Source organism: Lolium perenne, chromosome 1 (assembly GCF_019359855.2).
Source record: "Lolium perenne isolate Kyuss_39 chromosome 1, Kyuss_2.0, whole genome shotgun sequence".
Taxonomy (NCBI): domain Eukaryota; kingdom Viridiplantae; phylum Streptophyta; class Magnoliopsida; order Poales; family Poaceae; genus Lolium; species Lolium perenne.
Window position 1 is genome coordinate 249,365,972 of NC_067244.2, and position 72,089 is coordinate 249,438,060.

Genomic DNA, 72,089 nt, shown 5'->3' on the forward strand with positions numbered 1-72,089 from the left:
TGCGCCTAGCTGAAAGGCGTTAAAGAAAAGCGCTTATGGGAGACAACCCATGTTTTTACTACAGTACTTTGTTTTATATTTGAGTCTTGGAAGTTGTTTACTACTGTAGCAACCTCTCCTTATCATGTTTTTGTGCCAAGTAAAGTCTCTATGGTAAAGTTGATGCTAGATTTGGATTGCTGCGCAGAAACAGCATTGCTGTCTGTCACGAATTCGCGCAGAAGTCTCTGTAAAAAAATCAAAAAAATCTGCAAATTTACGTGCATGATCCTCAGATATGTACGCAACTTTCATTAGTTTTGAGTTTTTCCGTTTGAGCAAGTTAAGTGCCCCTTCCAGGTTCGTCTTTACGGACTGTTCTGTTTTTGACAGATTCTGCCTTTTATTTCGCATTGCCTCTTTTGCTATGTTCGATGAATTTTTTTGTTCCATTAATGTCCAGTAGCTTTGTGCAATGTCCAGAAGTATTAATAATGATTGTGTCACCTCTGAACATGTGAATTTTTGATTATGCACTAACCCTCTAATGAGTTTGCTTGAAGTTTGGTGTGAAGGAAGTTTTCAAGGGTCAAGAGAGGAGTATGATATACTAAGATCAAGAGGAGTGAAAGCTCTAAGCTTGGGGATGCCCCGGTGGTTCACCCCTGCATATTCTAAGAAGACTCAAGCTTCTAAGCTTGGGGATGCCCAAGGCATCCCCTTCTTCATCGACAACATCATCAGGTTCCTCCCCTGAAACTATATTTTTATTCAGTCACATCTTATGTACTTTGCTTGGAGCGTCGGTTTGTTTTTATTTTTGTTTTTGTTTGAATAAAATGGATCCTAGCATTCATTGTGTGGGAGAGAGACACGCTCCGCTGTTGCATATGGACAAATATGTCCTTAGGCTTTACTCATAGTATTCATGGCGAAGGTTGAATCTTCTTCGTTAAATTGTTATATGGTTGGAATTGGGAAATGCTACATGTAGTAATTCTAAAATGTCTTGAATAATTTGATACTTGGCAATTGTTGTGCTCATGTTTAAGCTCTTGCATCATATACTTTGCACCCATTAATGAAGAAATACATAGAGCTTGCTAAAATTTGGTTTGCATATTTGGTCTCTCTAAAGTCTAGATAATTTCTAGTATTGAGTTTTGAACAACAAGGAAGACGGTGTAGAGTCTTATAATGTTTACAATATGTCTTTTATGTGAGTTTTGCTGCACCGGTTCATCCTTGTGTTTGTTTCAAATAAACCTTGCTAGCCTAAACCTTGTATCGAGAGGGAATACTTCTCATGCATCCAAAATCCTTGAGCCAACCACTATGCCATTTGTGTCCACCATACCTACCTACTACATGGTATTTCTCCGCCATTCCAAAGTAAATTGCTTGAGTGCTACCTTTAAATTTCCATCATTCGCCTTGCAATATATAGCTCATGGGACAAAATAGCCTTAAAAACTATTGTGGTATTGAATATGTACTTATGCACTTTATCTCTTATTAAGTTGCTTGTTGTGCGATAACCATGTTCCTGGGGACGCCATCAACTCTTTGTTGAATATCATGTGAGTTGCTATGCATGTCCGTCTTGTCTGAAGTAAGGGAGATCTACCACTTAATGGTTAGAGCATGCATATTGTTAGAGAAGAACATTGGGCCGCTAACTAAAACCATGAATCATGGTGGAAGTTTCAGTTTTGGACATATATCCTCAATCTCATATGAGAACACTAATTGTTGCTACATGCTTATGCATTAAAGAGGAGTCCATTATCTGTTGTCCATGTTGTCCCGGTATGGATGTCTAAGTTGAGAATAATCAAAAGCGAGAAATCCAAAATGCGAGCTTTCTCCTTAGACCTTTGTACAAAGGCATGGAGGTACCCCTTTGTGACACTTGGTTAAAACATGTGTATTGCGATGATCCCGGTAGTCCAAGCTAATTAGGACAAGGTGCGGGCACTATTAGTACACTATGCATGAGGCTTGCAACTTGTAAGATATAATTTACATGATACATATGCTTTATTACTACCGTTGACAAAATTGTTTCATGTTTTCAAAATAAAAGCTCTAGCACAAATATAGCAATCGATGCTTTCCTCTTTGAAGGACCTTTCTTTTACTTTTATGTTGAGTCAGTTCACCTATGTCTTTCCACCTCAAGAAGCAAACACTTGTGTGAACTGTGCATTGATTCCTACATACTTGCATATTGCACTGGTTATATTACTTTACATTGACAATATCCATGAGATATACATGTTACAAGTTGAAAGCAATCGCTGAAACTTAATCTTCCTTTGTGTTGCTTCAATACCTTTACTTTGATTTATTGCTTTATGAGTTAACTCTTATGCAAGACTTATTGATGCTTGTCTTGAAGTACTATTCATGAAAAGTCTTTGCTTTATGATTCATTTGTTTACTCATGTCATTACCATTGTTTTGATCGCTGCATTCATTACATATGCTTACAATAGTATGATCAAGGTTATGATGGCATGTCACTCCAGAAATTATCTTTGTTATCGTTTACCTGCTCGGGACGAGCAGGAACTAAGCTTGGGGATGCTGATACGTCTCCGACGTATCGATAATTTCTTATGTTCCATGCCACATTATTGATGATATCTACATGTTTTATACACATTATATGTCGTATTTATGCATTTTCCGGCACTAACCTATTAACGAGATGCCGAAGAGCCGATTCTTTGTTTGTCATTGTTTTTGGTTTCAGAAATCCTACAAAGGAAATATTCTCGGAATTGGACGAAATCAACGCCCAGGGTCCTATTTTGCCACGAAGCTTCCAGAAGACCGAAAGGGAAACGAAGTGAGGCGACGAGGCGGCGACACGCCAGGGCGGCGCGGCCCACCTCCTGGCCGCGCGACCCTATTGTGTGGGCCCCTCGCGTCGCCTCCTGACCTACCCTTCCGCCTACTTAAAGCCTTCGTCGCGAAACCCCCAGTACCGAGAGCCACGATACGGAAAACCTTACTGAGACGCCGCCGCCGCCAATCCCATCTCGGGGGATTCTGGAGATCGCCTCCGGCACCCTACCGGAGAGGGGAATCATCTCCCGGAGGACTCTTCATCGCCATGATCGCCTCCGGAGTGATGAATGAGTAGTTCACCCCTGGAATATGGGTCCATAGCAGTAGCTAGATGGTCGTCTTGTCCTTATGTGCTTCATTGTTGGATCTTGTGAGCTGCCTAACATGATCAAGATCATCTATCTGTAATGCTATATGTTGTGTTTGTCGGGATCCGATGGATAGAGAATACTATGTTATGTTAATTATCAATCTATTACCTATGTGTTGTTTATGATCTTGCATGCTCTCCGTTATTAGTAGAGGCTCTGGCCAAGTTTTTACTCTTAACTCCAAGAGGGAGTATTCATGCTCGATAGTGGGTTCATGCCTCCATTAAATGCAGGACGGTGACGAGAAAGTTCTAAGGTTGTGGATGTGCTGTTGCCACTAGGGATAAAACATTGATGCTATGTCCAAGGATGTAGTTATTGATTACATTACGCACCATACTTAATGCAATTGTCTGTTGTTTGCAACTTAATACCGGAAGGGGTTCGGATGATAACCTGAAAGTGGACTTTTTAGGCATAGATGCATGCTGGATAGCGGTCTATGTACTTTGTCGTAATGCCCAATTAAATCTCACAATACTTATCATATCATGTATGTGCATTGTCATGCCCTCTCTATTTGTCAATTGCCCGACTGTAATTTGTTCACCCAACATGCTATTTATCTTATGGGAGAGACACCTCTAGTGAACTGTGGACCCCGGTCCATTCTTTTACATCGAATACAATCTACTGCAATACTTGTTTTACTGTTCTTCGCAAACAATCATCATCCACACTATACATCTAATCCTTTGTTACAGCAAGCCGGTGAGATTGACAACCTCACTATTTCGTTGGGGCAAAGTACTTTGGTTGTGTTGTGCAGGTTCCACGTTGGCGCCGGAATCCCTGGTGTTGCGCCGCACTACATCCCGCCACCAACAACCTTCAACGTGCTTCTTGGCTCCTCCTGATTCGATAAACCTTGGTTTCTTTCTGAGGAAAAACTTGCTACTGTGTGCATCATACCTTCCTCTTGGGGTTCCCAACGAACGTGTGTGTTACACGCCATCAATCACCGGGAGAAGCCTGAACTCCGTACCGGTGATGCTTTACTTGATATGGTCAAGGACATAAAAGTAATATTTGGAAAGGGTCCTGGCGGCCAATCTGTTCCCAAAAAAAGGGCTTCGAAGAAAAAATCTGTTCCCAAAGACGTTGTTACCGGACACGCACCCATGTGGAAGAAAAAATCTATATTTTGGGATCTACCCTATTGGAAAGTCCTAGAGGTCCGCTCTTCAATCGTCGTGATGCATGTGACGAAGAATCTTTGCGTGAACCTGCTAGGCTTCTTAGGCGTGTATGGGCAGACAAAAGATACACCAGAAGCAAGGGAGGACCAGTATCGTATGAAAGTCCCAAAGAACAAGCAAGAACAAAATTACAAGACGGATACAGGGAGTCGCTTAAGTCCTGACAGCTACGCTCTTACCAAAGCAGAGAAGGAAATCTTTTTTGAAGTCCTTTACAGTATCAAGGTGCCGTCTGGATTCTCATCAAATATAAAGGGAATTATAAATATGGCGAAGAAAAAAATTCCAAAACCTGAAGTCGCATGACTGCCACATTATTATGACGCAGCTACTTCCGGTTGCACTGAGGGGGCTTCTGCCAGAAAATGTTCGAATACCCATTGTGAAGCTATGTGCATTCCTTAATGCAATATCTCAGAAGGTAATCGATCCAGCTAGTCTTCCAAGGTTACAGAAGGATGTGGTGCAATGTCTTGTTAGCTTTGAGTTGGTGTTTCCACCATCTTTCTTCAATATTATGACACATCTCCTGGTTCACCTTGTCGAAGAGATTGCCATCCTCGGTCCTGTCTTTCTACACAATATGTTCCCCTTCGAGAGGTTCATGGGGGTCTTAAAGAAATATGTTCATAACCGTGCTAGGCCAGAAGGAAGCATCTCCAAGGGCTATGGAACAGAGGAGGTCATCGAGTTCTGTGTTGACTTTATTCCTAACCTTAAGTCGATTGGTGTTCCTGAATCGCGACATGAGGGGCGACTAAGTGGAAAAGGCACGCTAGGAAGGAAATCAATGATATGTAGGGACGATATTTCTTTCACTCAAGCACACTACACAGTTCTACAAAGTTCCACCTTGGTGGCCCCGTATATCACTGATCACAAGAATATTGTACGCTCCGAATATCCGGGCGATCAAGACTGGATAACACATAAACATATGCAGACATTCGGCGGTTGCCTCCGAACACATCTCATTAATAACAACGCTATTGAAGATCAGTTGTACTTGTTGGCCGGGTCACCATCTTCGACTATACTGACTTTCCAGGGGTACGAGATAAATGGAAATACCTTCTACACGTTCGCCCAAGATAAAAAGAGCACCAACCAAAACAGTGGTGTCCGCATTGATGCAACAAACACTAACAGTGGGGAAAAGGAGACATATTATGGTTACATAGAGGAGATATGGGAACTTGACTATGGACCTTCTTTTAAGATCCCTTTGTTTCGGTGCAAATGGTTCAAGCTTGATGGAAAAGGGGTAAAGGTAGACCAAATTGTACGGAATAACAACGGTGGATCTCAACAATCTTGGTTACAGAGACGAACCATTCGTCCTAGCCAATGATGTGGCTCAGGTTTTCTATGTGAAGGACATGTCCTCCAGCATCAAGAAAAGAAAACATAAGGAAACGAGCTCATCCGATGAGCCAAAGCGTCACATAGTTCTTTCAGGGAAAAGAACCATCGTGGGAGTCGAGGACAAGACAGACATGTCAGAAGATTATAATAAGTTTGCTAAAATTCCGCCCTTCACAGTGAACATTGATCCAACCATCGCGTTAAATGCTGAAGATACTCCATGGTTACGGTCGAAGCGATCATAATGTATTAATTATTATCTTGTACCTTGATGAGCTCATATTGTGAAGCGTTTGTTGTGATATGTATCAGTAACATTGGTCGTTTGAACTAAATGCTCTTTCCTTCGAGAAGCTCCCGGAAGCCCTATTTAATTACCCAGAGGTACTGGTTGTTGGGTGTATATATACTAGCAGCTTCCGAGCGGGACTTGCGGGAAGAGTTACTCGGGCAAAGCTTCCGAAGATGTCTAAGACGGCCAGCCATCTAAGACATCTTCGAGAAGCTTCGCCGGAGAGGCTCTTTCCTTCGAAAAGCTCCTGGAAGCCCTCCTTACCCTGAGCTACTGGTTGTTGGGTGTATACTAGCAGCTTCCGAGCGGGACTTGCGGGAAGAGTTACTCGGGCGAAGCTTCCGAAGATGTCTAAGACGGCCAGCCATCTAAGACATCTTCGAGAAACTTCGCCGGAGAGGCTCTTTCCTTCTTGGTCGTTGCCTCTCAGGCTGCTCTCTCTACTCTCCCCGGAGGGGGCTATATATAGCAATGTGCCTCCAGATAATCCCCCCCTAGATGAGGCCACCCCAGATAAGGCAAACACCAGATAAGCCTCCCCCAGATTTAGCCCCCCATCTTTAACACCGGTTCAAGCCAGGAACCGGGATAAAAGGGGTATATATAATCTAATCCACCATCTTTAGCACCGGTTCAAGCCAGGAACCGGGATAAAAGGGGTATATATAATCTAATCCACCATCTTTAGCACCGGTTCAAGCCAGGAACCGGGATACAAGGGGTATATAAACTAAAGACAACGACTTTATTGAAATTTAACAAGATACGTTAATTAAACTTAAACTAAAACAACGACAACGACTTTATTGAAATTTAACATTAACTAAATTTAAACTAAAATAATAAGAACTTCTACTAGCTAGTTCTTCCACGCATACGTTGCTGCCCTCCTGGCTGCCGCCTCCTGGCTGCCGCCTCCTGCCGCAGCTCCTCCTCACGACGACGCTTATACATCTTCTCACTATCCAGATCCGCCACACGCGGCCGCTTATGCAGCTCCTGGAGACTCTGCCGCTCAAATGCTTCTATGGTAGCCGCTAGCGCCGCCTCCTCCCACTCCTCTATCTCTGCAAGCTGCGGGTCCACCTCATCCTCTGCTTCCCTCCTTGCTGCCGCCTCCTGCGCCGGCAGCCTCCTCCCACTCCTCTCTCTCCGCGAGCTGCGGGTCCACCTCCACCGGCGGCGAGTGCGGCTTTGGGGGCATTGTGCAATGGGCTAGGGTTTGGTGATGATCGAAGTGGGAGAGACGGGGACGTACTATTTATAGAGGGAAAATATCCCGCGCGGCGCCGTGGCGGGAAAATATACCGCGCGCCGTTTGCGTCGGGGCGGGAAAATCACGCGCGGCGTCATCGCGTGGCGGGAAAATATCCCTCGCGTCGTGGCGGGAAAATATCCCGCGCGGCGTCGTTTGACGGGAACCTACCACGCGCGCGTCGTGGCGGGAACCTATCCCGCGCGAAACACGCAAAAATGGCGGGAAAATACAAAAAAGAGCGAAAAAGGGGTCTTTTGCACCGGTTGGTGGCTCGAACCGGTGCAAAAGGGTCTTTTGCACCGGTTCCAGCCACGAACCGGTGCAAAAGGGTCGCAGTATAACTGCCCCCGCGCGCCCCTTCTTCTCCATTTCGCGCGAGGACTCTTTTCCTACCGAATTGCTGCCAAAATTTCCCGCGCCGGCCCGCCGCCGCCGTCGACCGCGCCACCCGCGCCGCCGTCTACCGCCCCGCTGCCTCCTCCGCGCCGTCCCCGCGGCCGCCGCCTCCTCCCGCGCCACCGCGCCGAGCCGCCTCCTCCCGCGCCGCCGCCGGCGCCGCCACCGCCGCGCCGCGCTGCCACCGCCCCCGCGCGCCGCCCCCTTCTCCCCGGCCGGCGCAGCCGGCTAAGGTGAGCCCCGGCCCGGCCTCCCCTTTGTTTTTTTTTCATTTTTTTTGTTTTAATTAGTTAGGAAATTTAGTAGTTCAATTAGTTAGATAAATTTGTTAGAAATTTATATGTTAGAATATTTGTTAGATAATATTTGTTAGAAATTTATATGTTAGAATATTTGTTAGATAATATTTGTTAGAAAATTTAGGGTTAGAAAATATTAGTTAATTTAGAGTTAGAAAAATTTGTTAGAAATTTATATGTTAGAAAAATTTGTTAGAAATTTATATGTTAGAAAAATTTGTTAGAAATTTATATGTTAGAAAATATTAGTGAAATTTATATGTTAGAAATATTTGTTACAAATTTATATGTTAGAAATATTTGTTAGATAAAAATGTATGTGTTAGACAAAAGTAGTAATATTTGTTACTAAGATATATATATTCATAAGTAATTTATTCAAATTCAATATTAGTTTGCATACGATGCCGCGCCCGCCGCGTCCTGGAGCTAGGACAATTTTAGAGGAGTTGCGGCAGTTGGGGGAAGTTCGGGACTGGGCTCCGCCGGGGTGGCACTGGGAGGTGTTATCTTCCGGGGCGCGCACCTTGGTGCGGAATCCGGGTCCCGTCGTCGATCCGGATATTCTCTGGTGGAGGTCTTATGGGCCACGTTCGTTTCAGAGGGAGCCGGCCCCGCCGGAGGTGGTAGCTCAGCGCATTGCAGCCGAGGACGAGCACGTTCGCCGTTACATGTATGCGTTAGACACCATGTATAGGATCGGATGGTCAGTTATGCAGGGATCTCATGTTAGCTATGCTCCCGTTACTGTTTCGTGGCTTTGGGTGTTCACCCGGCGCGGCTCAGGACCCGGTCGGCGCCGTTGAGAGGTTGTAGTGTGATGTATTAGGGACCGATCGAGCTATATGTGTAACTCACATCTTTGATTATGTATTGAGCATTATCCTTAATTTGCACTTATATATATGTGTAACTCTAATATTATTTTGATTGAACTTTGTTCTCGTAAAGTGCTTGAGGCAGGAGGACGGGAATAATTTATGCGGGTTCTACGTTTGCGAGTTCATCCGCCAGAATACCCACCATAAGAGGGACATTTTGGAACAACTTGATGTAAGTAAACAACATTCATGGCTTTATTTTATCACCTTCTGTTTCATTCACATACACACATATATATATTGACCACCGTACCTTCTTTAAATTATTAGATCCAACGGTTGCGGAACGGTCTTCTAGCAACCGAGCGTGTACGAGCAATTCAAGAAGAGCTGGCGGGATTCTTACTTGAGCAAGTCATAGCTCCAGACGGAGAACACTATGTGGCCGACATCCAATATCAAATTTGATGTAGACATATATATATATATATGTATATATATATATATGCATGAACGTGTGTCACTTTGATCGATATATGTAATATAATGGTTTCCTATATATATATATTATACCGTATTTCGAATGGGGCAGAGTCTCTGCCGCGGCAGCGTTTTAGTGCAATTCCCTGCCGCGGCAGAGTCTGCCGCGGCAGGGAAGGGCACTAAAATGCTGCCGCGGCCCAACCCTTTTGCACCGGTTCGTATTACTAACTGGTGCAAAAGCTCCCCCGCCGAGCGCCCCACAGCCGGCCACGTGGAGACCCCTTTAGCACCGGTTCGTAAGCGAACCGGTGCAAAAGGGGGGGGCCTTTTGCACCGGATGGTTTGCACCGGATGGCCATCCGGTGCATATGGCCTTTAAAAACCGGTGCAAAAGGCCATGTTTCCACTAGTGATTGATCCTGCAATGCAACAACTGTACGTATATAGGTAAAATCAGTCACGACAACTAAACAAGGTAAAAGCACAATCTTCTGATTGCATAGTATTGAGCTAGGCTATCGCAAAGTGGCGGTGTGATTCCTCCCAACTCTAAAGAAAGTGATCACCTGCACTCCAGAGTATGACACTGCTTAGTAGAGTAACTATGTACGAAGCAACTTATCGCATAGTAATACATTGTCAAGTCAGCATACATGCTATTCCGATTTTCATTGGAGCTAGCCAACAAAGTTGTCTACTTTCAAGTTTCAAACTAATAGCCAAAGAACAAACAAATTTAAAATGCTGATAAAGGTGAGTAATCGCATGCAAAATTACGTGATGGATGCAGCCGCCATACCAACTTATCATTTGTTAGCTTGTCGATATTAAATTAGAAAGGAAATGGGAATTACTAGGTGGATAAATATGCAGTATTGAGCATGCGTGTACTTGTAAATTTTCATGTGGTAACCCTCGTAGAAAAAAAAATCTCATGAGGTTCTTTTATTGTTGAGACCATGCACCATACGAAACCAAAATCAACGGCATTGTTCAGGATTACAAGAGCGCTCGCTTTTCCAGTGTTGTACTAGTGCATATTGATGAAACCAAAATCACAGCATTTCTTGCTTCACATAAGTTTAAAAGCTCACCAGCGCAGCTGCTACCTTGCTCTGCTGCCTCTGCTCCGCGAAGAACCTCGGCCACGCTGCTTAATCAGCTCTGAATGCCGATGCCGCTGCCGCCGTCGGCCGGGTGGATAACCGTGCTCACAGGGGCGTAGAGATGCTTGGTATACGGGGAATGGATAAGAGTGGTTAGACGCGCGCTGGCGGTTGCCAAATCACAGAGCAAACAGTGTCTGTGCATGTTGTACTACTTGTGACAGGCTTGCACATCAGCCGTCTAGCTAGTGTCGGAATGCTCGAGGCGTCGATTCTTCTCACCACGCAGGACCACGTCGGTGAAGATGCGGTAGGCGCCGCTTCGAGAGGAAAGGATCCGTGCGGACGTACTGCGGTGCGGATCCACACCTCGTCGGGGAAAAGCCGGCGAAGCGCCAACCAAGCACGCCTCCCGGGAGTCCGCGGCCCACGGCCATGGCCTGGAGCTCGCACGAGCGCGAAGGCTGACGGCGACCGGATCAGGAGCTCCTCCTCGTCGACACGATTTGGACGGAGGGAGGGGGGCGGCGCCGTGCGGGATCTGGAGGCGGGAGGGGAGGCAACCGTGGGATTTAGGAAACCAAACGGATTTTTCATACTATCTTTTTTTTTTTCGATAAAGAGCATACTACAACAGCCTAATGGCATAAAGGAAGCCAAAAAAGAGAGACGAATTACAGAAAAGAAAAGTCTCGCTACAGAGATCGATAAATTTGAAACAACAACACTGACACCACCAAGACAACACCAAAAGATCAGCTTCTCCATAAGCGACGGCTCCAGGAAGGAAACAGTGCACAAACACTGTCATCGCCCGATTATAGATCTTAGGTTTTCACCCTGAAAAAAGTCCTCCCTCTCAAAACAATGTCTTCAACAAGAATATTGCCAGACACAACCAATTAAAGCCAGACCTTGGATTTTCACCCTGAAAGATAGAACTCCAAACTTCTCCTGTGCAATCGCCCCCACATACAAGACGTTGTCTGAAATCACGAATATCCAAGCCAATTCCATCTCACCACCACGATCCGACCACCACTGCTCTTTCACCGATCTTAGCTTTCATGACCTTCTCCTCCAGCACCATGGAAAGAAAACGAGCTCCATGATATTAACAGCTAGCAGAGCTTCGAAGCGCTTCCTCTAAAACCAAACGGTCAGATTAAAATCATGGGTGCGCCCGACCGAAAACGCCCAATCCAGCAATCTTCAGGCATTGATCGCACAATAAATTTTACCGGTAGAACCTTCCAAAACACGACAATCCAACCAGCTCGGTGGGAAGAAGCTTCCGACGATCTAGCAGTTATGTTTACACGCTGTGTTCTTTCGATTCTTGTTTCATGTTTGTTAGCTCAAAATTCCGTGTCAATTTTCAGGTACTGGCCGTATCAGCGCATGGAGGTGCCCTGAACTCCCCAGACTGTCACGAGTGCAGTTGTCTGCTACAGCACACTTTTGTTTTGCTGGGATGGGATACAAGACACTTAACCAGCATCACGGCTGAGAAGCGCCAAACTGTGCGAGAAGATCTGCAGAGGTTGCACCAGCTGTTTCTGAGATCGGCGCCAACCTTGAGGACGCCCAAGGTACTTGTTCAGCCCAACGTAACTCTAACTGAGCGGTATCGTCGTTCATGTAAAGGAAACATGCTTCTCAAGTGGTTAAAAATTATGCTAGATAATAGGAAGATATATCAGCTCTGTCCCAAGAGTCAAAATAGTCTGTAGAAATATTAGCTAGATACGCAGTATTTGTTTATTGAGATGAATAGTGTACTTAGAGCATCTCCAACAAACACGCTATATAGGCCGCGCGGCATAAAAACGTCCGATATAGCGCGCGCGGGAGGGAATGAGGCGCTCCAGCAGGCGCGGTAAACGGCGCGGCGCTGTAAATTTTTTAGGGCGCGCGGCGTTTTGCACAAACCGGAGCGGCATATCTGGCGCGTCGGCTACAGCGCGCGACAACGCTCGTCCAAGCGCGAAAAAGCAAACGGCTGGAAATTTCCCCCCACCCGCGCCCGCGCCCTCATTTCCCCACCTACCGCCGCCGCCCCCGCTTCTGCGCGCCGCCGCGTCGTAGATCCGCGTCGCCCGCACCTCCTCCTGGCAGCGGCGGACGCTCCGCCGCACTGTGTCGCTCGCGCCGCCGCCAGCGACGAGTTGTAGTCGGCACTCCTTTTCCGCGGCCCCCTTCGCGCCGCCGTCGCGTTCTCCTCCGCGCAGGCGTCGACATGTCGTCCTCGTCGTCCTCGAGCTTGCTAGCAACATGGCGCGCCCATGGTGCTCGCCCATTTGCTCGCAAGGTATGAACCTCCGCCGGCCTCTATTACTCGCCAATTAGCTACAATAGTTCATAGTGAAGTAATTTCATACATATGTTTGTAGAGTTCATCATATGATTCATCGGATGACGAGTTCGACCAAGAAGAAGAGGAGAACATATCGATACTATTAGCATACCGCGCCGTTAAGAGGCCAAAATTTGGTGGATCGGTGTTCGGTAGACAGAAGTTGTGGAGAGAAAGGATTGAAGGGCATGAGAAGTTGATGCGGTCGTATTTCAATGAGAATCCGATTTTCCCCGAAAGCTATTTTCGGCGGCGTTTACGGATGAGTCTCAACTTGTTGAAGCACATTGCAATGGAGGTCACCAAATATGATCGCTTCTTTGAGCAAAGGAGGAATGCCGCCGGAGAACTTGGTCATAGCACATATCAAAAGGTGACCGCCGCCTTGCGTATGTTGGCATATGGTATACCGGCGGATCTTATTGATGATCATTTGGCCATGGGAGAGAGCACTTCTATCTTGTGTGTGAAGCGCTTTGTCGTTGCAATTGTCAATGTCTTTGGCTCCTGTAAGGGTATTTTACCCTTATCCATTATTTTGGTGACAATGACACCGTGCTAGTGTATTTGGACTAATACATGGCTACAAGATGATTCTCAGGTATTAGCCAAAGAGGTATAAAGGTGTATCAATGGAAGAAGAAGGCAATGGAGACCCCCACAATTCGACGAAAGAATCAACAGGATTTTCCTGTGTCCGTCGGTCATCGGCCCGGCTGGACCGCCACGGCACCGGCCAGCCCGGTCAGGACCGGCTCCGGCGCTTGTGCCATCCGGGCAGGATCCAGTAAAGGGGGCAAGCCCTCCGGTCGCCGCCCGGTCTCCAGCCCGGTTAGGACCGGCCCATCCGGTCACCAGCCCGGTTGGACCGGGCTACCGACCGGCTGCCCCGGCGCCAACCGGATTTCGCGCTTGTGCCATCCGGGCGCATTCCATTATGCCCAGAAGCCCCTCCGGTCAAGTTCCGGTCGCTGCTCCGGTTGAAACCGGCCGGCCCGGTCGAGTGCCCGGTCTGACCGGACTGTGCGCCGGCCGGCCCGGCGCCAAACCCGGTCAACCGGATTCCTCGAAGAAAATCTGATGTGGCAAGTTGACCAACGGCCATTTTTCGAAGAACACTATAAATAGGCCTTCTCCTACCTCTGAACAGTTAGGCAACATACTACAAGCTGTTCTTGAGCTCTCTCTCTCTTACTCCATTGCTAGAAACACCAAAAGCCTTAGATCTCCCTCCTCCTCCACCCAAACTCAAATCCCTCCGGGGAATCATTAGAGGAGGACCCGATCTACCGTTCTACCAAGCCAAATCTCATTCCCCCTTGTATTCATTGAGAAGCTTGCTTCCTAGGGTTCCTTGGAAACCCTAGGTGGGCAAGAGGAGTCCGGAAGCATCCGGGCTGTGGATTTGCTCCGGGCAAGATTGTGAAGGTTTGGAGGCTACCTCAAAGTCTACCACAAGTGAGTGAGCTATTCCTTCGTGGGATAGGCTCCGGAGAATAGGGTGAGCCTTCGTGGCGCGGGGAATCTTTCGTGGGACCTCCACTCCTCCAAACGTGACGTACCTTGTTGCAAAGCAAGGGAACACGGGAATACATCCTCGTCTCTGCGTGCTATCGGTTATCTCTAACCGAACTCCTTACTTGTGATTTAACTGCCTGTGAGAGCCTTCGTGCTCGAGTTAGTTGTATCCTCAAATAGGTTGCTTCACCTAGTTTGTATTAGGCTCATCTTTATATTCCGCAAAGCCTAATATTGCAAAGAAAGAATTAAAATTTGTAGAAACCTATTCACCCCCCCCCCTCTAGGTTTACCATCTCTATACTTTCAATTGGTATCAGAGCCTGGACTCTTATTAAGGGCTTCACCGCCTTAAGAGTGAGATGGATAAACTCTTCGAGGGTCTAGATGACGACTCTAACCTTTCGGTTAAAGAGATGAAATCTAGATTCTTGGCATATGATGCCGAGAAGAAGAAAAAGGAGGATGAGCTACAAAACCAAATGACAGAAATGACTGCCATGCTTAAGAACCTAACTGCGGGTGGAACTCCTAGTGGGGCTTCGGCCTCTAAGGATACCTACCATGATGTTAACCATGACTATCCCAGAAACACTTCACCCATGCCTCATATAAACCATAGTGGGACCGTTCCCCATTACGATGGAACTCACTTTCCACATTGGAAATCTGCTATGGAATCTCATATTCGCAGCTGCAGTGTGGAGCTATGGGAGCTCATTGTTCATGGACATCGGGAGCCACAAGATCCTACTCGGTTGACCTCCACCGAGTTCTACAACCGTCAACTCAATGCATCCGCACGTGACAAGATTAGAAGTGGCATCAACCGCAAGCTTCTTGATCAAGTCGATGACATTGTCTCCGCTAAAGAGTTGTGGGATCGGATCGTAGTACTCCAAGAGGGAACCGATTTGATCCAATCATCTCTTTATGAGACCGCAAAGCAAGAGGCCCACCAGTTCATGATTCGAGATGGAGAATCCGTATCCGATGCCTATGCTAGGCTTGGTGCTCTGAAAGTAAGGGTCAAGGGACTTGGTGCTGAGAAGTACAATGACGTCTTCGAGATGAACGAAGCCTTCATAAAATCCAAGGTCATTGCTATGATTGCCGTCAAACAAGAAGACACCAACCTTGCACTCAACTTGCAAATCATGACCAAGAGTGCCGATCTCAACTCCGATGATCTAGTCTCCTATGTGGCCGCCAATGAAAGCATGGCCAAAGCCGGAAAGAGGCTCAAGGCAATGAACCGTGTTGATGAAGCCTCACACAACCATGAAGCGTCACACAACCTTGCTCTCAAAGCTAGAGCCGACCATGGAAGCAAAGAAGACTATGAAATTGAAGAAGATGAAGAGATGACTTCAACTAGTGACATCACTACCGACTTTGCTTTCTTTGCCAAGAAGTACAAGGCAAAGTTCCCAATGTTCCTCAATGACAAGAAGAAGAAGAGAACTTGCTACAATTGTGATGAAGATAACCACTTTGCAAATGAGTGCCCTTATGAGAAAAGGGTAAAAAAGCCAAAGTTCATCAAAGGGGTCAAGCCAAGATTGAAGCCGAACCCAATCAACGATCGGTACAAGAAGAACAAGGGAAGAGCTTTTGTTGGGGCCGAGTACTTGTCCGATGAAGAAGAGGAAGATGAGGAGAAGGAGGCCGGAGTGGCCGGTTTAGCTTATTCTAAGCCCGGGTCACTCTTCACATATGACTACTCCAAAGATTACTCCACGGAGAATGATGTTGGCTCTTCCTTCATGGCAAGAACAACTCAAGATGATGACTCCGATGACTCTCCCTCCTCTACAATCATTGGCTCTTGTCTTATGGCAAGGGAAACCAAGGTAATGGAACCTCCACCTTCCCTATCTAGTGTTCTTGATGATGAAAACGAAGATCAAGAAGAATTAATTATGCTTAAGGAACTCTATGATGTTAGATGCACCCTTCGTGGTGAAGCTCTTGTCAAGTTTGATTTCTTGATGGACTCACTCAAAGAAAAGGATGAGTCCATTGAGGAATTAGAATATCAATTGAATGAGAAGGAACGGAGATTCAATCTCCTAAGACAAGAGCTAAAAACTGAAAGGTGCATATCTCAAGGCCTTAAGCAACAAATTGAAACTTATGAACTTGATAAAGTTAAGGACCTAGAAACTATTGATGGGGCTCAATTATTGACCCAAGAGCTCAATGCCTCAAAGGAGGAACTTGAAGTTGCTCATGCTTCTCTCACTAGGGATCTTGACCACCTTGAAAGAGCTAACAAGCTTGTCAAGGATGAGCTCAAGAAACTTGGAGAGAACCATGATCTACTTCAAGAATCCTACAAAAGGGCTCTTGGATCAATGAAGGATCCCATGGATGTTGAAAAGCTTGCTTGTTCCTCCATTTCCTTTACTAGTGAGCATGCTAAACTTATTGAGGAACATATTCGTTTACAAGAGGAACTTTCTTTGCATGTTGAGACCAATGCATATCTTGAGTCCTTGGTGACCAAATATGGTCTTGACTATCATCCTAATGAATCTTCTTGCGAGCAAGCATCTATTCTTGAGGAAAATGTTAGGCTAACAAAGGAACTTGCAAAGTTCACCACCGCCAAGAACAAGATGGGATTGGATGACCTCTTGAGTAAGCAAAGGTCAAACAATCAAAAGTATGGACTTGGATATGTCCCCAAGTCCCACAAGAAGAACAACTACAAGAAGGAGAAACCCGCTCAAGATAAGAACAAGAAGGTCACTAACAATGGCAAAGCCTCAAAGGGCAAAGCCACTAGTGGTGACCGCACGGGGCCAAACGATCACTATGCATTATTTGTTGATTATTATGGTGATGTCTATGCTAACTATGTTGGCCCTCCTAATGACTATGCTTATAGAGAGTACTCAATTTGGGTACCAAAAGATATTGTTGCCATTGCAAAGGAACCCATTAATCGATGGGTTCCTAAATCCTCTACTTGATTTTGTAGGGGTATTCCTCCGGTGGTCCAAAATGGGTGTTTGATAGTGGATGCACCAATCATATGACCGGAGGAAAAGGTGTGCTTGATCAATTCATTGAAGATATCAACAAGAAGTCAAGCATTACCTTTGGTGACAACTCAAAGGGAAAGGTACTTGGGTATGGCAAGGTAGCAATCTCTAAGGACTTGTGCCTTGAGACGGTTATGCTTGTTGAACACCTTGGCTATAACTTACTTTCTATATATCATCTTGCCGATGCCGGTTACAATTCATATTCCACTAAATATTATGTGCAAGTCTTTAGGAGTGACAATCTCAAATTGGTCCTTGTTGGATATGTGGAGAACAACCTTTACGTGGTTGACCTCTCGAAAGAGAGCCCCTCCTTCTCCACATGTCTAATGGCGGCCAAGCATGACGAAGGATGGTTGTGGCATCGCCGCCTTGGTCATGTTAACATGAGGAATCTTAAACAACTCCTAAAGGGTGAGCATATTGTGGGACTAACCGGCGTTTCTTTTGAGAAAGATCGTGTTTGTAGTGCATGTGTAGCCGGAAAGCAACTCAAGAAGAAGCATCCCATCAAGAGTATCGTTACCACATCTAGGCCTTTGGAGCTCCTTCATTTGGACCTCTTTGGGCCATCACATTATGATACTCTTGGTGGGAGCAAGTATGGACTTGTCATTGTTGATGATTACTCAAGATACTCTTGGGTCTTTCTCCTTAAGTCTAAGGACGAGACCCATAGAGAGTTCATCACCTTCGCCAAGAAAGCTCAACGTATGTATGAATCCGAGATCAAGGCAATTAGGACCGACAATGGCACCGAGTTCAAGAACTACACTATGCAAGAGTTTGTTGATGATGAGGGCATCAAGCATGAGTTTTCGGCGCCATACACTCCTCAACAAAACGGTGTTGTTGAAAGGAAGAACCGGACTATCATTGAGATGGCAAGAACCATGTTGAGTGAATTCAACTCACCCCACAACTTTTGGGGAGAAGCCATCTCTACGGCCGTCCACTACTCCAACCGGCTCTTCCTCCGTCCCCTCCACAACAAAACCCCATACGAGCTCCTTACCGGTAACAAGCCTAATGTCATGTATATTCGTGTCTTTGGATGCAAATGCCTTGTTAAGAACAACAAAGGAAAGCTCGGTAAATTTGAAACTAGAACCATAGAGGGTATATTTGTTGGATATGCGGAGAACTCTCACGCCTATGGATACTACAACCGGTCCTCCGGGACCATTGAAGTATCTTGTGACGTGGTGTTCTTGGAGGATAATGGCTCCCAAGTGGAGCAAGTTGTTCCATGTGTTGCAGGTAATGATGATGATCCATCTAGTGCCATCAAGCATATGGGCATTGGACACATCCGGCCCATGGAGGTTCATAATGATGATCAAGATGATGGAGTAGATGTTTCAAGCACGCCACAAGTGGAGCCTAGCTCAACTCAAGACGAACCATCAAGTGCAACTCAAGAACCATCCTCTACTCAAGATGAGTCTCAATCCGAAGAACAAGAAGAAGATCCTCATTCCATGGAGCAAGATCATGATGACGATCACGAAACATCCTCAACTCATGATCAAGCTCAAGTGGTCCCTCATGATCAAGTATTAGCAAGAGATGAATTCATTGATCATGAAGGAACCGTTCAGAAGATCAAGGCCGCTACAAGGGCAAGTGACATGAAAGTGGATCAAGTCCTTGGTAGCATCTCAAGAGGAGTGGTAACTCGTAGACACCATGCATTACTTATCACTTATTGTCAACATCATGCTTTTGTGTCTAGTTTTGAACCACTTAAGGTACATGAAGCCTTGGTCGATCCGGATTGGGTAATTGCCATGCAAGAAGAATTGGAGTGTTTCACTCGTAATGAAGTATGGTCTCTAGTTGAGAGACCCAAGGATCATCGCATCAATGTCATTGGGACCAAATGGGTATTCAAGAACAAGCAAGATGAGAATGGCATTGTTATACGAAACAAAGCAAGGTTAGTGGCGCAAGGGTTTGCCCAAATAGAAGGTATGGATTTTGAGGATACCTTTGCGCCGGTAGCCCGTCTTGAAGCTATTCGTCTTTTGCTTGCATTTGCATCTTTCCACAATTTCAAATTATATCAAATGGATGTGAAAAGTGCATTTTTGAATGGTCCCCTAAAAGAAACCGCATATGTGGCTCAACCCCCGGGTTTCGAAGACCCATGCCGACCCAACCACGTGTATTTACTCCATAAGGCACTCTACGGTCTCAAGCAAGCTCCACGTGCTTGGTATGAGTTCCTTAGGGATTTCTTACTACATGATGGGTTTTGCATGGGTACGGTCGATTCCACCCTTTTCACCAAGCGGGTTAAAGGGGGTGGCCTCTTTATATGTCAAATATATGTTGATGATATTATCTTTGGTGGAACTAACCCCAATCATAACAAAGCTTTTGAGCTATTGATGACTAGGAAATTTGAGATGTCCATGATGGGAGAGTTGAAGTTCTTTCTAGGCTTCCAAGTGAGGCAACTTGCAAAAGGCACCTTCATCTCTCAAGAAAAGTATGTGAAGGACATGCTCAAGAAATTCAACATGACCAATGCGAGTCCAATGAAGACACCCATGCCCGTAAAGGGGCAACTTGGTTCATGTGACGGTGAGAAGGATGTGGACATAAAGGTATACCGCTCCATGATAGGATCCTTGCTCTACCTTTGTGCCTCTAGGCCGGATATCATGCTAAGTGTAGGGATGTGTGCTCGTTTTCAATCCGCTCCCAAGGAGAGCCATTTAGTGGCGGTCAAACGGATACTAAGATACCTTGTTCTCACTCCTACTCTCGGGCTATGGTATCCAAAGGGGTCAACCTTTGAACTCATTGGCTATTCGGATTCCGATTGGGCCGGTGATAAGGTTGATCGGAAGTCTACCTCCGGGGCTTGCCAATTTATTGGCCGGTCATTGGTGAGTTGGTCATCCAAGAAACAAAACTCCACCGCCCTATCCACCGCCGAAGCCGAATACATATCCGCGGCATCTTGTTGCACTCAATTGTTATGGATGAAGCAAACCTTGAAAGACTATGGTGTGTCTCTTGGTACGGTGCCTCTTCTTTGTGACAATGAAAGTGCAATAAAGATCGCCAACAACCCGGTTCAACATTGTCGCACCAAACATATTGACATTCGCCATCACTTCCTACGTGATCATGTTACCAATAAGGATATTGATCTCACTCATGTGGGAACAACCTACCAATTGGCGGATATTTTCACTAAGCCTTTGGATGAAGCCCACTTTGTTAACTTGAGAGGAGAACTTGGTATTCTTGATCCTAAAAACTTGGATTGATTAACTTCTTGCACTATATTCTTGCATTTATCTTGCTATCTAGCTTAGAGGCATAGCACATATGGGGATAGTCATCTTACCATGTCTTGGTATGATGCATACCTATGTGTGCAACATAAATAGACCCAATATCATTATATGGACCCAAGCATGTCTCTTCGAGGTCTCATGACATTTGCGCTTTCACATAGGGGGAGTAATCCCCCGCCCCTCATTGAGCCTTCATTACAACTTGATTTGACTATATAAGGCCAAATGATCTTATTGCAAAAACTATTTCAAAATGCTCTTATGATTCTTGATATACTTCGAATCATGCCCATTGTAGCTATTTGTATCTTGTTTGCATTTTCACTCCAATGGGTATGCCTAGAGAACTTTGTGTTTTCCAACCCCATGTCTATGCTCATCTCATCATCGTCTATCTATCTATATGTACATGTCATCATCTGAGCATTCATACACATTTACACAAAGAATAGGGGCAAAAAGAGGCAAACTAGACAAAGCTGGGCAAAAAATGCCTGGCCGGTCTCTCGGCCCGGTTGGACCGGCCTTTGCGCCGGGCCAGCCGGCTCAGCCCGGTCGACCGGGCGCCCGACCGGCCGCGCGGCCTGATATGTGTTTGAGGGGGATACCCCTTGGGGTCATCTTCCTCATTCTTCCCCAACTCCCACACCTCCATGGCTGGCGCCCTCAGCACCTCCACCATGATCTAGGCACTTCCCACCACAAGAACCTCCCCAAACTCCACCACACCATAGATCGGGCCCCTTGGAACATCTCCACCGAAGGATTTGGTCCCTCTCCAACTAGTTTGGGAATTTTTGGAGTTCTTGGTTTTCAAGCCCTACCTCGTGTTCTTCTTGCTCCCTTGATCAAGGAGGACAATGTCTTCGGGTAATGTACTCTCCTTTCCTCCCTAATCTCTAGTCCTCCTCACACAGTGCAAGTTCTTGCCAAAATTTGAGGAAATCTTAGGGTTAGGGTTAGGGTTTGCAAGTCCTCATGCCTTTAGAGTGTCTCTCAACACAAAGCACATACTCCACTCTATTGCTATAGCATGTACTCAAGTTTTTCGAGTTTTTGCATGAATTTGTGGTAGAAAATCTGGGCAAACATCACAAATCATCACCACCCGGTTCATAGCCCGGTCAACCGGCCATTCAACCGGCCGGTCCGGCGCGCGGCCCAGTCAACCGGATTTTCGACCGGCTCGCCCGGTCTGCAGTCCGGTCGGACCGGCCTGTGCGCCGGTCTGCCCAGTTTTTCGCACAATCTCATCAATACACTTGGATATATGCTATGCTTTCTGGTTTCTCCCTCATTGATGACATGTACACTTACCTCTTTGCTATCCTCGCTCTATTTTGCTGATTCACAGGTGATGAATGGAGTGATGAGGACCGTGGCACTGTTGCCAAGCGAGGGAGGCACTCAGGGGTTCCACCACGGCGCTCTACTGGTCGTGCTCCTCAGACTACTGGTGGCAGCTCAGCTGGAGGCCGCACCAAGCACACTGCCCAGAAAAGGAAAGATAAGCACGCTGTACAAGGAGATGATGAGGAATTGCCAGACTTCAATGTTGGCGATGTCCATATTGGTGCATGGAAAAGGCTTCGAGAAACCAATCACTATCGCTTTGAGGCTCCCACTTACACCGGGGGCGACAAGTTCTTCTGGACCCAGAGTCAGCAGAGGATGTGGCATGAGTACTATGACTCCCGAGAGCACATGAAGAATGGCTGCATTGTTATGCCCAAGGCTGTCAAGGATGTTATTGAGATGCATGCAGCCACCACACATCGGTTTGTGGTTGAGACTTTGAAGAACATGGGGTTGTATGAGCTTGTATGTCTGACGCCTTCTGATGGATGCTATTGCCCACTCTTGGTAAGGCAATTCCACTGCACTGTGTACTTCCATGATGATCCAGCCCGTACCATGACATGGATGACAGGCAAAGAGAAGTACTCCTGCAACTATCTTGACTTGTGTGAAGCCCTTGGGTTTGGTGGAGGTCGCGCTCACGGTTTCAAGCTTTACTCTCAGCAGAAGTTCAACAAAGGAGACATTGCTTTCTGCTATCCTCGGGAGCCCACCGCTCGTCCTCCCACCATATCTGGCATGTTCTACTCCTATCTCCTGCTTGCCAAGTTATTCAGAGAGTCTCTCATCAGCAAGTCAGGCGATACAAGTGAATGCCGAGGATATCACTTGAACTTGATGTACTACTGCAACCCTGAGTACCGGCGACGCATTGATGGATGTGATCTCATCTACTCTGAGCTGAGGAGATGTGTTCGCGACAGGATGACCCCGAACTATGCTCAATACATCCAACTTCTCATCAACAAGGTTGTGCCTGCTCCTCTCAATACGCATGGTGAACGGGTCAAGATGGAAGCATTCAAGGTTCCTGTCCAAGGTGATAGACCGGATGTCCCCGACATGACACCTCCTGAGCGCCGGTCCAAGGAGCGCCATGATCCTACTAGCTCCAACTTCACTCGGCGCCCGCAGCATGGTATCTCTAGGTTCTTCTCCTCCATGTGGCAGATGTGCAAGAATACTAATGATGTTGCACATCAAAGCCTTGCTATGACCCAAGAGACGAGAAGGCGCCAGAATGAGTACATGGCCACTCGGAATATCACTTTTCCTTCTCCTGGCCCTGAGTTGGAGCCTGTTCATGCACCTAACTGGGAGATGCCTCCCCTCACTGATCAGATGTTCCAGAACTTTGATCCTACATGGTACGGCTTTGGCGGTCCTCCTCCTCAGCCTGCTCCTGTCCCTACTGATGATGATGATGAAGAAGATGAAGGTGCTACTGATACGCGTGATGATGGCGAGAGCTCATACTCCGTTGGGCATGAGATCTTCTGATGGGTGCGCTAGCATCTCTCCTCTTTTTCTTCGCCTTTTTGGTGTTCCGATGCCAAAGGGGGAGAAGAGAGTAGAGTCTAGGATTCACGGGGTGTTTCTTTGATTGCCACAAGCCATGGGAGTTGCTTTATTTGGATTTTATATGGCTTGTGCTTGTTTACTTTGAGTATTTCAAGAACCATTTGCTATTTCCAATAATTCGTGTATGGATGTGTATGGACGACTATTATGTGTGCTACTCTATGTTAGGATGATTATGTGTTCTATGCTTATATATCTTGATATGCACATCTCCATACCATGCTTGTTTCCTAAAGATATTGGGGGAGCTTCTCATATTTTTCAAATGGTGCACTTTGCATTCAAACGCAAATTCTCCAAGTGCACACATTATGGGGGAGCTTTCGTAATATCTTATATGGAATCAAGGTTTAGAGCTTATCATAATATCTATTTGTGACTCTAGCTCAGTTTGTCATCGTATACCAAAAAGGGGGAGATTGTAAGGGTATTTTACCCTTATCCATTATTGTGGTGACAATGACACCGTGCTAGTGTATTTGGACTAATACATGGCTACAAGATGATTCTCAGGTATTAGCCAAAGAGGTATAAAGGTGTATCAATGGAAGAAGAAGGCAATGGAGACCCCCCCAATTCGACGAAAGAATCAACAGGATTTTCCTGTGTCTGGCCGGTCACTGGCCCGGTCGGACTGGCCCTGGCACCGGCCAGCCCGGTCAGGACCGGCTCCGGCGCTTGTGCCATCCGGGCAGGATCCAGTAAAGGGGGCAAGCCCTCCGGTCGCCGCCCGGTCTCCAGCCCGGTTAGGACCGGCCCATCCGGTCACCAGCCCGGTTGGACCGGGCTACCGACCGGCTGCCCCGGCGCCAACCGGATTTCGCGCTTGTGCCATCCGGGCGCATTCCAGTATGCCCAGAAGCCCCTCCGGTCAAGTTCCGGTCGCTGCTCCGGTTGAAACCGGCCGGCCCGGTCGAGTGCCCGGTCTGACCGGACTGTGCGCCGGCCGGCCCGGCGCCAAACCCGGTCAACCGGATTCCTCGAAGAAAATCTGATGTGGCAAGTTGACCAACGGCCATTTTTCGAAGAACACTATAAATAGGCCTTCTCCTACCTCTGAACAGTTAGGCAACATACTACAAGCTGTTCTTGAGCTCTCTCTCTCTTACTCCATTGCTAGAAACACCAAAAGCCTCAGATCTCCCTCCTCCTCCACCCAAACTCAAATCCCTCCAGGGAATCATTAGAGGAGGACCCGATCTACCGTTCTACCAAGCCAAATCTCATTCCCCCTTGTATTCATTGAGAAGCTTGCTTCCTAGGGTTCCTTGGAAACCCTAGGTGGGCAAGAGGAGTCCGGAAGCATCCAGGCTGTGGATTTGCTCCGGGCAAAATTGTGAAGGTTTGGAGGCTACCTCAAAGTCTACCACAAGTGAGTGAGCTATTCCTTCGTGGGATAGGCTCCGGAGAATAGGGTGAGCCTTCGTGGCGCGGGGAATCCTTCGTGGGACCTCCACTCCTCCAAACGTGACGTACCTTGTTGCAAAGCAAGGGAACACGGGAATACATCCTCGTCTCCGCGTGCTATCGGTTATCTCTAACCGAACTCCTTACTTGTGATTTAACTGCCTGTGAGAGCCTTCGTGCTCGAGTTAGTTGTATCCTCATATAGGTTGCTTCACCTAGTTTGCATTAGGCTCATCTTTATATTCCGCAAAGCCTAATATTGCAAAGAAAGAATTAAAATTTGTAGAAACCTATTCACCCCCCCCCCCCCTCTAGGTTTACCATCTCTATACTTTTAGCTCCACATACTTGAGAGCCCCCACTGCTCAAGACACGGCAAGGCTTTTGGAGATTAACGCCAACCGGGGGTTTCCCGGTATGTTTGGTTCCATTGATTGTATGCATTGGAGTTGGAAGAATTGTCTATCGGCATGGCATGGACAATTCAAAGGCTACAAGAAGGATGCCACCATAGTACTTGAAGCGGTAGCCGACCAAGAGACTTGGATATGGCATGCTTTCTTTGGAATGCCCGGATCTTGCAATGACATCAATGTTCTTCAACGGTCACCACTAATGACAAGACTTGCAATCCGGGAAGATCCATTGGTGGAGTTTGAAGCAAATGGCTACAAGTACAACTATGGCTACTTCCTCGCCGACGGCATATATCCAAGGTGGCAAACATTTGTGAAGCCAATTATTCAACCAAGAGGTAAGAAGCAAACCCAATTCCACAATGCACAAGCGGCGGCTAGGAAAGATGTAGAGAGAGCATTTGGGATTTTGCAAGCCCAATTTGCCATTGTTAGAGGACCGGCTAGATTTTGGGACCAAGAATGCCTTTGGTATATCATGACCGCGTGTGTAATCATGCACAACATGATTATATAGGATGATCGCGGAAAAGATGTGGATCATACCCACTACGACTTGATGGGGGTTCCCGTGCAAGTGAGGAGGTCCGCACATAGGATTGCCCGATTCATTGCCTCATACCATACCATTCGGTGCAACGACACACATGATGAGCTTCAAAAAGATCTCATGGAAGAATGATGAAATTGGAATGGACAACAATAGTTGCATATTTGTTGTATTTGTTTGAAAACTATGTGTTGTATTGTTGAAAACCATGTTGTATTGTTGTATGTTGGACGTGTTGTATTTGGTGTGAAGTATTGTTGTGAACAATGTATTGTATTTGGATGGTACAATTTATTTGTGAATTTTTATATATTGTTTGATCTTGTTGGATGCATACTTGTGTGTGTTTGTTGTTTGCGCCGCGCCCGCGCGCTGCAAAATGGCGCGTCCGGCGGAGGTGCTATTTTACCGCGCCAACGCGCGCTGCAAAATGGCGCACCCGGCGGGGGAGAAATCGCTCCGGCGCGCGGCAACGATTTACAGCGCGGCCGCAGCATCGTATACCGCGCCAACTTATAGCGCGTCTGCTGGAGATGCTCTTACAACAATCAGCAATTGAGCCTTACACGGGGATTTTGCTACTGGGTTCCAAATACCCAACAACTTGGTCAAGAAAGGAAGAAACACAGCAACTTAAATCAAGCACTAACATTGAGCAAGATAGCAAGTCTTGCCTACCTACTGATCTGTCGAGCCATGACCAGTAGACAAGAAGAGAACCAGCAGTAACTTTAAGCAATGTCACCATACTCTATGCTGTGAGGGTGAGACCACTCTCCTGCTGGACAAACTGGCAATTAGCTGTGTAGATGTAGTATGGTGGTATGCGAGACTTCCATGACAAGACCTCAAATTTCCCCTGTGGCATAGCGCTCCAGGTCCCTGACAGCAGATCCACCCCTGTTATCTTCGGAACCTCGCCGTGAGAATCAGGCCTTTTTTGGTAGTCACCACATATAAAGAACTTAATATCCTCAGAACCTTGCGGAGTTTTGGCCATGCTCCAAACATACCGAGGCCGACCATCCACAAGAGGATATTCACCTAACAAGAAGAGATTCTTCTTCCTGTGTTCCGTAAGGTGTCTGAGAACTCTGCACCAGAAGCGAGCACTGAGATTTGCTCTCAGTAAGGTGGCAACAACATATGCAAATATGAAAGATCCACACATTTCACAGGCTATCTCCATGGCTATGGACGTTAACTTTGGGTGCTCCTCTGGATCTGTGCTGCCGAACACGAGCATCCTGAAGAAATACCAGTAAGCTTCTGTAGACAAATAATTTAGCCTGAGGGCTTCTGTTGTTCCAAAACTGACTGTCTTCTCTGATCGGCTAGTAATTATGATTTTGCTCCCATGTGTCATGCATCTTTCAGCAAACTGCAGCAGCCTTTTCCATGCAACTCTATCCACGTCCCCTAAGAGCTCAATGATGAGCAACGACCTTTCTCCATCCAAGGCAACATTTTGATGCTTGATCACACAATTATCTCTAAATGTTGTCACTGCTTCATCTTTGAGGTCGTTTTCGATGTAGAGCAAGATCAAGGAGAAGTGATTGCGCACACGGTCATCGTAGCATACATGTTCCACAAGAGTACTCTTCCCAATAAGTGGAGGACCAACAATTGGAAGGACACCAAATTTTTCATTCCCTGGAGGCTCAGCGTGCAGCAAGAAGCTGATGGCTAGCTCCCTCTCCATTTGGCGGCCGAACATGCACTTGTCAACAAATAAGTATGCCCCATAAGGTTGTCGATATATGCGAGGGTAGCTCATCAGAAATATAGCGAACTCCTTCATATCAGCAACCACGTTCTCCAGGACAAGAATAACCTGCTTTAACTCCTTACTTCTGTCTCTACCAATTATCATGCTCTCAATTTGACTGTTGCTAGAAAGGAGGCGGAAGCGCTTAGCCGGATTAAATTTGGATTTAGCAAAACTCACCTCCTTGTCCTCCATTTTCTTCCCACTGCACCTGAAGGCGTCGAGAAGGAAGTACCCTCTGAACATTTGCTCTTTCATGTTGCTAATCTGATGGATCATCCCTCGGTTTGTAACGCACCGCCCTTCAGTCTCCTCAACGACTACAGCTATTCTCATAAGCAGTTGGTGCAACCTCTGCAGGTCCTCAGTGGTTGTCTGCTCGCGGCACTTCCCGAACATGATGGATATGGCTCTGCTGACAATATCACCAACAACTGCAGAGATAAGGGCCTCCATCGTCACCTGGAAGAAGAACCCCTCCAGGCTTCTCACTACCAAGGTGGTGCTCTCAGCTTGAAGGAGTTAGGCAGTTGCTGATTAGGTGACATTGAACTGTTAGCTGAAAGCTTAAGAAGACAATTATGCCATGTGTTTCAGAAAATGGAGATTCTCCTAGTCGTCTTTGTTGACCCAGCCAACGAATGTGACATATTGTTGTGCCTGAAGAAAAGTACGATCTGTAGCCCAAATTAATTGCCGCAGCCATATAGTCCGTCCAGTAGAATGTACTCCTGAGATGCGTCAATTAATTTAAGCTGTAGGAAGTATTTGTTTTTCATTTAGAGGTCAACATTGTGGAAACTTTATGCTGCATGTACCCCACCGTTGGAATCAACAGCCAACCAGATCACGTGTTTCTTTTGTTCTTCAAAATGCAGTGGTTGTGTTTGCTCAGACATCCGTGTTGATTCTGACTTATGGTGCTGATCACTGTATCAGCGCATATAGGTTGCCTGAATTCCCGAGGACTGTTGTGAGTCTTTGTCGGAAAAAAGACTGTCTGCTAATAGACTAGTACAAGACACTGTTAACAAGCATGAACTCCTCCAAAGCTTCTGATGAGCTAGATGGTGCTCTGAGCTCGAAGTGGTTGGCAATTGCTGACTCGATAACTTTAAGTGGTCTGTGGAAAGTTAAATCTGAAAGCAACTGTGCATAAGTTCCAACAAAGACGGCACTGTTATGACAGAAGAAAATTATTTGCTTTTGATTTTGAATTCAGCATGGTGGAAACTTGATAGCTGCATGTTTCTTCTGTCGGGATCAACAGCGAGAACTCTTCCGTTCTTTTCAGCGCCTGCACAATCACGCAGTGGTGTGTTTGCTCAAACACAAACACGGTGTTTCAGCTGTTGCTTCATCTTAATAGCCAAAATTGTCGCTTGGATTTTCAGTTGTGGTACCGTAGCTACTAGCCAAAACTGTGTCAGGCGAGCGTTCTTGGTTGCGCTAGTACAAGAGGTTGATGAGGAAGCGGTCAGTGGGAGCCGGGGAGGGAGACCGTGTCAGCAACATACGTTGCGCGAAAGCAGATGAGCCGGGGAGCCAGTCGCGCAAAATTACTCCATTTTCTAACTCAACAATGAAATCACGAGGTGTGCTCCGGTGCACACACCCCCCACCCCCCCAACACCACCTGAAGCAAAAGCCTGAAATCCGGCGGTTCTTCACCCCATACAATGGTCTGAGAAGCCACTGAATTTACAGTCCACTAGGACAATACTCCAAAAACTTCTCCCCACTATCATTAATCACCTGGATGAACTCCAAGCAAATGTTGTTAACAACAATCCTGTGCCAGTCCAATTGCCAAGCCAGAGCAAGGCGTACCACAGAGTGCACGCAATCAGTTCCAGATGACCAAGACCAGCAAACAGCACAGCGGTGCTTGCTCATAATTCTGCATCAGCACAGACCCCAAGACAACCGAGCCCGCCCCTATTATCAGTAACAGTAGCTCTTTCGACAAAATCCATTCCAAGCCCAGCAGGTCCATATCCTCCTTAACTCTGGAGCACCCGGAACAGTGCCATGAAGCAACATCCAACAGACCAACATCAAATCTTTACTTCTAGTGCAACGTTCACTTGATACGGAGTAATACGAACTGATGCAGATCAATGGTACAAGGAAATGACGACTAAACTGGAGATACATGAGTACAAATTCCAAACCAGCAATATATGAGTACAACTACCAATCCAGAGATACATGGGTACAAATTCCAAAGGACAGATACATGCGTAGAACACCAATGCAGAGACATACATGAGCCCAACGATACTGAAAGAGAGACTACATAATATAGTGAGAAGAAATACATCACTCCTTTTTTTCTTTCTTAGGAGGAAAAAGTAACGGGAGATGCTTCTTGACGACAGCGTTCTCTGCGTGTTCTGTGATGATCCATACGAGGGTTGTGAGCTCGCCGCCACGGCTGAGCTGCTTGGCGTGTGACTCTCTGTTGCACCGGATGGATGTATAGATGAGCAAACGTACCCACGCATCCAGGATGAACTCCAACATGCCTGCCATACTCCCAGCAGGAGGATTGTACAGACCTGGAATCCAGTATGAGAGTCTTTCGGTGACTTGTTCGGTGGTTTTGCTCCTCCACTCCTCTCCATCCGGCACTAGGCATAGCAGCAGCACCCAGGCAAGTTGGGTTCCTTCCCAGACAGTAGTAATACTTGTGCCGCTTATCATTTGAGTTCCTTCCCAGATAGCTGAATTTGGGTCAGTGAGGTTATCCCTGTTTTTCAGCATCCACATGGCAATCTCCTTTTTCACTGTTGTTGTGTAACTGACGGGTTTATATCCCACAGTAGCCACATTCCATATCTCCTCCAGAGCACAGCAGGTTTTCTCATACAGGCTGCGGAGCTTGAGCCCTGGTAGCATGTTGGGGCGCAAGGCAACGAGGAACATCATGTAATTTGACATCCGCTGGATCGCCTCTGCGTCTTCTTTGGACGCTGGTCCTGTGATAATGGGGCTGCATGAGAGGAAAATGTCTGTGGCAATGTGCCAGATGAGGATGGCCTCTTGAATCTCTGGAGGGAACCTTGTGTCCTCATCTGACTGACCTGCATATTTGGTGTTAGCAGCTTGCTTGGTGGAGTATGGCATGGCTGGGTCATACATGGAACTGGTATGGACACTCCTCCAGAGATCACCTCGCTCATAGGGTTGGGGCGAGGATTGATCATACCTCCAGTGATCAATATGTTGCTCGCAGGGTTCAGAGCCCATTGCAGCTTGCTCATCAGGGAGGAGGTGTGGCATTGCAGGCACATTCTATTTGCTTTGATCAAATGGCACATTTCTCATACATGCACAGACCTGCCTGGGACAGGGAGGCGACATAGGAGGCTCATTGTTGATCCCAATGCAGATTTGGTCCCCAGGATAGGGCGACCACATAGGAAGCTCATTGTTGATACCAATACAGATTCGCTCCCCAGGCCCGGGGTAGGGTGACCATGGTGGAGACTCACTGTCCAAACCATGGCACATCTGCTCCGTGGGGCAAGGCGGCCATGGAGAAGTCTCATTGTCCACACCATTGCAGATCCGTGACCCAGGGCAGGGTGGCCATGGAGGAGGCTCATTGTCCACACAATTGCAGATCTGCTCCCTGGAGCAGGGTGGCCAGAGACAAGGCTTATTGTCCATACCATGGCAGACCTGCTCCCTGGAGTCCGGAGTCCCTAGAGGCTGATCCATGACAGTGTCCGTCACCACTGCAGGCCCATTTGTGAGGACAATGGGGGGCTTCCCCTGGCTCGGTGGACTTGGAGGCAAATCCATGATATTGTGTCCTTGCTGCCCAGGTTTCGTCGGCCGCGCAGGACCAGTGAATAACTTTACGCATATATTATTGAACACCAGCTTCTTGACATAGTCTGGAATCTCAAGGCCGCTCGAGTGGTCTTCCCATTCAGATTTCCTCCCCCATCTGAATATGTTGTGAAAGACGTGCTGTCCACCAGTGCACTGGTCCAACAAATTGTGCTGCCCGAAGGTGCCCGACCACCTCCTGTAGCTTTTGGGTTCCTTGCGATATGCGCATGTCCACAAGCACAAGGAGAGCCGGGAAAGACAGAGAGACATGACAAAGACACGGAGCTTCTTCCATCTTTCCCGACACAGAAATGCATGCTTCAACCAATTGTGTGGCATTGCTTTGAGGAATGATTGTGTCCAGGCTGATGCTAGTGCTCTGAACAGCCATCTCACATCGAGTAGGAAGGTTGTCAACAGCAATATGTAACTGATAACTTTATCTACTCCCTTCATGCCATCTTTGCAGTGTAGGCCAAACAGCAGGAGCGCAGTCGCAGTGAGGGGCGGCGAGGCCAGACGGATGGCATAGCCCCACCAGGTGTAGACCACAGCTGCCTTGGTGTAGAGGAAGTCATACATGAGGGAGAGTTCCATCTCCACTACCGTGCACATACTCTCCCATTTACCAGAGAACACATCTCTAACTACCTTACGATCCGTGTCCACTGTGTAATCACAGAAGGCACCCTTACATATCTCGAAAAGCTTGTGAGCAACCAGCAGGGCTTCATCATCTGTTTCTATGACAGTGCCTTCATCATCTTTTTGGTTTGACAGATTTATATGCTTCTTGGGTAACCATTCACGAATGTGGCCCAAGTTGCATAGCCATAATGCCGCTGCACTCTCTAGATACTTCAAAATGCCCAGGAATAACATGATGCCAGACGCCCAGCGCAACGACCAGTCAGCAGCACAGTCGGTGAGAATGAACCTGTACACAATAATGATGGATCCGCCAGACTTGGGAAGAACTGACACGATCAGGCGTATCCAGAGCACACTGTCCTCTATGGTGTAGGCGCTGATGTTGTCCGGGCGAGCATGGTGCAGCAGGAGGAACGGCACCCAGAAGGCGATAATCATCTTCTCGGGCGGTTTGGTTTCCAGGTACAGGTTACTGATAACATATGCCGGGCCCCAGTCAGTCAGCTGGTATGCCACCCACACTAACAGTCTCTTCCAACTACGGTCTTCACGCCGGCGGCTCTCGGAGAAGATGGCAAGGATAAGATGCATGGATAAGCTGAGAAGCGGCACTCCCCGGTACACATAAACACTTAACCATGTCACGGTGAGTTCCATCCATGTTGGAGCCATTTTGCTAGCTCCTGTATGCACCGCAATTAAGATTAATTTGCTACACTGATATGACTTATGCAATGCATCTGGTATATATGTAATTAAAGTATATCTAGATTGGTTAATCACGATGTTGCGTCAGCATGCTAGAGAGAGAACAACGAAGATATAGTGAGTACATACCAGCATACAGCAGCTAAGGCAGATTGATGCTTCCACTTCCACTAAAGACCTAAGACAAGAGGTTGCTTTGAGTCTTGTATCTACAGATGGGACTGGCATATGGGCAGTTGTAACTTGTAAGCTGAGACCTGCCTGCAGAGAGTTTGCTGGCTATAGCAATTATGCATCAACATTCATTTAGAGTCCTAAGAAAATACAATATTGTCATGGACGGTCTGTTTTGGCTGTGCTCAACTTACAGGGATAGCTGACCAAACAACATTCTTGATTCCATTTCCTACTATACATACCAACAGCTAGAAACAATATATAAGGATGAGCTAACCAAGCACAACTATGGAAACAATCACCTTACACTGCTAGCATTTAAGCTAAGATAAGTAGTATATATAGGTGGCCTCCTAGTAGAATGGATTACCAACAGTTCTAGGTGACCACCTAGTAGAATGGATTAGCTACGTTTCTAGGTGGCCGCCTAGTAGAATGGATTAGCTACGGTTCTTATCATGCTAAGAAACCAAACCAAAGAGAATCTGCTTAGTTACCCCTCACAAATGCTTGGTCTGCTACCCAGTCATCGGAAATTGCTTATATTCCACCACAAAACGTGAACATTTTGCCAATATACTATGACAGGCCACTAGCAGCTAGCCAAAGAGCATCAATTGACAGATAAGAAAAAAATGCAAAAACATCCACTCCTGCTCCCCATCTCCCGTCCTCCCGCGGGGGCAGAGTGAGAATGATAGAGAGCTCACTGAAATCAGTGAACTGTCGTTTGGGCATGTGTAGGAACTTGGCGTACTCCCGATCCCCGTCCACCGCTTCTGCAGCTCATTAGGATCCCTTCGAATCAAAACATTAATCTTGAAAACCGCAGCACACAAACTCAAATTACGTGAAGGGAAATCTACAGTCTACATAACAAGAGCTAGAAACAAAATCTAACGCTGGGCTAACCAAGAACGATTGTGGAAACAAGCACATCACATTGCTGGCGCATGCATTGAAGTAGGAGTACTATACATAGGTGGCCACCTAGTATGCTGGCGCATGCATTGAAGCTAAGATAAGTAGTATATATAGGTGGCCACCTAGTAGAATGGATTAGCTACGGTTGTTATCATGGTAAAAAAAGAGAGAGAGAATATGCTAATTTACCCCTCACAAATGCTTGGTCTGCTGACCAGCCACTGGAAATTGCTTATACTACATCACAAAACCTGAACATTTTGCCGATATATCATGACGGGCAACTAACAGCTAGCCAAAGAGCATCAATTGACAGATAAGGAAAACTGACAGAGAATGAAAACTGCAAAAAAATCCACTCCTGCTCCCTATATTCCGTCCTCCCGCGTGGGCAGAGTGAGAATGATAGAGAGCTCACCGATATCAGTGAATTGTCGCTTTATGCAGGAACTTGCATACTACTGATCACAGTCCTCCGTTTCTGCAGCTCTTTAGGATCCTTTCCAATCAAAACATTAACCATAAGAACCGCATCACACGAAACTCGGGGGAGAAGCGAAATTGGCAGTCATACCGGAGGCCGCGCGCGTGCACACAAATACTCCAAAAATCCGGAGATGGGGGCAAAATTCGCGGCCATACCCGAGCCAACATTGGCCCCCGGTCCTACCCTCCTCGCCGGGCGCGGTCGGCATTGCCGGCCGATCCAGCACAACGAGCAAAGTGCGTAGGCCCCGGGTCTGCGTCGCCGGCTGTGTTTGGGAGCGACGAGGAGAGGAGCCGGCACCAAGGGCGGCGGCGGCTTGATGTGGGAGAGGGCGCTGTCCTCCTTGGCCTACCCTCTAGGGTTTGGGACCAGAACGATGTCCGGAGGTTCGGCGGGTAGTGGCGGCGCCGCCATCGCCCGCTAGGGTGGCCGGCTTTGGGGTCGGGAGCGGCCGTGAGCAGCCGAACGAGTTACTGGTTTTTCCTTTCAATATTTAACTAGGACAAAACCCGTGCGTTGCACCGGAAATAGAGCAATAAACTTTTCGTCAAAAAAGGTCACTACTATCCAAAATAATTGTCCACGTATAATTCTACTCTCTCCAATCCAAACTAATTAGCTCTGCTTTATCTAGATATAAATGTATGTAGATGTGTTTAATTTATTTGTATATACATGCGTATCTACATAAAATTGGGCCAAAAAATTTGATCGAAGGAAGTACTTAAGTGCTAGCCAACATTAGTAGATACCAAATTAGTCTAAGTACAGGAAGAACATGCAGCAGTTTAAGCACACCAGGTTTACGGCAAGAGTATATATACAAATTATGAAAGAAAGCTAGAACTACAAATTACGAATTAAGCTGTATGTGCGTCAATATGTGAGGTTGTGTATAATGGGTTCGGCCAGCAGGCAGCAGTACTATGGCATCCGGCTGCTACGATTTGCAGCAGCGATTTCGAGTTGGGATGGCCCTTTGCAGCAGCGCTAGGCGCGGACGTACAGAGATGCCAGGAAGCGGTGCGATGAGCACGCGTTTGAGGGGGAAGCTCATGTGCTGAGAACTGCAGCGGTGCAGCCCGCCGCGAGAAAGACAAAAGCCGCGGCGTTGGTGGCTGCCTGTTCAGGCAAGGGACGTCGCAGCTGCTCGCGGAGTCCGACCAGGGGACATCGCCAGAAGGGGATATTGGGGATGTGGAGCGGATGAGCTTTGGTTCTTGTTCAGAGTTGTCGTCACTCGCTGCGTCACCGAGTCGGGCGCCCCAGACGATGTCGCAGGTGAGGATGGGGTAGGTGGCTCAGGAAATTAGCGGCGTGAGTGACGGTGGACGACTGAAAGCGGAGTCGAAGCCGGCAGATCCGAGCACCTGGCCCAGCTCCTCTCGAACAGCACGACCTCCCGTCGATATATGGGGTCTCGCTGCAGGGATTCGAAATTCCTTGACACGGATGCCGGCCGGGAGCTCGCGCGAGGTTGGCCGGAGGGGGACGAAGTCACATGTGCCGCACCGGTTCTTTTCGGAGGTGTCCAATCTTCCTTCGGAGGACTTGTGGCTTCAGACACGGTCCTGGCCAATTCCGTCTCGGGACTGCAAAGCTGTCGAGTCGGGTTGTCGATCGTAGGAAGCGGGGGTTGTTTTCGCGGAACAAGCGAGGAGGGCAGACTGCGACCCAACATAACAAAACGAATCGTTTTCTTGACTTGACGGTGGTAGTGGCCTGTAATTTTTGCCAACTTCAGGGCAACAAAAAACGGACCAACAAGAAGTTCTTTTGCTTTTATTATTAGGTATAGATTGGTCATTGCGCTTTTCCTTCTACTAGTACAAATGGTTCATACGTTGCCACGGATCAACAAATTTTATTTCTCAATGCATATAGTTTTCATAATTCAATATAAAAATTTAGAATAATCAAAATATCATAATTTACTATAATATGATAATATCGAACGAAATAGCAAGACATCATTGTTGCATCTGTGTGATCGCAAGTTCTAGGTCTTCTTGTTTTTCTTCAACGGTAAGTCTCACACTTGTGTTCTGGACAATCGTAACTATCAACTAACAACCTCTACTTTTCGATGTATTATTGTCTCACCAAACGTGGATGCTGCAAACACATGTATAACTGAAGGAATATTTTTTTGATTAGTCCAAACAACACTTTAATATTCATAAATATGCGGAGACAACCCTCTTCTATGTCAAACATAGAAAATGGACTTGCCAAATCTTCAATAATGGATGGGGTAAAAAACTCCGGCTGGCGGGTGGCGCAGATGGTAATTTTAGCTTCCTCAAACCTCTTCACCACATGCAAGCTAAAGAAAAATTAGGTGAAACATGGTTGCCATCTTAATTTTATTGAACGACGTGTGTTGAGATGACCCGCTCAATTTTGTTCTGGCCACACACGTAAACAGATACACATGAAAATTATGTTTATAGACAAAGATAGCCATAAAACATTTCCAATTTTTTTGACTAAAATATAGTTTGATAAAAAAACACTTATTCAATATCATATGCACTTCCCTTTTATCCTTTTATGACTCAGCTTACTATGATTGTATCTCCAAGATTGTCTTGGCATGTCTCCAAGAAAAACATGTGACTACGACTTCACAACGTGCATTGCTATGGTACCAAAAAAGCGAGTTAATGATATCATATCTATCTAGTAATCTAGATAATATTAGGCTCAGAGCATCTTCAGCCGCGTCCCCCAAAGCAATTTGGGGTGCGCCGGACCAAAAAACTGTTCCAGCCGCGTCCCCCAAATCCCATTTTTATCCGGCGCGGCCCGATACGGTGTCCGGCGCCCCGAGCCCGTCCCCGTCCCACAGGGGACGCTCCGGGCACGCCGGACACAACGAAAAGTAAGGCGAACCGACGTGGGCCCGACGTGTCAGCGGCTCGGACGCTCAGCCGCCGCCTACGTAGCGACGATGAAGTTGCCGGGAAGCGGAACCGTCGCATTGGCAACCGCGTCGACGACGCGGCAACCGCCGGAATGGAGTCGGGACTCCTCGGAAGAGCAACCGCTGCTCTTTTCGACTTCTGCGCCGCCGTTCATCCGCGCTCAATAAGACCCGTACGTCGGCGATTTTGGATCTTCACCTCCAGCGACGATGAGCTACATCTCCGAGCTCCCGTCCGACACCTCTAGCGAGGGAAAGCCTGCTGGATGGCGCCATTGGTGGGACAAAGCTGGGACGCCCAGCGGCGGCGACGATTCCCTCTCGCCACTTGACAGCGCGGAGGAATGGCTGGGCGTGGAGGAGGACGCGGAGGAAGAAGGGTCAGAGGAGGCGGCGGTGGCCCGTGCGAAGGCGGAGGCGGACGCGAAGGCCAAGGCCACCAAGGCCAAGGCCAAGGCGCAGCCGGCGAGCACCGGCGACAACGAGGAGGACTCCGACGCGTCGGCCGACACCGCCTCTTCGGAAGAGGTGACGAGCAGGAAGCGCCACCGTGATGACGACGACGAGGCGGGGCCATCATCGAAGAAGAAGAAGTAGTAGTTTAAAATAATTTATATGTAATTTAATTATGTTTTTTCGAAGTTTTATATGTAATTTGTTTATGTTGAACCGATTTGAATATTAGTAAAGAGTTTTATTCTATCTATTTAAATTATTTTTAATGTTTGGGGGCGGCGTTTGGGGGACGCGACTGGGAAGCGACGTCCCCCAAACGCGGCACCAACGAAATACGTCCCCTAAACACTCAATCCGGCGCGGTTTGGGGGACGCTTTGGGGGACGCGGCTGGAGATGCTCTCATCAGTATTATGTTTACCGCATCACCATGCACATTGGTGATGGCAGAGGAGAGTTCTTATACTCAACTTATACTCTGACCCTGAAATTTATCAGAATAGCATGGTCCTAAACTGATAATCGTAATCTACCTGTACATCATTCTACTCTCGAGCTACCTAGATATCTTTTACTAAAGGAGTGAAACTCTCATGCGCTTGCCGTTCTACATGATGATTTGCTAACATTGTTCATTTAGTAACTGAACTACTTGCATACCGGGTATTATGTTCCAATTCTTCAGGTTCTCCACATGTATAAAGGAACATATTTCGAGATAAATAGTCTACGAATTAAATCAAAAGAAGTTCCTAAAAACTTTAACTCCATGGCCGGAGATTCATGCGGCTCAGGCCGTGGGCACCAGAGTTTCATAGTACAAATGGTTTAAGAAGAATTGGTTATGCAAACAATTAATAGGAAGTGCATAGATGTTACGAGGAGATAGTAGAAATGGTACATTCATGTTCCTATGCAAGTATTAGTTGGAATCCCTACCATTCTGACCCCATCAAAATAAGACCAGAACATTTATTATCAACTAATAAATATTTGGATTAAACCAATCAAATTACCACCGTAATACAGGCTTCCACAACTTGTGGATACTTGTGTCTGACTGACAAGATTCAAGAACAGATTTAGAAACATCGCTTGTCATTCAAGTGCAGCCGGCTTGTAAGTAATTTTATTACAGCCTACCTTCTCAATGAGCTTTAATGAAGACAACATATTGGCAATGCAATCTCCTGACATTAGTTGTATCACCAATAGAGGAAATAAAATTAGCTTTCTTTTTTATCAGTACCCATACTCATACAGCTGTAGAACTAAATAGAGGTAACGTGAGTACTAACTTCTCGTATTGGACTCCTCATGGCCTTCTCCAAGGAGAAATTTTGCAGCTTCATCAAGTGAGATCACGTCAACCTGTTCAATGTACAGATGTCATCCCATCAACCATAGTTTCACACACCATGAATCTTCAAATGAGAAGCTAGGAAATACAGAATTCCCAGCTCCATGATGAGGAACAGCTTGTACACACTGGGGACGCAATCCCTATTCGCCGCTTATTGTGGGAGCGATTCGCTCCCGCTCAAGCGACGGATTGGGTGGGCCGGCCCATTAGCGCTTAGGACGTACTGTTTTAGTTTGTTTTTTCGTTTTTTTTCGGGGTTTCTCAGGTTTTTTGAGTTTTTGGATGATTTCTTTTATGGTTTTTTTTGCTATTTTGGTTTTACTGATTCCAAAATTTGTTCAGATTTAAAAAATGTTCATGTTTGAAATTTGTTCGAATTTGAAATTTGTTAGAATTTGAAATTTGTTCAAATTCAAAATTTGTTCAAAAATAAATTTTGTTCAAATATATTTTTTGTTCGATGTAAAATTCTTTTGTTTTAAACTTTTTGGTTTTTAATTTTTTCGATTTTGAATTTTGTTCCGTTTTGTTCAGATTTAAAAAATGTTCATGTTTGAAATTTGTTCGAATTTGAATTTTGTTAGAATTTGAAATTTGCAAGAATTCAAAATTTGTTCAAATATATGTTTTGTTCGAAAAATTTGTTCAAATAAATTTTGTTCAAAAATAAATTCAGTTCTCTAAAACTTCAGATTTAAAATGCCTTAAAACAAAAAACAGATAACAGAAAAAAAAAATGAAAAAAGAGGGACTACCTTTTATTGTGCTGCAGCAGGGAGGCCCACAAACGAGCTGCTTCAGGCGGGAGGGAGGCTCGCTCCCGCTTAAAGCGGCATAGGAGCTCCCCACTGGGGGAGCTATGGCTAAGTCAGGGGGCCTCCGCTCCCCCCCAGCCCATGGGCTTCTAACGAAGGAAGACCCTATAAAAACACCATTTGCCCCCTAGATCTGAAAAAATAGGCTAGTTCTGGCCTTTTCTTTCAGCCCAAGCTTCGCCACTGCTTGTACACGAGCATGTTCTTTCGCTCATCTTCGTGATCCCTCTGCAATGTGACCTTCAGATTTCCACTATAAAGTTATGTTAAATAAAGTTTGTTGTGGTGAAGCACAGGACATGACTTCGTCGTGTGTGCTGCTCAGAACACGGCGAGTCCGACCATGACTGGTGGCGAGCATCTTGATAGACGCGGCAAGTGTGGCTATGGTAGTCAGCATCCTTGACGTTATGTGGTATGAGTCTGCAGTTAATCTATCAGCTAATAAAAGTAGGAGGACCAGAATAATAACATCCAACAGTTTAGAAATTTTGTTTACCTTGCTCTGTTCATCTGATTCAAATTAGGAAGATGAAGAGCAGAATAAGGCTAAGGCAACATTCCCTTTCAGATTAATAACCGAGAGATCTTGCTCGACATACTCCCCCGGATATATTGGTATAATTAGGAACATTGGTTGCTTCAGCAAAGTGGCCCAATGGTCTAAGCGTCATATCAGAAGCAATGTGTGAGAATAGCTATTTAGACATATATAGACAGAGTAGGTTATCAAACATATTATGAGAATTGAGAGTACATACTATTAATGAGACCCTTCACAGAGATTTGATTTAACTCTTGAGCTACTTTGTCACCATTACCTCGTGCATTAGAGCTAAACACTCTCCACCAGTAAGCCACTCTAGATGTACAAATGGAACACATCAAAAATACTGAGAGTTGTATTTTTTCATGTTTTTTTTATTTTGTTTTACACCCTTACACACATGTGATTTACATTAAAGGAAAGACTAAGATATTAGAGCTTGATTTATATGATGACGAGATCAACTATGTTATGAAAATCAGCACTTGTAAGTCAGAAGAAACTTCAGCATTACTATGCTGAGACTTTGCATTACTTTAAGAACGTCAGAAAATTTGACAACAAGTGCAAAGAATTAAAACACTAGGTAAACACATCCTTTGACAAAGCCAAATCAAATCGCAGCCATCTCAGCAACAACCTACAGAAAAGTAAGAGGAACAAACTTCTAAAAATCGTATCACACGGAGTTGTCAGATATAAACCACAAGAAACATCAATTTAGAAGAAGCTTGTGCATCGTATGTGTACCTCAATTGCACGAATCCATCGTATGTTTCCACTTCGGATAGAGCACCTTCTCGTCAGGGTTCAGCGCTGCACAAGAAACGAAGAATCCATCATCAGCGAGAGCGATAGATACAGTGGATAGTTTCAGAAATCGAACGAGGTTCTCTTACCGTCGGGAGAATACTTGGAGAGATGCAGCTCGAACCGTGCGGCCGCGTCTATGTCGTTGGCGTCGGCGGGGAGCGGCGGCCTACGTCCCTCGACGATGTAGGCAGCGACGGCGGCGCGCGCGAAGTTGGCCACGGTGGCATCAATGCCCATCATGACGTGCACCGGCCATAGGCTCCGCTCCACCGTCACATTCACCAGCAACCTCGTGAGCCGCGGCGCCCAACAGTGCCGCCACCGTCGCACGGGATGGGGGTCGCGCGGGGTGGAGGAACCATATCGCGTGGGGAGAGGCAGAGGCGGCTAGGGTTGGATGGGGGTCGTCAAGGTAGGGAAGAGCGAACGGGGCACGACCGCTCGACGAAAGGAGTGCGATGTCTATGCGATAGGTGAGACTGGCCATGTAGACGCATGCGGGCGAACGGAAGGTCGACCATCGCGACGACGAAGGTTTTGATGTAGTAAGAGGTGGGCAGAATAGGGAACATATTCATTCTTTTTAAGTAGTGTAGATGCAGAAGATAGATACGAAGTGTGTACTAGCGTGTGTCAAAAAAATGGTGTACTAGTACTAGATAAAAGGGAAAGAACTATCTAAACAAACAAATTATATCCAAATCGATTCAAAATTTGTACGGGATGTGGACGACTTCAGTCTAATGAATAACAAATACTTTTATTTTCAAGTGCTTATGTTATAATTCTAATACCGATTGTACCGATGGAACCCGATGGGACTATCTCAAGTGTTTAATGACCAAGATGTCGCCGTTTTAAAAATAATTACAGTTTTGGTTTATACGAATGCGGAATTAACCTAAAGTCCATTTTACAAACACAAAATCTAAATAAGCACTAGTAGAAAATAGGTCTTTCGTGCGAAGCTGCAACGAGCATTAGTCCCCGCCGCTATTTGATTCATCAATAGTCCCGGTTTCAACGGCTAGAACGCGCGGCAAGATTTAGTCCCGGTTAGATCGGGACCATTCTCTGTTGGTCATACCAATCAGGACTAAAGGAGATACGGTGGGTGCGATCACCTTTAGGCTCGGTTGGTATCATTAACCGGGACTACAGGTCCATCTCTATATATACCCCAGCCCTGCTTAAGGTTGTGCGCCACACTTAGTTTTTTCCCTTCCAAGCACAAGAGGTGTATGTTGGTTGGCTTTCTCTTCTTATGCACAAGAGGTGTTTGATGAAATGACTCAAATCATGTTTCACTTGAGTTCACACAATGCAAATATGATGTGAAGTGCTCGAGGCACACTTAATCTTTCTCCTCTTTTTTTTTCCCTTCTCGATCGAGGTTAATAATTTTATCCTTTCATCCGTCACTGATAAAATGTATGTGTCGATGTACATCGCTTCACTAGTCATGATTTTCTGTAGTATTTTTTGATATACTTAATTGTATAATGCAGATGAGCCGACAATGGATATACGTTGACCGACGCAGTGACGAGTACATTGATGGTCTGAAAAGTTTTCTCCAAGTCACAGTGGAAAATAAACAGGAAGGTTTTATGTGTTGTCCATGTGTTGTCTGTTAGAATAAGAAGGATTACTCTTCCACGGACACCCTTCACGTCCACCTGATTCAGTTCGGTTTCATACCCAGCTATAGTTGTTGGACCAAGAACGAAGAAAGAGGGATTATGATGGAAAACAATGAAGAAGAAGAAGAGGAGGAGGATGATGACACCTATCCTATGTACCCTGAATACGGTGATACTACAACGGGGAAGCAGATGATCAGGAGGCATCAGATGTGCATGCTGATGATCTTGGTCGGGTCATTGCTGACGCAAAGAGAGATTTTGAAACTGAAAAGGAGAGGCTGAAGTTCGAGCAGATGTTAGAGGATCACAAGAAATTGTTATACCCAACTTATGAAGATGGCAAAAAAAAAACTTGGTAGCACACTGGAATTGTTGCAATAGAAGGAGAACGATGTGATTGGCAAGGGATTTGAAAAGTTGCTGAAAATAATGAAGAAGCAGTTTCCAAGGGGTAACGAATCGCTCACCCGTACGTACGAAACGAAGAAGGTTGTTTGTCCTCTAGTATTAGACGTGCAGAAGATACATGCATACATTAATGACTGCATCCTCTACCGCGGTGAGGAGTACGAGAATTTGGATGCATGCCCGATATGCACTGCATTGCGTTATAAGATCAGACGAGATGACCTTGATGATGTTGAGGGTGAGCGCTCAAGGAACAGGGTTCCTGCCAAGGTGATGTGGTATTCTCCTATAATACCACAGTTGAAACGTGTGTTCAAAAACAAATAGCATGCGAAGTTGCTGTGATGACACAAAGAAGAACGTAAGAAAGAGAGATGTTGAGACACCCCGCTGATGGGTCACAGTGGAGAAAAATCAAGAGTTCCCAGAATTTGCAGATGACGCAAGGAACTTAAGATTTGGTCTAAGTACAGATGACATGAATCCTTTCGGGGAGCAAAGATGCAGTCATTGCGCCTGGCATATAACTCTATGTATCTATAACCTTCCTTCTTAATTGTGCATGAAGCAAAAAATCATTATGATACCAATACTTATGCAAGGTCTGAAGCAACACGACAAGGTATAATATTAGGTTTCTTTATGCATTTAGACTGCACATTTTGTCCCTCCAAAACTTGCACGAAAGACTGCTATGTTGGTGCATGTGATTCAAATTAAAGAAATGTGATTTTTTTTTTTTACCTAGGATCGAGCTCCTCCATTTCTTTCTCCAAAAGTCCTTTGATACAAAAACTATTTTGAAGAAAATTACTGGGCCGTAGTGGCATGTGTTGCTGATTGGGCTGGTTCTGCTCAAATCTAGTTAGCCCAGCTAATCCAATTTTCTATTGTGTTGGTTGGGTTCGAGTCAAAGCCGTCTGCTAGGGAGGAGGGTTGAGCTGACTTCTCTATTCCATTTTCTAAAATTTCTTCTCACTGAGAACGACTGAACGAGGATGTAAACTGCCACCGACGACTAACTACTTAACTTGACTGCTTTTGTTCCAGGAGCTACAAAGATACTTTGTTTGCTTAATTGCTTGACTTGGAAAAGTAAAACTAGTTTCATTTGATGGAGCAAAATTAGGGAGGTGCTATACACCACCCTGGTCGGTGCCGACCAGGTGCCGCACCCCAGGGTGGGTGTTGGGCCGGCCCAGTCGCATCTTTTTTCTTTTTTCTATTTTTCTTCTTTTCTGCTTTTTCAATTTTTTGCGTTTTTGAAAAATTCAAAATTTTAATCTGATTTTTTCGGAAACCAAAAAAATTCAAAATCTAGAACTTCTAAAATTTGAACATTTTTAATGTTTTTATATTTTCTATAATTTGAAAAACATTATTTTTATTATTTTAATTATTATATGGAAAATTTCCGAGTTTGAACAATTTTCGGGTTTGAACAAATTTTGATTTTGAAGAGTTTTCAAATTTGAACAAATTTTATATTTGAACAATTTTCAAATTTGAACAATTTTCATATTTGAATAATTTTTCGAATTTGAATAATTTTTAAATTTCATTTTTTAGAATTTTAATAATTCTTAAATTTGAAAGTTTTTCGAATTTGAACAGTTTTCGAGTTTAGACGTTTCTAATTTAAACAGAAGAAAAAATAAATAGAAAAGAAAAGGAAATAAAACAGAAAATAGAAAAAAGAAATAAAAATATAAAAGAGAAAAAGAAAACGAAAAAAGCTAAATGGGCCAGGCCCAATACCCGACCAGGGTGTGCGGTGCCTGGTAGGCACCGACCTGGTCGGTGTATAGGACTGGCCGTAAAATTACACCTAGACATTCTCGGGGCAGGCCAGGTTTCGGGCCGAGCCTAAAAAAGCCCGACCTAAAATTACCAAGCCCGAGCCAACTCGACCTTTGGGATTACAAATTAGGCCCAAACCCGGCCCGAATTGCCAAAAGCTTGGCCTGGCCTAACAAGCCCAACATGAACTAGGCTTAAATTACGTTTTCTGCAAGCCCGAGCCCAGCCTTACCTGACATCCAGGCTCCAAAATCAGGCCCGAACCCTGCCCGATGTGTAGGCCTGACCCAACCCAGGATTTTCGGGCCGGGCCGTGCGGGTCGGGCTGCCCATGCCCAGCTGAAAGTACCATGCAAAGCAAATGACTTTGATACTCTATGGTGCTAATTTTGCCCTGAAAAATTAGGAGCAAGAAATACATGGGCAGTTAGACCGGAAATCTACTTTGGCTCATTGGTGTATAGACATCAATTTTTCAAAATACATTTTTTGAAAATGTCTTGTTTTTAAGAAATATCTGGGTGTACACCCCGATATTATCTGTTCCCACACTAAGTTTCTTCAGATAAAGATATTTTTTGTGACCCGTGCAAAAATATAATTTCGGTGTTCTAAATAGCTTTTCAAGAGATCTTTTTTTTCTGTCTACACACGCTACAAAAAGTATATATTTTTCCACAAAATCTTTTGTGCAAACATAGAGCGTGTGGATGTACAACCAGGATTTTTTTCCTAATATTTGCGACATTTTAAAATACATTTAAACTATAGTTTTCTTAACAAGTACATCTACTGAGCCAAAACACCATGTCCTAGTTAGACATGCAAGGAGAACCAACCTGAGGTTGGGTGGTTAGGAGGGTGGTTGTACCCCCAGCCCACCAGAGTTCAAACCCCAGGTTTGACATCTGTGTGTCTCATAAAGGCGGAATATTCATTCCGTGGGAGGCGACGTTCCCGTCGACAGCGAGGCGCCTGTGGTGACTTCATCAATTTCAAGATCCAATCCGCCGGCCCAGTCTTCCGGAGGTGCTCATAGGGGTAGGGTGTGCGTGTGTGCGTTCATAGGGGTGAGTGTATACGCGTGTATGTGAGCGTCTGCGTTTGTACTGTGTTTCTCAAAAAAAAAAAGTTAGACATGCAAGAAACAAAGTGCCTTTGAGAGCCGAGAGATGGATGAAGCAAGGAAAAGAGAACAGCATCATAATTCTCCACGAAAGATAGCATGATCTACTGTACTCCTTTCAATCTATAATAAGTGTCGATATTTATTAGGGTTTAAACTAAAATTTCGATATTTATTAGTAGTAAATTTAAATTAAAACCCCACATGGATTGATGCGAAAAAACGCTTCGCTCGGCCCCCACGTCGCTCCGCTCTGGGGCGACTCGGGCGGCGACGAAACCCTAGCCGCCAAGCCCCTCCTCCTCCGCCTTCCTTCCCCTTGCTGCCACCAGAGGAGACCGCCGGAAAGCCGGCGCGTGCTGCCAAGGAAGGTGGCGGCAAGGACCTCGCGGCTCTGCTCTCGGGCGGAGCGCTTCGGCACCTGGGGCGGCGGCCTCGTCGGGTGAGGGCGGCGCGGATCCTGGCGGCGGGAGGCGCTTGCCGGTGTTGCTGACCATCCTCCTGGGTCGCGCGGGCGGCGAGGGGATGGTGGACGGCGGTTGCAGCGCGGGGGTCACCCCGGTTTGACCTCAGCCAGATCTGAAGACGACGCCTCCGCAACGCGTGGATCCCACTCCCTTGGCTTCGATTCTTCCGGATCTGGAGCTCTCTTGGGGTGGTGGGCGGGGGCTCTGTCCGGGAGAAATCCCCGGCCGGCGGCGGCGGCCCGGCGTCGGCGACGTCTTTGACGCCGCTTTCCTCCTTGGGGGCTACGTCGAGGTACATCCCTTACCCCTCTTTCCCTTACCCGGGTGAAAACCCAAGTTCTTCGGACTGGGCGGCGGCGGCGCTATGGCGTCGTTCTCCTCCTTGGAGGCGCTGCCTTGGGTATGTGGAAGGTGGTCGGTGCCAGTGTGCGGTTTGGTCTGCCTATAGCGGCAGCTACAGAGGAGCTACGGTGGCGTGGATCTTCTTGCCATGTCTTCGGTGGTGACCTGGTCCGAAGCTTGTGTCTTGCCGGCTGTTTGGTGTGGTGTCCGGCGAAGCTGTTGGTGGAAGCTCGCGTGCAGAGGTGGTCGTGCTCAAGTCTTTCTTCCCTGGCTAATTGGCCTATGTTGTGCATCCGTGCTCTCGGGTGAGCGTCTCTACCTCTCGACGGTGTGGCGCCCTACGAGCCAGGGCGAGAAGGCAGGGGCCTTCTTCAGAGGTGGAAACGGATTCCACATCGGCGGTGTCGCGGTGGAAGGTGATGAAGGCAAGATCTTCTTCCGACGGTGTGCTCGTCTTCACAGCATAGTCTACACCCTCTGTTCATGTCAGCAGTCAATGGCCTTGAAGCCCAATCTGTACTCTATGTTTATTTCTTTGCTTGTTTGTGGCTTTGAAACCTGTAAGCTGTTTGTTCAGCACCATGTACTTGCCGTTATTAATTTAACGCAGGGCTATGGCCTACTGTTTAAAAAATTAAAACCCCAATACTTATTATGGTTTGGTGGGAAGTCTGTCCCACCAGTTCCAATTTCCTCACATTGCCACATGCATGCATTGTCGTCTTATCACGTTTTGGATAATAGAAGGCCCGAGAGAATGTATATGTGTGTGTATTTGCTGAATTCCTCCGAGCATTGGGCTGCTTGTGCGTATAATTTTGACCGGCGTACGTATGTACTGACGGCAAGGAATGGTTTCTCGCATGCTTGCTTGGACATAGTCCTAATCCTGGTCATGGACTCATGGTCGCCTCAACTTGGATCCACTTGTAAATTCAGCGCGAAACTGTCAATACGTTTGGCCTGTGTTGTGTTACTTTACTGCCGCCACGTGAATATTTTTGTTATCTGAATCTCATCTGCCGGGTACCATAGCTGAACCTGTAATTGATTATTATCAAGTGGTAGTAGCAGTATGTTTTTGGTTGCAGGTAGGAACAAGAAGAGATCGATCGAGACGATGGGAGCTGACGATGACGCGTGACAGGATAAGCCATCCATCCATCCATGGATCGCAATTGAATTGGTGGGTAAGGTCGCTGGGTCGGTCGCAACGAGGTGTCCAGTCCAGGTGTTGGGAGCCCGTCGATGAGTCCAACAGGCTGCTGAGTGCTGACGCTGACAGAGATACTGCACGCCATGACAATGCCAAGGTAGGCTACCGCAGTTCGGGAAGGCGCGCGCGCGCCGCGATTGACCGGCCGTCCCCACGTGTTGTGTTCCGTCGCCGCCCGCAGCCGCCACCCCCCCTCCCTCACGCCCATCTCCTTCTTCTCCGTCTAGAAGATACCTCGCACCGTCGCACACGCACGCCAAGGCCCAACCACTGTATATAAAGCTCTCCTCCCTCATCTCCATGCTCCCATATTCTGCTCTGTTTTCACTCTGCTTCTTCCTCCTCAAGCTGCACACGGACGCGAGAGATAGATAGCTAGCTGAGCTTTGATCGGACACGTTAATGGATCACATGCACCACGGGCATGAGATGATGAGGAGGCCCTCCTCGGGCCACGAGGCGGCCCTCCGGTCCGTCCAGAAGCCGCCGTCCAAGCCGTGGCGCACCGGCGCGCCGGCGCCGACGCCGCCCAAGGTGTACCGCGTGGAGCCCAGGGAGTTCCGGGACCTCGTGCAGAGGCTCACCGGCGCGCCCGCGGCCAGGCAGCAGCGCGCGGCGTTGGCGCCAGCGCAGCCGGTGCCCGTGCGCGCCGGCGGCGAGGAGGTGGCAGGACAGATGTACACGGCGGCGCCGTGGCACTCGCTCTTCCCGCTCATGGCCCCGGCGGCCCTGCACCCCGGGCTCGACGGCCACCAGCTCATCTGACCACTGCTCAAGCCCTGATGCTCTTGTACATGTACATCCTTCCTTTTTTACAGGACAAAGATAGCTAGCGCGCGCGTAAATCTCAAAGGATGATCCCAAGTAGAAACATACTACGTATCTCTTTAGTCTTGTACTACTCCCTACTACTACTACGAGTTCAAGTGTAATTCCTCCTTTTCCAAAACACAATAGTTACAAGCATGCACGTGTTCTTATGGTTGCAGTACTCGTTCCACTGTTCAATGATGAAACAAAGGGAATGTCAAGAAATTTTTCATTCCATTTCATTTACGGTCACATGACTTCTAACGACTCTCCATCTCTTTTAGAATACATACACACACACACACGAAGCTTTAGTTTCATAGATCATGTGGTGCCTCAGTTCCATAGATCATGTGGTGCCTCAGTTCCATTCTTCAAAACTAGGAAATATGTGACATGAAACGTTAGTTGTGTAGCACTAAACGTTAAAGGTTTTTTGTAGGATTATTTTCGGGTTGCAATCTGAACGCAGCGGTCTTGAACATATTTTGAAGCTAATACTATCTATCAGCGTCTAAATTTGATACCAACTAGATGTTAGCATAGTCTTGAAGGCATAGAAAATCTATGAGTGCGAATGAAATACTAGGTGTTTCAATGACCCGTGTGAAATAATCTATCATTTCATTTTCGTTCCATGACAACATGTATTTCAGCCTGTACGCCCCGCAGGAGTGGCTGCAATGTGAAGTAAAATTTCGGTAATCTTGTGCAGGCGAGCAATAACTTAGCAAGCAATACATACCCGTCCTTCTGTTGTGGTATGTTAGTATAGCATACGGTTTTCCACTGGGTAATGTTGACCTCCTTAGACATTGTAACCCAACCGATATTCACGGCTTTGTTGATGCACGACTGAATGGACAACACCTGGTGTAAAAATAGTTATGTTAGTAATTTAGAAGTTTATTTGTCATGCGGTACTCACGGGCTTACCAGGTCTCTTTCCGACTCTTCAACACGTTATGTGGGACAGACACCTGCAATAAAATAAATGCAGGCTCAGTAAGGGCCATTAGAAGCCAAGTTGATAAGACCGACAAGATGAAATGTTTCATCTTATTTGTGTTCACGAAATAAGAAATCCTTGAGATGTATGTACCATTTGGTGTCCTACAAATTTCTTTGCTATAGGTTCAACCCAACTTCTATGTCTTTTGGGAGTTAAAGCCCCACATTCGTGTAATAGCTTCCTGGTTTCTGCTATTGTTAAGATTGATGCCTTAGAAGTATCAACATTGCTTAGGTGTGCATATGCATCAATAACCTGCAAAAGTTGCAATTATTTAATACATGCTACAAGTTGGAATATTTCATAGATGTTGCGGCATAAGGGCTCAGCTGGTCGTAAAAGAATCTTTTGTTCACGCATAGCTTCAACAAAGGTATAGAGATGTCGTAGAACCTCTTTTGAAGTATCTTCTTCAACAAAGATATAGAGATGTCGTAGAACCTCTTTTGAAGTATCTTCTTCAACAAAGGTAGAGATGTTATATCCGCAAGAGAAACGAATTCTCTTTCAAAATTCTATATCCACAAGAGAAATTAGACTTTCCCTCTTGTCATCCTAGTATAGAACTTGATTCTGTGAATTCTAGCAAAATACCTTTGTGATGATCTTGCGAGTACAATTCCAAATGTATTCACAGCTTTGTCCCTGGCTATTTACTTGGCCAGACTACGAGGAGATTTTTGAAGAAGACGGAGACACTACCAGGATAACTATGCGACTTAGGACGCTCTCCCAGTCAGTTGCATGTAGGTTTAAGGCCTAACTTGGGCCCGATGTCGTTGACTTGTATCTGCTGCAACTGTTTGTGTGAACTCAGCCCGAAGTGGCATTTATGTAAGACTTGGTCATGTGATCGTGTTGTAAGACTTATTATTTCGGTACTATGTAATGGATGTTGTAACTCTGCTTATCAGTTCGGTTATGTGCTCACGACACACTGATCATGAGATCGTGAGTTGAATGCATAACGGGTATTTCAGACAACTAGTCCGGGATCCCCACACTATCAAGCAGTAAATTTATATTTATGTAATAAATATTACTAGTTTTATTTATGATTGTATCTCATTTATGGAATTTCTTTATAAGTACTAATCAAATTGTATACTTGTATAAATACATGGACAATGTATTAAAATTAATTAATTTTTTAGAATATACCCGTGGCACACCAGGTAGGTTACCTACACCAGTAGAAAAATGTGGTGCGCCACGGGTACGGACTCTATAGTTCTCGATGGGCCTGGTGCGTGTGTGCTTTAAGGAGCATGCAGGTCACAATGCAGCAGTCAGTTGTGCAACCAGCCTCGGCTCTTTTCGGCAAGCATAGATGGAAGGTTCATGTGCCGAGGGGCTCAAGCATGGAACCGCATCGGATTTGGCTAGTATTCTTTATTAGGTGATGCGTTTTCAAATAAATATTAAGTGAATATATTGTTAAATACAAACAACATAATGCAAAAAAGGTATTCTTATATGACTCTTAAATCAAAAATAGTACATTTGATAAATAGCAGCATTATAGCTACAACAATTGAGATTTTTCATACAACAATCACTCAAATCTTCTACTTTTGATGACAACTCATATCTAACACGGGAATCTTCAAGAATTGGCTTCTGCAATTTCAGCGAGAACAATCCTGAGCGAATGGTCCTGAATAGTAATGTCACCGTGCGTGACATTAGGAATCTTGACGAATTTAAAGAGTATGTTCTCCGATGCTTGCTTCCTTTCCAGTTCCTTGGTGAATGCCAACACACTATTAAGATTGACGACCCCATCTCCATCACCATACACAAGTTCTGGGGAGACATCAAAGTTGCTGTCCCAGAATACGACTTGCTTCGTCGTTTCAATGCCAACACCATTGAGTATTGTCGTTGGCACCATTGGCGCATCAATTCTCATATCTGTAGGAGACGGCAATTTAGTCAAGGGAGACACTCCTTTGAGGCTAAAACCTAGGGCTGCAAGAAAATCTGGATAGTCATACGTCGAGTAGTTTCTATGTTTGGTGATAATGATTGGGTCGTGGCCAAACGCCATTGAGGATGGTAGAGATAGGAGAGAACTTGTGAAAGACCACCACATCTGCCGCAAAGCAAGGTATGGAACATTCGGGAAACGAAGTACCCTTGGTCCCTCAATGAGGTTTGTGATTACATCCATGAACCCTGTAGGAGGTGTTGGCGAGAGTAGAACCAGGTGCTTGATGAATTTTTTCCTCCATTCAAGAGGAGTCGAATTCACGAAGTCAAGTATGATCCTGCCACCAAAGCTATGCCCGATGATGATAACCTGCTTGTTCCCATTTTTCTCACTTGCTTGCTGCACTAGACCCTTGAAACGAGCAAAGTATTCAGTGTACACCTCTGAGTACTGGCCAGGCCGTGGTGGAGCATGCCGTATGTCATAAGGAGCTCCGAAAAGGTTATCTCCATCTCGATATCCAAGTGCTTCCAGTTCAGTGCGGAGCCTTACATTGCAACAAAATGGGCAGCTGCAGAGAATTTTAATCAATGTCAAAGCCTAGAAGTACCCACAAGGGAGCAGAAGTAGTGCCAATCTAAAAACATATTTTTAGGAAATACAATATGGCAGCCACTACATAAAAAAATTGACCATTACGTACTGTTAAGTCCTGATAAAATTAACACCGACAACTCTAACCATAAAATGCAAAACGTAGATTCAGTAGTACGAACAGTTCAATTCTATTCCCTAGCAATAGGGAAATACTTTTGTACCTATTACTGCATAAAGGATATATTTTTTCTCAAAAGTCAAACTATGTAAAAGTTCACCAAGTTTTTAGAAGAAAAAAAATCATCTACAGTAAATCAGTATCATATAGTTTTATATGGTATATATAAAATATTATATTTTTTGCTAATTTCTCTAGAATCTTAGTGAAACTTTGTATTGTTTGACTTTCGAAAAAAGAAATTATAGGCCTTGTTATGACGACTAACTGAGGGGGCATTAGCTTAAGCTTCTAGCTCTGCTCCTAAGCAAGTAGAAGAAAGATATATAAGTTCATATGAGGCATGGATAAATTAGAGATAGAAGAGAAATAAGATGTCTCAATGGGTGTGTGCTTTGGGTCGTGAGAACAGAGAAGTCAAAAGTGCCATAAAATCTAAGTAGGATCTCTTGTGCAGGGCGTCACTAAACTAGCAGGCAGAGAGGCAACGACAACGCCACTAGCAGTCTAGCACACATGCTAAAACCGTCTTCAGCCTATGTAGAGATGAACAAAACCAACCATGACTTTCTGCTGCTAAATAAAACAGTTCCTAGATGCTGGAAACTTACGTATCGTCCTTGTAGGAGAATCCGTATGCGGAGCCGAAGTTTGGTACGCGAGTCTCGACGCCATGCCGGTTCTGGAAACCGTTGGTGGCAGGGTCAAAAACAAGGCTCATCTGCTCCGCGAAGCACGGCATGTAGTCGTGGTTGAGCAGGTCCACTGTGCTGTTCCATAGCTTGAACCATCCTTTCCCCTTGAGCGCACCGCAGCGCGGATGCGACGGAGTGTAGGCGTCGGTGAGCCGCGCCTCCAGGACGGGGCAGCCGAAGCCACCCTGCAAAATTATGGGGTAGTTTACTCCATGATGGTCACCCGGCCGCGCGCCGAGGTAATCGCGGAGGGGAGATGGTACGAGCAGGAGGAGCAGCTGTAGCAGCCCAAGGAACGCTGTGTTCATGGCCATGGCTGTGGACTGTGGTGCTAGCTGTGTCGTCGCTAGCTACCAGGGGCTGGTTTTATAGTGCTGGCCTTGGGAGTCTCTGCAAGCCTATAGTATCATACATGTTCACTTCACTCTTGGTGGCAATACAAGTGGCTCACGCACGCCGCATCTTCCACATCGATCTCGCATGCATGCATGTGCTAGTACTGCTTTTGTTTGACTAAATCCCTAAATTAATCAGTATGCAAGTTCGTGGGTTACCACGTTTTTAGAGAACTAGTTTAACCAAAACGGATTTCACCCTGATTTTAAGGAACCATTTAATTTGGATAGTCTAACTAATCCATGGATTAGAAAAACTAGCTTACGTACACCCGCAATTCCACGTTCATCGTTCTCAAAAGCGAGTTCAGAATACGAACACCACGGGTTCCACTAGAGGTTACGTTGGCGGCGGCCGCTACCCTCGATGGAGTGGTGCTCCGATAAGTATGACGAGGCTGCAGAGCAAGGCATCTGCTAACAAGCATGTTGCTAGCTGCAAATGGCCGTGGGCAGCATCAGAAGGGCAGGCCGCGGCCGGCTAGAGAGTTTTCCAGATGCCGCTGCAATACCGGCGGGACAAGAAGGCAGTGTACAAGGCCATGCTGGAGTGACTTCTCTAATCTCTACGGTGGCGGAGCTCCCATTCTGGCAACGTCAGGCACCCGCCATAGCTAATTAGGGCCAAAACTTGGTGTGTCTTGTAGCACATGTAGTCATGTGTGCTTCCTAGGTAAATAAACCAACTAGCAATAGATTGGCCGTGGTGGGCTTCATTAATCGATGGAGATATGTCAGTGATCCTATTTAGAAGTCACTAGTGTGCGGCTTATTTGAATCTGCGCCACACTCTACTACTATAAGCAATCAGTTCTGCCACACCTAAATTTTAGTTCGTCCTCCGCCACTGACTCTACTGCCTGCTCCGTGAGTACCACGGCGCAGCCGTCGACGATGTGGACATATATCAGGAGCAAGTTCGCCATGCGAGCCTCGCCTTCCTCCAGCCGGGGCACCACTACTAAGCTATATCTTTTCCTTTTGGGAACGCAGTGCTAGCTGTATTTACTGCTTTAAGTCCAAACAAGTTGTCCTATAATCCAGTTGTAACAACACAACAACATAAAACTAATGGGTATTACTAAACGGTTTTGCTATGTCTCAGTCAACTGAGATTTTCTTAAGTCTAAGTCAATTCAAAATTATGCTTTGAGTTGCACTTTTCTGTTAAAAAAGTGCAATTGCACTTTTCTGACAGAAATGTGCAACTGAACCGAGTTGCACTTTTCTTTGAACTGTAGTTGCACTTTTCTGAGTTGACTGAGACTTAAGAAAATCTCAGTCAACTGAGACATAGGCACACCCATTACTAAAACTTGTTCCAGAAACAAATAACCACTTCTGAGCTTCTTCCTTTACTAGAGATTTTTCAATGTGTGCAAGGGAAATCCCCTGTTAAATATTTGGGCCTTCCCTTACACTTTGAGAAATTAAAAACAAAAGATTTACAACCCCTAGTGGATAGTTTGCTTAGTAGGATGACTGGCTGGAGGGAAAAACTTCTTTCCTGGAAGCTATAAAAGAATTCTTGGCCAAACGGTTGTAGCCACTATTCCCATACATATGCTCTCTTTCTTTAAATTCCCTAAATGGACTCTGAATTTGATCAACACAAAGATTGCTAATTATTTGTGGAGTGATGTAGAAGGGAATAAGAAAATTCATTTAGCCAACTGGCCTTCTATATGTTAGAAAAAAGAGTTTGGGGGTTTAGGCATTCCTAACCTCCAAGATCTGAATATTTGCCTCTTAGGATCATGGATTAAAAGGTATATTCAAGCAGAAGGGGAAATTATGGAGAAAAGTGGTAGATGGCAAATATAATACTAGGAGTCCAAACATTCTTTGTTGCCAGGATGCCCACCCTCATTTTGAGAGGGGTGATGCTGGCAGCAGAAGCTGTTAAACTTGGGTATAAATGGAATGTAGGAAATGATAGATCCATTCGTTTCTGGGAAGATTTATCGTTTGGAAATATTCTTTTAGCAAACCAGTTCTTTGATATTTACTTTATAGTTAATCAACAAACTAAAACCATTGTTGAGTTGTGGGATGCTAATCAACTTAGATGCACTATTAGAAGAACCTTCTCTGATGACTTGATGATCCAGTGGCAAGAGGTTCTAGCCATTGTTGGATCAATTGTGTTATCAGACCAGGAGATCAAATGATCTGGATGTATGAATCAAAGGGGATTTATTCATCAAAAAATTTGTATGCTATAATCAATTTTAGAGGTGTTAAACCTATTTATCTGCTTGTTGTCTGGAAGCTGAAAATCCCTCCTAGGATTCAAATTTTTCTTTGCTTACTTTCTCAGAATAAAATTATGACCAGGGACAACTTCAGATGCAGAGGTATCTCAAAACCTTTAGAATGTAGCTTATGTAATGAAATATAATTTGTGACACACTTGTTCTTTGATTGCATTGTATCTAAACTTCTTTGGAATGATGTACATTATGATCACTGACTATCTAGGCATTGCTTCCAAATGGTTATGTGAGTCTAGATATATGCAATTCAATGTTGTTTCATCTTATGTCCTTTGGAGCATATGGAACAATAGGAACTCTATTGTGTTTAACAGAAAAACTTGGTTAAATATGAAACAGTGTGGCATCTAACGCTGGGCTACTTGAGGGACTAGAAAGTGCCTTTCAAGGATCAGAAATGGGCGCTCGTGGACCAATTCAAACACCTGCTTATAAGAAAGCTAAAGATGCTGATGGAGTTGGAGCCAGACTGAGATGCCAGTCCTTCGGGTGGATTTCTTCCTGGAAGCCATCTGCATCACTGGCATCGCACGGAGGGAGAGCTCTAAAGATGATGCCGTGCATTTGGTGGTGGGCTGATCCCGCTGGGGCCTCCAAGGACATGATCTAGGTGGTAGTTGTCGAAGTGTGAGAGTTGCCTTTTATCTATAAATAGTACTGAGCATATCTGGTGTGACCAAAACTAGAGTTTGGTGATCTAGGACTATTCATAGTGGGAGTAACTAAGGCAGTACTAATATAGAGCTACATGCATTGCCAACTATGCAAATTGATGGCATGACATGATATTAAATAAAGAAAGAGATGGTTGTGGTAGCTAGCTATGTTACTACATCTAAGTTACTTTTTTCAAGATAGGAGCTAATTAATACACTCATGCATGATACTACATCTAAGTTACTAGCATTATGAAGGGAGTAACATATAGTAGTGTCATATATGACACTACTATATGTTACTCCCCACTATGACTAATCTAAAACCTTGGCAAGGGCTCTTGGTTATGGCTCACTCTCCTTGATGGACGTTTTGCTTCTCCTTTTAGTTTTAGCTTTAGCGCTTGGTCTGTAAAACGCTATGCTTTTTTTTGTTTCAATGAAATGAAAGGAGTCGGGAAGCGGTCCCTGTTTTTCTAAAAAAAGATAACCACTTGGTGGCTCTATCACACCCTTTCTCACGCTGTTAAACACGCCACATCTTCCGGATCGATCCCCATGCATGCGTGTGCTACTGCTTTTGTTTGATTAAAATCCCTACATCCATCACTATGCACATAGCAATTAGTGTAACCGAATCTTCCGTTTAGCGCAAGATATATAGAAGAGTGAAGCGTCAGAGGTTCATCAGTACGCGCACATGCTATATGCTTGCCAACTACTACTAGTTCACGATGCTGGGGATCCACGGTTTAAAAACCGAGTATTAGGATCCATTTGGCCATGTGGGGCAAGTAAAACACTGTACTGTGTAGCTTATTCCTAAAAAATAACTCCAAATAAACAATTGACTAAAAGTAAATAAATATTACCGGAGTTGTCTGCAATAAAGAAACCGACGCTAAAACTACTCCCTACGTTTCAGTTTACTAGTCCTACGTGTATCCCTAGATCCAAATTAACATAAGATATATATTACAAAAATAAACCATTAGAAACTTTAGTTTTTATATTTTTTTAATGATATAATTTTTGTGTTATATAATTTATAATATATAGATCATAGTGACGATCTAAGTACACAACTAGTAAACTGAAATGGAGGGAGTATTATAGGTTGTCGAAAATACATTGGGAGTCTCTGCAAACTCACAATAGCATATACTACCTCCGATCTCTTTTAATTGACTCAGATTTAGTACAACTTTGTACTAAATTTGAGTCAATTAAAAAAAACGAAGGGAGTATATGTTTGGTGGCAAACTGGCAATGCAACTTGCTCATGCTCCATCACGCCCTTGCTCACGAAAGCCACATACTCATCCATTCTAAGAAAGTTGTCGAAAGTTTGTTTAAATTCTAACATATATAGACACTATTTCTTGACTAAATACATTTAAATTTAAATAATTTTTTTACATGTTTTATGGAACGGAGGGATTATTTCGGATCGATCTCGCATGCATGCATGTTACTTTGTTTGACCAAATCCCTACATCGATTAGTATGCACATAGTAATTAGTGCGGGTAACAAACCGAATCTTTCGTTCAGCGCAAAATATTAGAGGCATGGAGGTTCATCAGTAGGCACATGCTATAATAGAAGCGTCGGAGTACGATCTTGGTGATCCACGCCCACGCAGCTGCGGATGCAAGTGGGGCGAGCAGGGCTGGGCCCCTATTGAGTAACTTGCGCAACATGCTGTATAAAATTGCATTGAAGGTACTTGCTAACCAGTTGAAGAAGACTTTTCAAAAGATTATTTCAGAACAATCAATCAGCTTTGAAAAACTGAACTGGTATGTAGAGAGAGAGAGAGAGAGAGAGAGAGAGAGAGAGAGAGATGAGGTGATCATGAGGCGGCTCTAGAACCCATCTAGGGTTTCGTCCATCTCGCCGGTGATGATGCCGATCCGCTCCGCGCCTTTGGTGGACTTAGGGCCATGGAGGTGTGGTGGAGGGTGGCATCTCGCCGGCGGGAAGGTTTAGCTTTTTTGTTTAGATTATTTGCAGTGTCTTCTTCACGATGGTGAGGCGATGGCAAGCTCGGCCAGATTGGAGGTTTGATGCTCACCCTCAATGGTCCTAGTGGATCCCTGAGAAGGATCCAGACGGATAGGAATGAGGGGAGGAGGGGCGGAGGCGATTGAAGTGGCCATGGTCGGATCCGCCTGGGAAGGTGGAGAAAAAGACATGTCTGCGCAAAAGGATAGTGTTGGTGAATTAGCCGAAAATAAGACAGTTCATTAGTAGAATTCCCTGTTCATCTCTACAAGATCCAATTGACAAGCTTGAAGACGGAAAATTCAACGGAAATGGGGCCCGCGGTGGACGGACTTGCTGGCGGCGAGGTTCCGTTGCGGTGGCTCGTCGTACTTAAGAACTAGTGAAGAAGACGGTGCGGCGGAGAAGTTCCGGCGACGCTCTGGTGAGATTCCAGCACGGCGGCGACAAGAGCTCGGAGGCGGCGCTAGAATGAGAGCGACGTAAGGGGAGAAATGAGTGAATTGGAGGGATAAAACCTTGCGGTGGTGATATTTATAGTCGGGGAATGAGATTCGTGCTTCGCATCCTCTGGTCAAAACGCAAACGTCGCTTCATTGGATGAGCAACACTTGTCCTAAACCCTAGCAGTAAATTCGGCAAAGGATTTAAATTACCGTTGAAATTACCTGAGATTGGAGCCTGAATTGGTGGTATCATTTGATCTCCATGAGGGATCCGGGAAACTTCGAGGTATTTGGTTCGAGATTTACAGGATGGTTATCTGGAGAACAATTTTGAAAATTCAGGCGATGGATGAAGTCATGTGGGAGAAAAAACTTTCCGGCAAAGGAGATAGAAATGCATTTTTGAAGTCAGAGTTCTTCAAGATTTCCAAGATTTACGGGAAGCTAGCTGGAGATTAAAGAGGCATGAGCAAGAGGGAAGATATGGAGAACCTTGGAGAGCTCTAGGGGCTACTGCTGTGGATATACTTCATAGGTGTACCATCGACAGTGTCTAGATCGGGCAAGCCCGGGTGGCCACAGATGGTGATGGTGGCATACGACCCATCGGACGGCCTAGTTGTTGTTGATCAAGATGGAGGAAGTCCAGCCCAGGAACAAGGAGCCGAATCCACCCGACCTACGCCTGGAGTCGGATCCGGCAAGGCCCATGAAGGTAGCCGGATCCAGTACGACAATTTAGGTATAGATGGATCCTTGACGTGCAAGGCAATGGAATACTCCGTAGTTAGGCATCTTGTATTCTGGGTAGGACTCTCCGTGTAAACCCTAGATCTTGGCGCCTTCATAGCTGGATCCTGGGAGCCCTTAGGGCAGACAACCACAACTCATTGTAACAATGCGAAAGATCCCACATAATTCCAGACAAGCAGCAGTAGGCCCTACCTCCGAGCAGCGTGTTCTGAAGCTGGGTAAATCGCGTACCCCTGCCCGATGGCTCTCTGCCCTATGGCCCCCTCCTTTTCCCCCCTCCGTGAGGATCTCTCCTCCGGGTATTGTCGAGTAGGCAACGACAATCATGTTGTGAAGTATGACACAATATGTCATGACCTTCCACATCTTCTCTTTGGACCATGTAAGAGCAGGGTATCGGAAAATAGCAAAGCAAGCTTGCAGCACACCAAATTTCTTCTCCACATCATTTCTAGCAGCCTCCCGCATTTGAGCAAACCAAGCTTTCTTCCCTCCAGGTACAAGGTTCGAGATTGTCTTCACAAATGTTGACCATCTTGGATAGATGATGTCTGCAAGATAGTAGCCCTTGTCATACTAGTGACCATTGATCTCAAACTGCACCGGAGGGGCATTGCCTTCGACAAGCTTCTGGAACACATCAGAGCACTTCAACACATTGATATCATTGTGTGACCCTGCCATGCTGAAGAATGCATGCCAAATCCACATGTCATGGGCCACTGCCTCAAGCACCACATTGCATGCACCCTTGTGTCCCTTATACATGCCCTGGTGTGCAAAATGGACAGAGCTTCCTACTCATCAGGAAACGACGGCAGAATATGGTATCGTCGTGCAATGTATCGTCGGTGAACTAGTCGGCGTAGAGTATGCAGTAGCCTTCCATCCTCTGCCATGGTTTACTCTTGTGGTGCCCCGGCGCCGAGCTAGCAATGACCGACTTGTCCTCCTCAGCGACCATGGCCAAGAGGAAGACAAGGATCGCTAGATGCTCGTCGTCTCTAGCGGAGTCCCTAGTAGCAGCCGCGACAGCGAGCTCCTCATCCATGAACGCGGCCATGACGTCCTCGTCGTCCAAGTCCATCACCTTAGCAAATAGCCGAACACCTCGCGTGCAAGGTGGGAGCGTGGTGGGGATGGAGGTATCAGTGGTGGTGAGAGCGGGTGAACGGCAATGGTGGGAACAGCTAGTGAGGCAGCGACGGTTTGCAGCGGATTGTGTGCAGCGGCGGAGTCGGTTCCTACCGGTGGCAGTGGATCGTCGCGGCGAGGGGTGATACGTCTCCAACGTATCTATAATTTCTGATATTCCATGCTTGTTTTATGACAATACCTACATGTTTTGCTCACACTTTATAATGTTTTTATGCGTTTTCTAGAACTAACCTATTAACAAGATGCCGAAGTGCCAGTTCCTGTTTTCTGTTGTTTTTGGTTCCAGAAAGGCTGTTCGGGCAATATTCTCGGAATTCGACGAAACGAAGACCCAACATCTTATTTTTCCCGGAAGCATCCAGAACACCGAAGGAGAGTTGGAGGAGGGCCAGGGGGCCACCACACCATATGGCGGCGCGGCCCCAGGCCTGGCCGCGCCGGCCTATGGTGAGGGGGGCCCAGGTACCCTCCTGCGCCGCCTCTTCGCCTATTTAAGCCCTTTCGACCTAAAAACGTGATACGGATTGACGAAACTCCAGAAAGACTCTAGGGGCGCCGCCGCCATCGCGAAACTCCAATTCGGGGGACAGAAGTATCTGTTCCGGCACCCTGTCGGGATGGGGAAGTGCCCGCGGAAGCCATCTCCATCAATGCCACCGCCTCCATCATGCTCCGTGAGTAGTTCCCCCATGGACTACGGGTTCTAGCTGTAGCTAGTTGGTACTCTCTCTCTCCCATGTACTTCAATGCAATGATCTCATGAGCTGCCTTACATGATTGAGATTCATCTGATGTAATCGGTGTTGTGTTTGTTGGGATCCGATGGATTGTTACATTATGATTAGTCTATCTATAAAGTTTGTGAAGTTATTGTTGCTGCAATCTTGTTGTGTTTAATGCTTGTCACTAGGGCCCGAGTGGCATGATCTTAGATTTAAGCTCTATATGTATTGCTTAGATTGTATCTACAAGTTGTTTGCACATATTGCTGTCCGGAACCCGAGGCCCCAAAGTGATAGAAATTGGGACAACCGGAGGGGAAGGCTGTGATATGAGGATCACATGTTTTCACCAAGTGTTAATGCTTTGTTCTGGTGCTCTATTAAAAGGAGTACCTTAATAGCCAGTAGATTACCTTGAGGCCCGGCTGCCACCGGCTGGTAGGACAAAAGATGTTATGCAAGTTTCTCATTGCGAGCACGTATAACTATATATGGAAAACATCCCTACATGATTAATAATCTTGATGTTCTGTCTTAATGCTATTTCAATCCTATCAATTGCCCAACTGTAATTTGTTCACCCAACACTTGTCACTTGTTGTTGGAGAGTTACCACTAGTGTAGATAGTCGGGAACCTGGTCCATCTCTCATCATCATATACTCGTTCTACATGTCATTGGAAGTAGTATCAACTATTTTCCGGTGCCATTACCGCTCGTGTTACTATTATCGCTGCTATGTTATTTACTACTGCTCTCATATTACTGCTGCTTTCACATCACCCCTGGTACTAGTGCTTTTCCAGGTGCAGCTGAATTGACAACTCAGTTGTTAAGGCTTATAAGTATTCTTTACCTCCCCTTGTGTCGAATCAATAAATTTGGGTTTTACTTCCCTCGAAGACTGTTGCGATCCCCTATACTTGTGGGTTATCAAGACTATTTTCTGGCGCCGTTGCCGGGGAGCCATAGCTCTACTCATAAGTTCACCTCGGGAGTACACTCTACATCTATCCCTATTTTTATTTTATTTTATTTTGTTTTTCTTAGTTTACTTTTTCCTAGTTTATTTGTGCTTAATTTATTTCTGTCTAGTATTATTTTTCTTAGTTTTCTTTTGGTTAGTTTCTTTTTGTCTTGTTTTATTTTTCTTATATACCTAAAAATCCATAAAAATTTTAAAAACCTAAAAATTAAAAACTGCTATTATGGGAGAACCTACAACCTATTTGGAGCTTATTGAATTATATAATAATTATAGAGAATCAAGAGCGGGTGAAGTGATGAGTGCTGTGATAGAAAAATTGAATACAATTGCTAAAATCTTGCTTAAACGCCATGATATAAACTGTTGCTCTCAACAGGATACTAAACATCTTAAATTTCAATGTGTCTTTAGTGAGGAAGTTTTAATTAAGAACTATAATTGTAATAGCTATATTCATTTTGGGTTCGAAGAAGTAGAACAATTTGTTTTGTTTATGGGAGCTTCTGAGATAGAATCCTTCATGTCTAAAAATTATGAAACTTGTGTTGTTTGTAAGGAACTTAAAGATTATGTCTCTTCTATCCTTAATTTTTGCATAGAAAGTTACAGCGATAATCCTTATATCATTGATTATAAAGAGAGACTCATTAATGCACAAGTATGCACTCACAATTTGCAGGAACCTGTGGAAGAAGAAATTGATGAACCTGAAAGCTCATTGGATGAAAAAGAGGAGGAAATTGATGAACCTGAAAGCTCATTGGATGAAAAAGAAGAGGAGAGTAATGAACAAAAGGAGGAAGAATGGATTATCTACCCATGTCAACCTTCTAATGAGAGTAACTCTTTATCTCTTACACTATTTGATTGTCCTACATGCTTACCAAAGGAGGTTGAATGTTATGTTCCAGTGGATTCTCTTGAAATATTCCCTATGAGTAAAACTTGTGAGAATAATTATGCTACTGTTATCTATGATAATCCATGCTACTTTGATAAATCTTATGATAATGCTTTGTTTGTGCCTGATGTCGAAATGCATGGTACTAAAGAATTTAGCTTAGCAAACGTTTATGATAAATCTCTAGATGATGGTCCTATGTTACTTAATAATATTAATTGTACTACTAATGAAAATGGGATTGGAGAAGTATTGACTTTATCTAGGAGTCCCATATCTCTTGAGAATGATCAATCATCTTGTTATATTATTGATAAAAGAGGGTTTGAAAGTTTTAATCCCACTATTTTTGAGCTTGATAAAAATTATATGTTTATAGATCATGAAAAGCATGCTGCATGTAATAGTTATATTGTTGAGTTTGTTCATGAGGCTACTGAAAATTATTATGAGAGAGGAAAATATGGTTGTAGAAATTTTCATGGTACTAAAACACCTCTCTATATGCTGAAAATTTTGAAGTTACTCTTGTTTTATCTTCCAATGCTTGTCACTTTGTTCTTCATGAATTTATTTGTGTACAAGATTCCTATGCATAGGAAGTGGGTTAGACTTAAATGTGTTTTGAATTTGCTTCTTGATGCTCTTTCTGCTTCAACTCTTATTCCTCATATGAGTATCATTAAAACTGTTGAGCCCATCTTAATGGCTATAAAGAAAGTACTTCTTGGGAGATAACCCATGTGTTTATTTTGCTACTATTTTGTTGTGCCTTGGAAGTTGTTACTACTGTAGAAACCTCTCCTTATCTCTATTTTACTGCATTGTTGTGCCAAGTAAAGTCTTTGATAGTAGGGTTGATACTAGATTTGGATTACTGCGCAGAAACAGATTTCTTGCTGTCACGAAATTGAGTAGCCCCGTCTGTAGGTAACTCAGAAAAATCTGCCAATTTACGTGCGTGATCCTCAGATATGTACGCAACTTTCATTCAATTTGAGCATTTTCATCTGAGCAAGTTAAGTGCCCCAGAAAAATTCGTCTTTACGTACTGTTCTGTTTTGACAGATTCTAGCTTTTATTTCGCATTGCCTGTTTTGCTATGTTTGATGGATTTCTTTGTTCCATTAACTTTCAGTAGCTTTGGGCAATGTCCAGAAGTGTTAAGAATGATTGTGTTACCTCTGAACATGTGAATTTTTGATTATGCACTAACCCTCTAATGAGTTTGTTTTGAGTTTGGTGTGGAGGAAGTTTTTAAGGGTCAAGAGAGGAGGATGATATATGATCAAGAAGAGTGAAAAGTCTAAGCTTGGGGATGCCCCCGTGGTTCATCCCTGCATATTTCAAGAAGACTCAAGCATCTAAGCTTGGGGATGCCCAAGGCATCCCCTTCTTCATCAACAATTTATCAGGTTTCTTCTAGTGAAACTATATTTTTATTCGGTCACATCTTATGTACTTTACTTGGAGCGTCTGTGTGTTTATTTTCGTTTTGTTTATGTTTGAATAAGATCGGATCCTAGCAATCCTTGTTTGGGAGAGAGACACGCTCCGCTTTTTCATTTGAACACTTGTGTTCTTCGCTTTTAATGTTCATGACAAAAGTTGGAAGCTATTGCACTTGTTGTTACTTGGTTGGAAACATAAAATGCTTCATATTGTATTGGATAATTTGATACTTGGCAATTGTTTTGAGCTCTCAAGTAGATCATGATTAAGCTCTTGCATCATGTAGTTTAAACCTATTAGTGGAGAACTACCGTAGAGCTTGTTGAAATTGGTTTGCATGATTGGTCTCTCTAAGGTCTAGATATTTTCTGGTAAAAGTGTTTGAGCAACAAGGAAGACAATGTAGAGTCTTATAATGCTTGCAATATGTTCTTATGTAAGTTTTGCTGTACCGGTTTATACTTGTGTTTGCTTCAAACAACCTTGCTAGCCAAAGCCTTGTACTGAGAGGAAATGCTTCTCGTGCATCCAAAACCTTGAGCCAAAACCTATGCCATGTGTGTCCACCATAACTACCTACTATGTGGTATTTTTCTGCCATTGCAAGTAAATACTTCATGTGCTACCTTTAAACAATTCAAAACTTTATCACTCCTTATTTGTGTCAATTTTTTATAGCTCATGAGGAAGTATGTGGTGTTTTATCTTTCAATCTTGTTGGGCAGATTTTCACCAATGGACTAGTGGCTTCATCCGCTTATCCAATAATTTTGCAAAAAGAGCTGGCGCGGGGTTCCCAGCCCCCAATTAATTAACTTCATTAATAATTCTCTTCACATGTTTTGCTCTGATTCATCAGTAAGCAACTTAATTTTGCAAATAGACACTCCTCCATGGTATGAGATTGTTGGAAGGCACCCGAGGATTCGGTTAGCCATGGCTTGTGTAAGCAAAGGTTGGGAGGAGTGTCACCCATAAATAAAAACTAAAGTACATGTGTAAACAAAAGAGAAGAGGGATGATCTACCTTGCTGGTAGAGATAACGTCCTTCATGGGAGCCGCTCTTTGAAAGTCTGTTTGGCAAGGGAGCTAGAGTGCCCACTACCATTCGTTGACAACAACAGACACCTCTCAAAACTTTACTTTTATGCTCTCTATATGATTTCAAAACTTAAAAAAGCTCTAGCACATGATTTAATCCCTGCTTCGCTCTGCGTAGGGCCTTTCTTTTACTTTATGTTGAGTCAGTTTACCTACTTCCTTCCATCTTAGAAGCAAACACTTGTGTCAACTGTGCATCGATCCTTACATATTTGCTTATTTGCATTCATCATATTACTTTGTGTTGACAATTATCCATGAGATATGCATGTTGAAAGTTGAAAGCAACTGCTGAAACTTATATCTTCCTTTGTGTTGCTTCGATGCCTTTACTTTGAATCTATTTGCTTTATGAGTTAACTCTTATGCAAGACTTTTGATGCTTGTCTTGAAAGTACTATTCATGAAAAGTTTTGCTATATGTATTCTATTTGATTAGCAAACTATAGATCGTTTCCTTGAGTCACTGCATTCATCTCATATGCTTTACAATAGTATGATCAAGGTTATGTAAGTAGCATGTCACTACAGAAATTATTCTTTTTATCGTTTACCTACTCGAGGGCGAGTAGGAACTAAGCTTGGGGATGCTGATACGTCGCCAACGTATCTATAATTTCTGATGTTCCATGCTTGTTTTATGACAATACCTACATGTTTTGCTCACACTTTATAATGTTTTTATGCGTTTTCCGGAACTAACCTACTAACAAGATGACGAAGTGCCAGTTCCTGTTTTCTGCTGTTTTTGGTTCCAGAAAGGCTGTTCGGGCAATATTCTCGGAATTCGACGAAACGAAGACCCAACATCTTATTTTCCCGGAAGCATCCAGAACACCGAAGGAGAGTCGGAGGAGGGCCAGGGGGCCACCACACCATATGGCGGTGCGGCCCTAGGCCTGGCCGCGCCGACCTATGGTGAGGGGGGCCCAGGCACCCTCCTGCGCCGCCTCTTCGCCTATTTAAGCCCTTTCGACCTAAAAACGCGATACGGATTGACGAAACTCCAGGAAGACTCCAGGGGCGCCGCCGCCATCGCGAAACTCCAATTCGGGGGACAGAAATCTCTGTTCCAGCACCCTGCCGGGACGGGGAAGTGCCCCCGGAAGCCATCTCCATCAACGCCACCGCTTCCATCATGCTCCGTGAGTAGTTCCGCCATGGACTACGGGTTCTAGCTGTAGCTAGTTGGTACTCTCTCTCCCATGTACTTCAATACAATGATCTCATGAGCTGCCTTACATGATTGAGATTCATCTGATGTAATCGGTGTTGTGTTTGTTGGGATCCGATGGATTGTTACATTATGATTAGTCTATCTATAAAGTTTGTGAAGTTATTGTTGCTGCAATCTTGTTGTGTTTAATGCTTGTCACTAGGGCCCGAGTGACATGATCTTAGATTTAAGCTCTATATGTATTGCTTAGATTGTATCTACAAGTTGTTTGCACATATTGCTGTCCGGAACCCGAGGCCCCAAAGTGACAGAAATTGGGACAACCGGAGGGGAAGGCTGTGATATGAGGATCACATGTTTTCACCAAGTGTTAATGCTTTGCTCCGGTGCTCTATTAAAAGGAGTACCTTAATAGCCAGTAGATTCCCTTGAGGCCCGGCTGCCACCGGCTGGTAGGACAAAAGATGTTATGCAAGTTTCTCATTGCGAGCACGTATAACTATATATGGAAAACATGCCTACATGATTAATAATCTTGATGTTCCGTCTTAATGCTATTTCAATCCTATCAATTGCCCAACTGTAATTTTTTCACCCAACACTTGTCACTTGTTATTGGAGAGTTACCACTAGTGTAGATAGCTGGGAACCCCGGTCCATCTCTCATCATCATATACTCGTTCTACATGTCATTGGAAGTAGTATCAACTATTTTCTGGTGCCATTACCTCTGTGTTACTATTACTGCTGCTGTGTTACTGTTACTACTGCTCTCATATTATTGATGCTTTCACATCACCCCTGTTACTAGTGCTTTTCTAGGTGCAGCTGAATTGACAACTCAGTTGTTAAGGCTTATAAGTATTCTTTACCTCCCTGATGGCGTGTAAACACACGTCCGTTGGGAACCCCAAGAGGAAGGTGTGATGCGCACAGCAGCAAGTTTTCCCTCAGAAAGAAACCAAGGTTATCGAACCAGTAGGAGCCAAGAAGCACGTTGAAGGTTGATGGCGGCGAGATGTAGTGCGACGTAACACCAGGGATTCCGGCGCCAACGTGGAACCTGCACAACACAACCAAAGTACTTTGCCCCAACGAAACAGTGAGGTTGTCAATCTCACCGGCTTGCTGTAACAAAGGATTAGATGTATAGTGTGGATGATGATTGTTTGCAGAGAACAATAGAACAAGTATTGCAGTAGATTGTATTCGATTAAAAGAATGGACCGGGGTCCACAGTTCACTAGAGGTGTCTCTCCCATAAGATAAATAGCATGTTGGGTGAACAAATTACAGTTGGGCAATTGACAAATAGAGAGGGCATGACAATGCACATACATGACATGATGAGTATTGTGAGATTTAATTGGGCATTACGACAAAGTACATAGACCGCTATCCAGCATGCATCTATGCCTAAAAAGTCCACTTTCAGGTTATCATCCGAACCCCTTCCAGTATTAAGTTGCAAACAACAGACAATTGCATTAAGTATGGTGCGTAATGTAATCAATAACTACATCCTTGGACATAGCATCAATGTTTTATCCCTAGTGGCAACAAGACATCCACAACCTTAGAACTTTCTCACATCGTCCTGCATTTAATGGAGGCATGAACCCACTATCGAGCATAAATACTCCCTCTTGGAGTTAAGAGTAAAAACTTGGCCAGAGCCTCTACTAATAACGGAGAGCATGCAAGATCATAAACAACACATAGGTAATAGATTGATAATCAACATAACATAGTATTCTCTATCCATCGGATCCCAACAAACACAACATATAGCATTACAGATAGATGATCTTGATCATGTTAGGCAGCTCACAAGATCCGACAATGAAGCACATAAGGAGAAGACAACCATATAGCTACTGCTATTGACCCATAGTCCAGGGGTGAACTACTCACTCATCAATCCGGAGGCGACCATGGCGGTGTAGAGTCCTCCGGGAGATGATTCCCCTCTCCGGCAGGGTGCCGGAGGCGATCTCCTGAATCCCCCGAGATGGGATTGGCGGCGGCGGCGTCTCTGGAAGGTTTTCCGTATCGTGGCTCTCGGTACTGGGGCTATTATCGACGGAGGCTTAAGTAGGCGGAAGGGCAGGTCAGGGGGCCACACGGGGGCCCCACACAACAGGTCGGCGCGGCCAAGGGCCAGGCCGCGCCGCCCTATTGTTTGGCCGCCTCGTGGCCCCACTTCCTTTCCCCCTCGGTCTTCTGGAAGCTTCGTGCAAAAATAGGACCCTGGGCGTTGATTTCGTCCAATTCCGAGAATATTTCCTTACTAGGATTTATGAAACCAAAAACAGCAGAAAACAGCAACTAGCTCTTCGGCATCTCGTTAATAGGTTAGTGCCGGAAAATGCATAAATATGACATATAATGTGTATAAAACATGTGAGTATCATCATAAAAGTAGCATGGAACATAAGAAATTATAGATACGTTTGAGACGTATCACTCCCCTTGTGTCGAATCAATAAATTTGGGTTTTACTTCCCTCGAAGACTGTTGCGATCCCCTATACTTGTGGGTTATCAAGGGGTGGTTGAGGCGGTGACAGTGGTCGCGAGGCGAAAAGGAGGAAAATGTTTGTGCTCTTTTGGCTCTAGTCGCCGACAAGGCTGGCCTGCGGTATTTTCTCGCCACGTCGGCGCCCCCACTAGCCCCCCCTGTAGATTGGGTTCGGCCTGGAGAGCCGACTAAAGAGTTGGACCGCGCCGGCGGAAAAATAAATTTAGAGGCTGTGGCTGGGCGCCTGTTTTCGCGCCGGCGCCTCCAAATATGCTACTGGGAGTCTTTAGGGAGGGCCAGTGAAATGCTCTAATTAGTTGGCCATATGGACCGTGTTCGACCAAGCCACTTGGCAGGTTAGTGCAAAAATGATCAAATTAAGAGGATAATATCAACACTTCCGGGGAAGCCAAGCCAAAGGACCAAGTCCCAACCTATGAAGCACACAGACACCTCACAGGGTGTGCTGCATGCACAACAGCACACACAGGCCAGGGGAGAGTCACCAAGTGACCAGGCAGTGCTGTCGACCAAGGGAGTGAAGAGGGGCAGGGTATAAAACCTTTTCACAGCCAAAAACCCTAGCAGCTCATCGACAGAGTCTCCAAGGGTAAGAACAACAAGAACAACAAGAACAGGAAGAACAGCCAGAGCTGCTCAACCTTTCCAAAAACCACCAGAAATTAATCAAGCCAAGCCAGCAGGAGGAGCAGGGCAAGCCTTGACCAATTCCCAGAAGCAAAACCTCTAGATCAGCAACTTATCTAGGAGCTGGAGTGAGGTATACACAAAAGAACCTGAGCAAACACATGTCTTGCTCATCAATAAGCATACACATGCATCACAGAAGGAAAAAGGGTAGAAACCCTGTTTGTGTCATCATCTGGCTACCAAGCCATTTGGTGCTATCAAACAAGTGACATAGCTAGAAGGAAATCAACTAGGGAACAAAGGTTCTGTCAACACAGTGACATAACCAAACGAATCCATCATGGACTCATCCCATCTAACCATTCAGATTCACCAAGCACCTACAGCTAGTAAAGCCATCAGAATATTGGACAGTTATCTATCCAGTATGATTTCAACATCAAATAACCTAGCAGCCTAAGGAAGACTACCAGGATCTTTCATAAAAGCATCCAATAGAGGTAGGAGCAATCATTTCTAGCAGATCAAGTCTGCTAGGGTCACAACAGCTACCTAGCCACACAGAAAAGCTTACTAAAGCATCACATCATCACCCAATAGGGTTCAACATGAGCTAGGGTACCCAACCAGTGGTTGGCATCCCTCTAGCACATTAAATCAGTCCATATGATCATCACTGCTAAGCAGTTCACATCATTTATCTATTTAATAAATCAGAACTATACAGATAAATGAAACAGATAAGTAAACCATGCACCAGGCCTTGCAGATGATCCAATGGATCATTGCAAGCAATAGTAAGGGCCTGAGCAAGCACCAGCATGCATCAACACCAGCTTAAGCATCACATAAACTCTAGAAGAGCAACAACAATAGATTCACAAGCAACATCAACCACCAGTACATGGTGAAGAGCTATATACACAAGCCATAGCAACATCTGAATTGAACCAAGCATACACATAAGCCACCAGTAAGCCTGATGATCACAGGATCATCCAAGACCAAAGATAAACAACCAATCTATCATAGGTAATCATATCAGCACCTTATAATGTATGTAGAAGCACACTACAACAAGGTGTAGAGTTGTATAACTAGCAACCATCCTCCAGAGAGCATCACCATGAGGCATAGGCTCTAGGAGCAACAACCAGGAGCACTGGCACTTGCCATTGGCAAGGATTCTTCACAGAA

General features: G+C 45.3%; 3 protein-coding genes, 1 long non-coding RNA gene and 1 pseudogene across 4 annotated transcripts; 1 reads left to right on the forward strand and 4 right to left on the reverse strand.

The window, feature by feature from the left end:
* Positions 1-9,744: 9,744 nt before the first annotated feature.
* Positions 9,745-11,032, reverse strand: LOC139835423 (uncharacterized). Its single transcript, XR_011751192.1, has 2 exons — positions 10,414-11,032; positions 9,745-9,885 (listed from the first exon to the last, which is right to left on the reverse strand). It is a non-coding gene; the product is annotated as an uncharacterized lncRNA (long non-coding RNA).
* Positions 11,033-26,552: 15,520 nt separating this feature from the next.
* On the reverse strand, positions 26,553-28,525 carry LOC127327576 (disease resistance protein RGA2). Its single transcript, XM_051354352.2, has one exon. The coding sequence runs from the start codon at positions 28,204-28,206 to the stop codon at positions 26,731-26,733; it is 1,476 nt and encodes a 491-aa protein (XP_051210312.1). The 5' UTR covers positions 28,207-28,525; the 3' UTR covers positions 26,553-26,730.
* A 1,359-nt stretch (positions 28,526-29,884) lies between these two features.
* On the reverse strand, positions 29,885-35,815 carry LOC127327577 (uncharacterized; annotated as a pseudogene).
* Positions 35,816-48,573: 12,758 nt separating this feature from the next.
* On the forward strand, positions 48,574-49,511 carry LOC127327578 (uncharacterized). The gene has a single exon (XM_051354353.2). The coding sequence runs from the start codon at positions 48,867-48,869 to the stop codon at positions 49,227-49,229; it is 363 nt and encodes a 120-aa protein (XP_051210313.1). The 5' UTR covers positions 48,574-48,866; the 3' UTR covers positions 49,230-49,511.
* Positions 49,512-51,739: 2,228 nt separating this feature from the next.
* Positions 51,740-54,036, reverse strand: LOC127327579 (lecithin-cholesterol acyltransferase-like 1). The gene is made up of 2 exons (XM_051354354.2): positions 53,606-54,036; positions 51,740-52,790 (listed from the first exon to the last, which is right to left on the reverse strand). The coding sequence occupies exons 1-2, from the start codon at positions 54,001-54,003 to the stop codon at positions 51,893-51,895; spliced, it is 1,296 nt and encodes a 431-aa protein (XP_051210314.1). The 5' UTR covers positions 54,004-54,036; the 3' UTR covers positions 51,740-51,892.
* Between the last annotated feature and the right edge of the window lie 18,053 nt (positions 54,037-72,089).

Coding starts and splice junctions, on each gene's coding strand:
- LOC127327576 (XM_051354352.2), bottom strand. CDS start 28,206: ATGGAGGCCCTTATCTCTGCAGTTGTTGGTGATATTGTCAGCAGAGCC.
- LOC127327578 (XM_051354353.2), top strand. CDS start 48,867: ATGGATCACATGCACCACGGGCATGAGATGATGAGGAGGCCCTCCTCG.
- LOC127327579 (XM_051354354.2), bottom strand. CDS start 54,003: ATGGCCATGAACACAGCGTTCCTTGGGCTGCTACAGCTGCTCCTCCTG. Junction 52,791..53,605: donor TTCTCCTACAAGGACGATAC/GTAAGTTTCCAG, acceptor AATTCTCTGCAG/CTGCCCATTTTGTTGCAATG.